This window comes from Sapajus apella, unplaced genomic scaffold (genome assembly GCF_009761245.1).
Source record: "Sapajus apella isolate SASKATOON/1434 unplaced genomic scaffold, GSC_monkey_1.0 scaffold9, whole genome shotgun sequence".
Lineage (NCBI taxonomy): Eukaryota > Metazoa > Chordata > Mammalia > Primates > Cebidae > Sapajus > Sapajus apella.
The window spans coordinates 31,489,046-31,561,134 of NW_022436949.1; the positions used below are offsets into that span (position 1 = coordinate 31,489,046).

The 72,089-nt window shown below is 35.0% G+C and overlaps 1 long non-coding RNA gene and 1 other non-coding gene across 2 annotated transcripts; one reads left to right on the forward strand and one right to left on the reverse strand.

Moving 5' to 3' along the window:
- Positions 1-18,658: 18,658 nt before the first annotated feature.
- Positions 18,659-18,799, forward strand: LOC116551404. The gene has a single exon (XR_004268904.1). It is a non-coding gene; the product is annotated as a U4 spliceosomal RNA (small nuclear RNA).
- A 10,571-nt stretch (positions 18,800-29,370) lies between these two features.
- On the reverse strand, positions 29,371-51,442 carry LOC116551338. The gene is made up of 4 exons (XR_004268860.1): positions 51,387-51,442; positions 41,206-41,374; positions 33,387-36,962; positions 29,371-30,302 (listed from the first exon to the last, which is right to left on the reverse strand). It is a non-coding gene; the product is annotated as an uncharacterized LOC116551338 (long non-coding RNA).
- Between the last annotated feature and the right edge of the window lie 20,647 nt (positions 51,443-72,089).

Consider the following 72,089-nt stretch of genomic DNA (forward strand, 5'->3'; position numbering starts at 1 on the left):
GGTAAAATTAGATGCGTGTTGACCACGTCTATGATTTGCATAATGACTCATCCCTGCCTGTTTCATATTATTTCAATCCTGTAGGTTAAAAAAATGGCAGTGCTGAATTTTAAGGGTTTCGCCAAACAAAATAATGAAAAATATCCCTAGACTTTAGGCTTTTTGCTTACACAAATCTATTTAGTTAGGGGAAAAAACTATTAAGGATGTAGCTTTTCACCTTTACTTTAGAAGCACAGCAAATAGTTATCCCAAACTGTGACTATGCTGATCTTAGATTTAGTAGTATAGGCTAGAAGTGATTTAAGTGTAAGCTAGAAGAAGTGAGGGTTTCTATGAGTGGAAAAAGCCAAGGTGTCCTTTATGTGTCAGTTCATTTGTGATGATATAGAATTAGCTTTCTCGTGCCCTTACCCCTTAGAATTCACGTATTCCGCTTCCCACTAGTCTAAGTGCTAACGAGTCCTTGCTTTCACCCTCCTATGCCTTTTATGAGTACTAGTGTTGGATATTTTTTTGTGTTGGGGAGAACACAGTGCTACTGCCCCAAAGTAAAAGAAACCACTTCTGGTTAATCAACCACAAGCAAATATAAAAAAAAGTAATCTTTCTCTTTTCTAAAAGAATTCCCCATTATTTACCCCATGGCTGCACAGTTGATGGGGTCCTGCCAGAGAAGAAGAGACATTCAGACCAGAGAAGGGGTGTGCATATGCCTACTTGCTTGCTAGAAGTAGATTCTGGCCAGTCAGCTCTTCATCTGCCCAACTGTGTAGCATCTGCATTGCCCAGTCTTTCACGTGTGCCAAGGCTGATGCAGGATTTGTTCTTTGTCCGGCAGTCACTTCTGCCACAGCTGAAGACTTGCCCTGTCTCTGTTCCACGTCTCCTTTAAGAGCTCTGGTGAAAGGACATGATGCTTTTACTAAATTTTCTTATCCTAGCACATGCTTCAATGGTTCAAGGAACTTGAAAGATACTTTTCTCTTCTTCCTTACCTTTACCCCATCCCTGTCTTTACTCCTCACACTTACTGTAAGACATTAGTAAAATAAATTTAAAGTAACACGAATCCCACAAAAAACACACACACCCAAGAAAGGACTGGAGTTGTATGTCAACATCAGGAACCAGCAGGAAGTAGAGAGAAAATATTGGATTCACTTGTGGTCTCCCCTTCTCTCATGAGTAATATGTAGTTATAATTTAAATCCATACAGACTCCTGTCTTGTGTCCTGATACATAGGATTGTGTGCATTAGTGGTTTAAAATGGGACCTGGAGAAGTTTAAGGGCAAACTAAGAGAGTTGTTTTGTTTTGTTTTGTTTTGTGTGTGTGTGTGTGTGTGTGTGTGTGTGTGTGTGTGTGTGAGAGAGGCACGGGGTGGGGGGTAAGAAAATAATGAAAACAACATGATATCTTTCCTCAATAAATTATAAAGAATATGATACAGTGCTGTTAACTCTAAGTATATTGTTGTACAGTAAATCTCCAGAACTTAATGATTCTTGTTAGTGATATTTTATATCATTGAATAACAATTTGTCATGTCTCTCTACTCACAGCATCTCAAAGAGATGTCCGCACTACCATGTTCATTTCAGTCATTATTCACATGAATCAAGATGTGGAAACAATTTAAATGTCAACCAACTGCTGACTGGAAAAGAGAAAATGCTGTATATACATACAGTGGAATATATTTTGGCCTTAAAAAAGGAAATCTTCCTGCTATAGACTGAATGTTTGTGTCATCCAAAATGCATATGCTTAAACCCTAATTCCCAGTGTGTTGATATTTGAAGATGGAGCCTTTGGAAGGTGATTAGATGAAGACTGTTCCCTTCTAAGAGATAGGAGAGAGCTTGCTTCCTTTACCTTGCTGTCATGTAGAGATATATCAAGATGGTAGACTAGAAAGAGGACCCTCCCTAGAAACAAAACCAGCCAATACCTTGATCTTAAACCTCATAGTCATTAGGACTCTGAGAAATAAATGCTGTTGTTTAAGCCATCCAATTTATGATATCTTATTATAGTAGCCTGAACTAACTGAAATACCTACCATTTGTTACAACATGCATAAACCTGAAGGACATTATGCTAAGTGAAACAAACTAGTCACAGGAGAACAAATATTGCATGAATCCACTTACATGAGGTATCTAAAAGAGCTGAGAGTGCATAATTTCTACTGTGACTGATTTATCCAAAGTAAATAATATTGAAATCATTTTGAAAATGCCTGTATTGGTTTAATTTACAAAGAAACAGTAAGCTAAATTACAATTATTGATAGATCATGTGCGTTCCATTCAAATAGGGCAGTAATATTATTGGCACTTCTAATTTGAGAAACAAAACAACTTTACAATTTTTTTTCATTGTTTACTACAGATCTTAGCTATTTGAGGGGAAAAAGCAGCTTTATTCTTTGCAACAGATGCTTTATTTTAATTCTAAGGCTGGCAGTCTATCTTTAGACTCTGACATACTAGTGCAGGAAACAATTATCTGAAAATTGTTAAGATTACAGGAAAACAAAGTGGGGATAGGTTGGCTTGAGTCAAATGTTCTAACAGGATTAAATGACTGAGTACACTGATCCTTCTGTATTTAGTAAAATACTTTTATTTACCCGACTTACTATAGCTCCTCTTCAATGTCTAAATAATCCTTAATTTCGGATCTTTTCTTCTGCATACCTTCCTCGGCTTCCCAGAAATCTTGCATAGGTCCTACTGCTGACCCACTGCAGGTCTTAGTCATTTTCTTCACCCTGATGGCACCTCATTCTGGATTTCTAAAGGTTGTAAGTACAAAATGTTAAAGTAAATACTGGCATGGCTGCTGACAAGTCTGGTTTGAATTATACCCAGTTAACAGGTTTTGAAACCACACTGTACATCATTCAAATATTTTTGAAAAGCGTGTAATAAGTTGAAAGGATAGGTGTGTTTCATCTGAATAAAATTTGAAACATCCCGTAAAACTTTCAAAATAGCCAATTCCAACCTAAATAATATTTCCTCTATTTATAAAAATATGGCATAGATACCTCCATAGCTCAAGATACAGGTAGGTAGGTGGGTGGATACATAGACAGTTAATAGATAGATTAGACAGATAAATAGATTAAAAAGATAGGGGCTCTGCAAACAAAATCTCTGCAGTCTAATATTTGATGGAAACATTTTTACACTCCTTCTCTACAAGGAATGAACTAAATGTTAACAGTCTAGCAAAGAGCCTATTCATTTGGGTTTCTCAATACAACAATCAAGAAAGGAGGACATTTGTTTCTATAAACAAATGTCCAGAACAATTATTGAAGTAGATCTCCATAAAACAATAGCTACAAGGCATGATTACAAGGCAGTGTTAGAGTAACTTTTATTCTCTACAGGCACATTAATATTATTTATAAGTAAAGGGTTTTCAGTACTGTTATTCTGTTACTTCTTGCTTATTTTGATTATCAGATACAAGGCTAAATAAAAAGTTTAACTCATATTTTAAAATACTTTAGCTATAAAATAATGACTTGCTTCCATTTTTATTGCTCTTTGCCTTGTTTATGTATCTTAATAATAGTGTTTTGTTTTTTTTTAAGGCACGTATTTCCAGAAAACTTTGGATATTTTTCAGCCACATCCCCAATATTGAATAACACCTAATTTAAAGTTTTTTTATGGAAACTTACTATACATGATAATGTCTCCAACTTTTGAATCAGCGGTAGCAATAATAATTTCAGTGACAAAACAGTGAATCCTTCCTTTTGGTTTGGATTTTAGCACACAACTAGGTCTAAGTAAACTTGGACATTTTAGATAGAAAACTTATATACAATCTTGATTTAAAAAAAAGAGCATTCTCTATCAGGAAACCATGCATTATATCTTTCAGTATAACATAGATTATTTAAAAATTCTATATGCAAAATTATGTGCAGAAGTTAATCATCCTGATATCACATAAGAAGCTGAAGCTTTGGATTCTCCAATCATTAAATTTCCACCTTAGAATTAATTTTATATATTACATTGGTGATTTTATAAGACAAATGGAATTTGCAATAATTTTTAAAATAAAATTTGCATGCCAAGATTATTTAATCTAGGAATTACTGAAGATATATTGAAATAACATAAATCATTTTGTTAAAACAAAAGAACATCCAAAATGGTATATTTGGAGAAAATTTTAAAGTAAAAGTTCAAACCATAAGCTAAATGATATAGAGACTGGAACAAAAACTTTAATTATCATTCATATAGAACTGATATTGGAATATGCATTATGTCAATCTTAAAAAGTTTATCCGATTTTAATTTTGTTTTTGTCAGTATTCAGATATTGACACATTCTGGTTGTAAACTGAGATAAACCTGAAAAATTATGGTGATAGTGATAAGAAAAGATTGATGTGAGTAAAGGAAAAGCTGAGAAAAATGCCAGATATAGTATTTGAAACTGTAAGTGTGGACACACTTGCCAAGGTAGAGTGGAGTAAGTAGGAAATCAGTCTAAAAAGATGTCCTAGGGACACTGACTACGGTTAGAAAAGGGAGTAGAGCAAAGAAGCTCAAAGAGCTAAGAAATCCTCATGAAGGCACAAGTAAACACATGTTTTTGGTCAAGGAGGTCAAAGGAGATAAATATAAAGTGCTGAGAAATAGAAATTTAATTGTTTCATATATATGAGACAATGAGACAATTTTAAATTTCCTTTCATTGCTTTCTTAGGTTTAAAGATAAATGTGATATGCAATGGAAAAAATTGTTAGGTATGGCAGCTTTACAGGGTGGTAGTTGTTACAAATGAATGTGTAGATGTGTGTTTGTGCATGAGTGTAGGCATGTATACACGTGTGTACAGGATATATGCATATGTATTTTACCCAAGCATCTAGAACATAACTATTGAAGGATGGTACTTTTACAAGGATGATAATTCAAATTGTTTTTCTATTAACTTTTTCATGTATCTTAACTTTTCCAGCAGAACTTAGAGTACATACAAATTAGAATGATAAAGTTTATCTTTTCTGAACTTTCCTCTCTTCCTCTCTACTCAAATCTAGACAAGATTTGATGTTGTAAAATATAAAAATAAAAATACTCTTATTCCAGAGAGCACATACCATGAATGGCACCTTTAAAATTAATATCGAATTAAGAGTTCACATCCAAAATGGACTAGCTTCACTTAAAAATAATTTGGAAAACATCTAACATTTAATTTTCTAGAGTGTTAGGTATTATATGCAACCCCATAATCACAGTGTTTTCTATCCTGGGCTCATTGACATATATTTGTACAAATCCAATACATCAACCAGTATATCAATAGACAATTGTCAATAGACAGTATCCAATATATCAATGCCCAATATATCAATAGACAATTATCAATAGAGACACTTATTCAATAGATAATAAACAATATTGGATATATTGGATATTGTCTATTAACAATTGTCTATTAATATATTGGATATTGTCCTAAAGGATTTCTAAGAAAAGTATCATATAATTTAAACCAACAAAGGACAATAGACAATAGATAATATCCAATATCCCAATAGACAATTGTTATTAGGCAATATCCAATATATCAATGTCCAATATCTCAATAGACGGTCATAGCTAATGAAGGTAAAAAGCCAATGTATAAAACTGTATTTGATGATAAACTGTCTTCACGTTCCCAATAACAAAAATTCATTTTATTGTCTAGTTGTTCAACCATTTCACACATTTTATTAAGAATAATAGAAAAACAAAATTTTTCAATCAATAACTCACAAATAATTTAATCCTTATATACATCGATAAAACAATGGCAAGAAAACAAGAATCTAAATTGGACATTCCAACTTGTTTTCACCTAAATAATCACCAACATCAAGAATACAGAAGAAACAAGAGGAATAAGAGCAGAAGGTACAACTGAAGATTAGATTATTGAATATGAGTATAAACATTTTATTTGTGGTAGCAACATTGATAACATTAATTCAAGATTGTTAGATAACAGTAGCAAAACTATTATTTGAAAATAAAATGTATCAGCAATAGAGCCGAGAAAATTTAATCCACCTCTGCAACCAGGAGTGGGTAAAATTTTTCTTGTATCATTAATTGATTCTACTAGGTTTCCCTTATATAAACACTGAAAATGTATCCACCTTCTTAGCGAGCGAAAGGTCTGTTTGCAAGCACAAACACCAAAGAAGTATTCCCTTTTATTCTCCCCTCTCTAGCACCAACTTCTTCTCGAAAGAAAACAAAACAATTCAGTATCTGTGGTACCTCTTGATTTCCCAGCCTTTTCTGACTCTAAGAAATAGTTGACAATCAAAATTTAGATGCTACATACAAACACTTATTGTATACTTTTATTTTGTAATACTTTTAGTTCTCACATATACAAAGCTGCTCCTAATGAAAATTTTGTAATAAGACCACATACCTGAAACCCCTGTGTTTGGAAACTATATGGATTGGAGATAAAAAATATTTACCACCGGTGCTAATTCTGTGTGTGTGTGTGTGTGTGTGTGTGTGTGTGTTTTGTTTGTTTTGTTTTTCATTCCTCTCTCCTCCTTCCTCCTCCCTCTATTCCCCCTCCTCCCTCCCTACTCTGTCCCTTCCTCCCTTACCCTCCCTCCCCTCCCCCTCCTTCCCTCCCTCCTTCCTTCCTTCCTTCCAAAAAAAAAAAAGCAGTAACTTTTTTTTTTTTTTTTGCATCGGGTTACTGCCAACAGACATGCTCATTTTTGTTATTTTTCCTTCCTTCCTTCCTTCCTTCCTCCCTCCCTCTCCTTCTCTCCTTTTCTCCGTCTCTGTCCTTTCTTCTCTCCCTCTTTCCCTCCCTCTGTCACTTCCTGTTTAATCTTTTAAAATATGATAAAATTTGCTTTGCTTTTATTCTGGAAACATCTATCTTCTCTCCTATGTTTTACATTAAAAGAATATATAAAGGAGAACAGGAGGAAATGATTTGAAGATACAATCTACTTTCCATTTCTCAAAATTAGAAATGTAGGAATTTAGATGGAGTTATTTGTCTCAACTGCCCCAAATTAAAGCATTAATAAATATCCTAATCTGAAACAGATACAGTTTTATAGAATTTATTTTGGTTTTACTAAAGATTTGCATGTTCTTCCTAAGAATATTTTAGAAGGCAATGAATATCAAGTAAGAAAGAAAAGCCTTTTCTGCTAACAAATTCATATTTTATGAAATATTTTCACTGCTTTCTAATCATATAGTAGGCAATGGATGTATGTCCTGGGATATTTTGTGACTAACATAAGCATATGAAGCCACATTATTGTGTAAACAACTAAAATATTTGTATTTTAGCAATAAATTTGCTCTTAAGTCACATGTGAATGTGTACCAATGTAGCAATAACTTTTTTTTTTTTGCATCACGTTACTGCCAACAGACATACTCATTTTCATTATTCTTCACTTTTATATGCTATATGCAAAAGTATTAACATCTGCATCACACAATTGAGATATTTCCTTTGAAATTTGAAGGAAAAATAATTTGTATTATTTGTTTTCTAAAAAGAAGAACTCTTCAATCACTTTTAATGAGTGATTTTCACATGTGTTGCTTACAAATCACAGGTTTATGAGCATTTATTAAAATTTTATAGAAAAGATTAAGTGTTCTGTCTTCTTGAAATATAAATCAAAGTAATTTGGCCCATTTCTATTTATGCAGCTACGGTACACCTTTCTTTAAATGAACTTACAGTTATGAAAGAAACTTTACCCTTTTGTTTCACAAACAAGACCAACTTCTAACCATTTTTACCCTCAAGAACAGCCCAATTAGAAACTCAGCTCTACTCTGTAAATCTAAATGGCAGAGATATTGCCAATATCACTCATCTCATCCACCATACCAATTTAAACATTAGTCTTAATAAACTATTTCTAGTTCCTGGAACACTATTTTTACCGTATTATTCCTTTGAATTTTGAAAAAACTTTATCCTTTCTATGTAAAAGCTACTTGCCAATGAGAAAAACTAGTATTTACTCTTCAATTATTTCCTTGGACTTCAGGTCCTCTTTGAAATCTTATAACGCTTATTCTACAATCTGTGGTTAGGCATGTTTTGTTTTTCTTTGTGCTTCTTTATGCTATTATCATGAGATTATGGGATATAATCACATGGATTTTAAAGTACATATTTAAATACTGTATTGTAAATAATGTGTGCTTGTGAGGTAGGAGGTAGAACTCAGACAGCAGACTAGATGGAGGACTAGTTAAATCAGGAAAGACGGGAAAGCACCTCTCTGTAAGATATGCCCAGCAGTTTGCCATGTCAATTTTCCACACCATGGCAACATTTGGAATTACCACCCCTTTCCATGCCAATCACTCAACAACCTGGAAGATGCTACTCATTTCCTAGAAATTTCTGCATAATCTTGTCATCAATTTGCATGAAATTAAAGATGGGTATAAATAGGACTGCAGAACTGCCTTTGAGCTGCACTCTGGACACACTACCTATGGGTAGCCCTGCTCCACAAGGAGCGGAACCTTCACTGCTGCTGTACACTGCTGTTTCAACAAAAGTTGCTAAGACCACCAGCTTGTTCTTGAAAGTTTTCCTGGGTGAAGCCAAGAACCATTCTGAGCCCCAGTTTTGGGGCTCTCATGCCCTGAATCGCATGAATCATATATATATATATAATCACATATAATGTGATTATACACACATATACATATTATACACACACATATCTATACACACATATGTTAGCATTATATATAATGCTATTTATGATACATATATTCACATATATATAATGCTATTTGTGATACATATATGTTTGTGTATATGTGTGTGTGTGTGTTTACAGTTTCCCTTGCTCTTTTTGAGACATGAGATGAGGTCCTCCAAACACTGGGTGTTTGTATGCATGTAAAAATATGCTAACTATTGAAATGCAAAATATTCTGCTTTAAAACAGCAAGTATATAAAACTCAATAGTGCTTTAGGAAATTCTTCGATTCTCATTGAACCAAGTTATTATACATGATGCTCACACATTTTTGTACTACTAAGGAAAATGTATTCCATGTCCCTCCACATAATACAATATTGTATTTCTTTGAGCTGCCTACTCATTTTATTGTGCCTATACCTTCTATTCATAATGTTCCTTTATTTTTTCGGGAACCATCAATATGCCCCTGTCATGTCTTTCCTTGACAGTTTTAGTGCTGGCAGATTTTGCCTTTATGCTTTCCCTGCCAATTATCTTTGCAGCAAAACAACTATAATCTTGGTTGAGTTGGTTCTTTGTCAGATGATCTGTACTGCAAGGACTTTAGATATCTATATAACTTAAAGATTCCCTCAAACATGTAACAAAAGCCAGATGTGTGAAGATCTTCGACACCCTATGCTTGTGAGCTATGTATGGAGAGAGAAAGTAGAACAGGAGTTTTCTTTTCAAGAGGGATGGCTGCTTATCTTTTCTATTTCCTATCCTGTAGATAATTTTACAATTCAAGAGAATAATAATTTGCATTGCCTTCCTGTTTCTATACATTTGCAGGTGAAACTATTTCTGTAGCACATTTCTCTAAGGAGAACACATTTGCTCCTATCATGAGACATTTTCCAAGATTTTTCTGTAAAACCTTTTTCCAAGGCCTCAAGGCAAATGATTCCAAATAAGCAGTAACAGGAAGAGTTTGTGGATTGTGAGAATATTTTTTAAAAGTATGCCCAATACAATGTTCTTTGTCTCCTGAGTGAAAGAATATCTAGAAGGAAATAATATAAATTTTGTTCAATCCATATATAAATATAATTTAAATATGTGAAAACAGAATTGCATGTGTTCTTTTTTTTTTCGCTTGTTGTAAATATATTCTTACCATAGTAGAATGTTTCACTGTGATTTATAATTCAGATTCTTAAAACAATCATTCCATAGGTTGTAAGTCTGTTGTAACATTACTATCATTCTCCTTACTAGCCAGACCCTTTAGTGTTTCAAAGGTCATCGGTGTTTCAAAGTTAACTTGAAAATAAAATGTGTCTTTTCATCCCCCAAATAGATTCAATGTTTTTGAATTAAATCTTTTGTTTATCACAAGCCTTGGATAAATTCAGTGAAGAGGGAAATCATCTCTAAAGTCTATATTGATGTAGTGGTTATTGAACTATTATAAAGTATCATGCTATAAATTCTTAAAATCTATCCATCAAAAGAGGCCATGATCCTGGTTTGACCTGAATTATGGCTACTTCTATTACTCTCTGCCAAGAGCACTATTTATATACACGATATATCACTGAGGAATTTTAACCTGCTTCATCTTGCTAATCAGGCAATATAATTAGGCCAGCTCTATTACCTTAATTCATTTTGCTCTTATAAAAAATGACCTGGGAACTTAATTTTCTATACAAGTTTGCTGAATAATACAAACTGTATGGGTTATATTTGGGTTACGTGCTTTCTGATTTCCATGTTATGGTAAGATTAATCACTAAGTAGCTACAATTTACAACGTTTAAAATAAAAGGAAACTGATATATGGATCTTGAAAAATGGCAGATAGGAGGCAGGACTAACTTTAATCTCCCACTCAGATGGATAGAACAGTGTATGGAGACTCACATTGTGAGCTTTTGCTCTAAGAGCTACTGCAGGAACATACCAAGAAAATGGGAAGAATTCACAGACCCTTTGAAAGAAGTGACTTGCTGCTAAAAAATCTGAGAAACAGCTGAAAAACAGTGAGTATCCAAAGTGTGAGGGAGGAAATTCTGCTTCCCAACACACGTCCTCACTGGGAACCTGAGGATTTAACCTTACCTAGAGGTGAAATGAATTTAGATAGCCGTGCAAAATATAAAAGTAGAAGAAACAGCAGAAAGAGCCCTATAGGCACTGCCAGTCACCATGGAAGCCCAGGGAACCCATTTAGGAGTCCTTGGAGAGGGATGCCAGTGAAATTGGGGAAAGACCACAGGAAGAAGGAAACTTCCAGCTGAAATTTGTAATAATTTTGACTGAGTGTGAATTTTCCAGGGCGGAACCAGGGGGCTGGGGTAGAGGGTGGACAGGAAGTGCAGATAGGAGCATAGATGCTGCAGTGGGGAGGGAGGAAGTCTGAGAGCCCCGCTTACTTTCCCAGCAGGGAGGCTTGTAGCCTGGGGCAAGTTCCCATGCTGCTCCTCACCAGCTGCCTGGATATAAACTGGGTGCTGCTGGGGGGTCAGAGTAGGAGTAAGACTGGCCTTTCTGGCTGCATGGAAGCTGGGTGAGGCCTGTCACTGTCAGCTTTCCCCCACTTCCCTGATGACCTGTATGATGCAGCAGAGGCAGCCATAATCCCCTTGGGAACATGTGGAGGATCGATCAGGGTGGTTGGCAAAATTATAAACATTATAGAATAATTGCAAACCTTCTTGGAAGGCTGAGAGGTTTTTGTAAAAGCTTCAGGCAAGAATAGTTCAGGTCTAAGGCAGCTAGTTCTTTTATCTTGAAGCATAGGCCAGTTAACAGGGGAATGCAAAGGAGTTTATCTAAATGGCTTGCTGTCCTAAGACCTGCATTTGCCAGTCTGCCCTTGAGGGCCTCCTACTCATGTTAGTTGCCCTCTAATGATGTTTATCCAAAGACCCTTGTTCTTTGATTTATGCGAAGTAAAAGCCTGCAAGCTGGGGAGTTGGGTCCAGTAGGGTGGTTGTTAACTCCTTCCAGTGAATGGCCAGGCACCCCAGCCGGCTTTTTCACTGAAAATCTGTGTCTGAGTGAATTTATTCATTCATCCTTGGGTCAGGGTCTGCCTGTTGGACCCTGGCAGGAACACAACTCTATCAACCTGAGAAACACACCTCCATCCTCCACAGTGTCCACTGGAAGCCCTGCCCAAGGAGAGTCTGAGGTCAGACACACCTAGCCCTGCCCCGACCTGATGGTCTTTCTCTACCTGCCCAAGCCAAAGACAAAAGACATAGTCTCTTGGGAGCTTTATAGCCCTGCCCACTGCCTGGGAAATTTGAGGACTTATCCAAGCAACCCTAGTGCAAGCTTATATCCTCCCTATACTCCTGCAGCTGATCCTGTCTTGAAAGCACCATCTCCTGGCTGAAGGCCAACCCAAAAAACCATTACAGCAACTAATAAAAGAACAAACCTGACCCAAGAAAGGAGAAAACAACAGCTAACTCCACCACCTATAACATCCTAGCTAACCAGAGGTCCTGAGTCTGTCCATGTAACAATTTTACTGCTAGCACAACCAGCATTTGAGAAAACCAGCACCCTAAAAAAACTACAACTAAGGTCCCACACAGAGTCCCCTCACCTGCTTGCTCCACCAGAGTGAGTGCTGGTATCCATTGAAGATGGAACACATCAGAGGACTCTTTGCAGACACTCCGCAGTACCAGCCGGGAGCCTGGTACTTCTGCTGGATGGCTAGACCCAGAAGAGAAATGACAATCACTGCAGTTTGGTTCTCAGGAAGCCCCATTCCTAGGAGAAAAGGGAGAGCACCACATCAAGGGAGTACCCCATGGGACAAAAGAATCTAAACAGTAGCCCCTGAGCCCCAGATCTTTCCTCTGAACATAGTCTACCCAAATGAGAAGGAACTAGAAAAATAATTCTGGTAATATGACAAAGTGACTTTGTTTAATGCCCCCAAAAGATCACACTAGCTCACCAGCAATAGATCAAAGCCAAGAAGAAATCTCTGAATTGCCAGAAAAAGAATTCAGAAAGTTGATTAGTAAGCTCATCAAGGAGGCACCAGAGAAAGATGAATAAAAACTTAAAGAACTTTTTAAAATGTCACAGGATATGGATGGAAAAATCTACAGAGAAATAAATAGTATAAATTTAAAATATCACAACTTCTGGAAATCAAAGATACACTTAGTGAAATGCAAAATACACTGGAAAGTCTCAACAATGAAATTAAACAAGTAGAAGAAAGAACTTTAGAGCCTCAAGAGAAGGCTTTCAAATTAACCCAATGCAACAAAGACAAAGAAGAAAAGAATTTTTTTTCATTTATTTATTTTTTATTTTACTTTAGTTTCTGGGGTACATGTGCAAAACATGCAGGATTGTTGCATAGGTACACACATAGTAATGTGGTTTGCTGCCTCCATCCCCCTGTTACCTACATCTGGCATTTCTCCCCATGTAATCCCTCCCCATCCTCCCCCCCACCCCCGCTGTCCCTCCCTTCCCCCGCAACAGACCTCAGTGTGTGATGCTTCCCTCCCTGTGTCCATGTGTTCCCATTGTTCAACACCCACCTATGAGTGAGAACATGTGGTGTCTGATTTTCCGTACTTGTGTCAGTTTGCTGAGAATGATGGATTCCAGATTCATCCATATCTCTACAAAGGACATGAACTCATCATTTTTTATGGCTGCATAGTATTCCATGGTGTATATGTGCCACATTTTCCTTGTCCAGTCTATCATCAATGGGCATTTGGGTTGGTCCCAGGTCTTTGCTATTGTAAACAGTGTCGCTATGAACATACATGTACATGTGTCTTTATAATATAATGATTTATAATCCTTTGGGTATATACCCAGTAATGGGATTGCTGGGTCAAATGGAATTTTCTATTTCTAGGTCCTTGAGGAAGCGACACACTGTATTCCACGATGGTTGAACTAGTTTACACTCCCACCAACAGTGTAAAAGTGTTCCTCCATATCCTCTCCAGCATCTGTTGTCTCCAGATTTTTTAATGATTGCCATTCCAACTGGCATGAGCTGGTATCTCAATGTGGTTTTGATTTGCATTTCTCTAATAATCAGTGATGATGAGCATTTTTTCATGTTTGTTGGCCTCATACATGTCTTCTTTTGAAGTGTTCATATTCTTCTCCCACTTTTGGATGGGTTTGTTTGTTTTTTCTTGTAAATCTGTTTTAGTTCTTTGTTGATTCTGGATATTAGCCCTTTGTCAGATGGGTAGATTGCAAAAATATTTTCCCATTCTGTTGGTTGCCAGTTCACTCTAATGATTGTTTTTTAGCTGTACAGAAGATCTGAAGTTTAATTAGGTCTCATTTGTCTATTTTGGATATTGTTGCCAATGCTTTTGGTGTTTTAGTCATGAAGTCCTTGCCTATGCCTATGTCCTGACTGGTTTTGTCTAGGTTTTCTTCTAGGGTTTTTATGGTGTTAGGTCTTATGTTTAAGCCTTTAATCCATCTGGAGTTAGTGTAAGTTGTGAAGAAGGGGCCCAGTTTCTGCTTTCTGCACACTGCTATTCAGTTTTCCCAACACCATTTATTAAACAGGGAATCCTTTCCTTTCCCCATTGCTTGTTTTTGTCAGGTTTGTCAAAGATAAGAATTGTTTAAAAAATGAACAAAGCTTCTGAGAAGTCTGGGATTATGGTAAATGTAAAATAAAACCTAAAAATAAAATTGGTGGTCCAAGTGAAGAAGAGAAATCTAAACATTTGAATAACGTATTTGAGAGAATAATTGAGAAAACTCCTCTGGTCTTGCTAGATATCTAGACATCCAAATATAAGAAGCTCAAAAAATACCCAAGAAACTATTGCAAACAGATAATTACCTATGCACATATTCATCAGGTTATTTAAAATCAAGATGAAGGGAAGATTTATAAGAGCTGTGAGGCAAAAGCATCAGGTAACCTTTAAAGAAAACCTATCAGATTCACAGCAGGTTTCTCAGCAGAAACCCCACAAGCTAGTAGGGATTAGTGTCCTATCTTTAGCCTCCTTCATCAAAACAATTAGCAGTCAAGAAATTTGTATTCAGAAAAACCAAGCTTCATAAATGAAAAGAAGATATTATCTTTCTCAGAAAAAATGCTGAATTTTATCAAACCAGCACTATAAGAACTGATAAAAGGAATTCTAAGTACTGAAACAAAAACCTCAAAATATACCAGAATAGAAACTTCTGAGAGCATAAATCTCATGGGACCTATAAAACAATAACACAATGAAAAAAATACTCACAGTATTCAGGTATCAACTAGCATGATGAATAGAATAGTACCTCATATCTCAATACTAATGCTAAATGTAAATGGCCTAAATGCTCCACTTAACAGATATCGAGTAGCAAAATTGATAAGAATTCACCAACCCAGAATCTGCTGTCTTCAAGACTTACCTAACACATAAGGAATCATATAAACTTAAAGTAAAGGGGTGGGAAAAAGCACTCCATGCAAATGGACATCAAAGTGAGCAAGAGTAGCTATTTTTATGTCAGACAAAACAGACTTTAAAGCAACAACAGTTACAAGTAAAAAAGGGGCATTGTATAATGATAAACTGTCCTGTCTAATCCAACAGGAAAATAGCACAATCCTAAATATATGCGTATCTATTACTAGAGCTCCCAAATTTATGAACAATTACTACTAGACCTAAGAAATGAGATAAATGGCAATGCAATAATAGTGGGAGACACCACTAACAGCGCCAGATAATTCACCAAAGTGAATTTCACGCCAGAAAGTCAACAAAGAAACAATGGACTTAAACTATACTGTAGAACAAATAAACTTGACAGATATTTACAGAACATTCTACCCAACAACTACAGACTATACATTGTATTCATCAGCTCATGAACATTCTTCATGAAAGACCATACGACAGGCCACAAAACAAATCTGAATACATTTAACAAAATTGAGGCCAGGCACAATGCCTGTAATTCCGGCACTTTGGGAGGCTGAAGTGGTGGATCACCTGAGCTCAAAGGTTTGAGACCAGCCTGGCCAACATAGCAAAACCCCATCTCTACTAAAAATGCAAAAATTAGCTAGGCATGGTGGCACACACCTGTAATCCCAGCTACTCGGGAGGCTGAGGCAGGAGAATTGCTTGAACCTGGTAGATGGAGGTTGCAGTGACCCAAAATCATGCCCATGCCATTGCACTCCAGCCTGGGTGACAGAGTGAGATTCCATCTAAAAAACAAAAAAAAAAGAAGAAAAAAGAAATTAAAACAATGAAAATTCTATTAAATACACTCTCAGACCATAGTGATATAAAATTGGAAATAAACTCCAAAACCATACAAATACATGAAAATTAAATAATTTGCTCCTAAATGATCATTAGGTTATTAATGAAATAAAGATAGAAATAAAAAGTTCTTTGAACTGAATAATAATAGTGACACAACCAATCAAAACCTCTGGGATAAAGTAGAAATCATGCTAAGGGAAAGTTCATAGCCTTAAATGCTTACATCAAAAAGTCTGAAAGCATACCAATAGGCAATCTAAGAACAAACAAAGGCAAACAAGAACAAACAAAACCCCAACCCAGCAGAAGAAAAGAAATAATATAGATTAGAGCAAAACTAAATGAAATTGAAACAAATAAAAAGGAAAGATAAATAAAACAAAAAGCTGTGTTTTTCTTTTTGAAAAGAGAAACAAAATTAATAGACCATTAGTGAGATTAACCAAGAAGAAAGTACAAGTAAATTAATTAGAAATGAAATGGAAGATTTTACAAGTGATACCACAGAAATACAAAAGATCATTCAAGGCTACTATGAACACCTTTATGCACACAAACTAGAAAACCTGGAGAATAATAATAAATTCAGGGAAATATAAAACCCTCCTAGATTAAACCAGGAAGAAATAGAAACTCTGAACAAATCAATAATAAGCAGCAAGATTGAAATGATAATTTTAAAATTGCCAACAAAAAAAGTTAAAGCCCAGATGAATTCGCAACTGAATTTTATCAGACATTCGAAGAAGAATTGGTACGAATCCTATCAACACTAATTCTAATGATAGAGAAAGAATCCTTCCTTAATCATTTTATGAAGCCAGTATCACCCTAATACCAAAGCCAAGAGCAGACATAGAAAAAAAAAAAAAAAAGCAAACACACACAAAAAAAACTACAAAAAAATCCTTGATGAATAGATGCAAAAATTCTCAACAAAATATTGGCTAACTGAATTCAACAGCATATCAAAAAGATAATCTACCATAATCAAGAAGGGACATGCCTTATACATACCTAAAAAGCCATCTATGAACAGCCCACACTCAACATTATACTGAATGGGGAAAAGTTGAAAGCATTTCCCCTGAGAACTGGAGCAAGACAAGGATGTCCACTTTTACCACTTGTTTTCAACATAGTACTGGAAGTCTTAGCCAGAGCAATCAGACAAGAGAAAGAAATAAAGGGCATCTAAATTGGTAAAGAGGAAATCAAACTGTCACTGTTTGCTGATGATATATAATTGTATAAGTAGAAAACCCTAAAGACTCATCCAAAAAGCTCCTAGAACTTATAAATTAATTCAGTAAAGTTTCAGGATTCAAAATCAAGGTACACAAATCAGTAGCACTGATATACATCAACAGTGATCAAGCCAAGAACGAAATCAAGAAATCAACCCTTCTATAGTAGTTTTAATAATAATAAAAATAAAATACTTGGGAGTATACTTAACCAAGGAGGTGAAAGACCTCTACAAGGAAAACTACAAAACACTGCTGAAAGAAATCATAGATGACATAAATGAAAACATATCCCATGTTCATGAATGGGTAGAATCAATACTGTGAAAATGACCATACTGCCAAAAGCAATCTACAAATTCAATGCAATTTCCATCAAAATGCCATCATCAATCGTCACAGAACTAGAAAAAGGCAATCCTAAAATTCATATGGAAGAAAAAGAAGAAAAGCAGGACTAAGCAAAAGGAGCAAATCTGGAGGCATCACATTACTTGACTTCAAACTATACTACAAGGCTATAGTCACCAAAACAGCATGGTACTTGTGTAAATGTAGGCACATAGACCAATGGAACAGAATAGAGAACACAGAAATAAAGCCAAATACTTACAGCCAATTGATCTCAAACAAAACAAACAAAAACATAAAGTGGGAAAAAGACACCCTATTCAACAAATGGTGCTGGGATAATTGGCAAGCCACATATAGAAGAATAAAACAGGATTTCCATCTCTCACCTTATATAAGAAATCAACTCAAGATGTATCAAATACTTAAATCTAAGACATGCAACCATAAAAATTCTAGAACATAACATCAGAGAACACCCCTCCACACATCGGCTTATGCAAAGACTTCATGGACAACTACTCAAAAACAAATGTAGCAAAAACAAAAATAATAGAGGGCACTTAGTTAAATTAAAAAGATACTGCACAGCAAAATAAATAATCAACAGAGTAAATAGACAACCCACAGAGTGGGAGAAAATCTTCACAAACTATGCATCCAACAAAGGACTGATATCCAGAGTCTGCAGAGACCTCAAACAAATCAGCAAGAAATAAACTAACAATCCCATCAAAAAGTGGGCCAAGGACATGAATAGACAATTCCCAAATGACACACAAATGTACAACAAACATATGAAAAAATGCTCATCATTACTAATTATCAGGAAAATACAGATAAAAACCACAATATGATACCACCTTACTCCTACAATAATAACCATAATTTAAAAATCAAAAAAATAATAGATTATGGCATAGATGTGGTGAAAAAAGAACATGTTTACACTCTCGGTGGGAATGTAAACTACTATGACCACTGTAGAAAATAGCTTTGTGCAGTGGCAGTATCGTAGCCAATGAGGTTTATCTGAGGCACAATTTTTGCTAATTGAAAACTTTTCCCAATACCCCACCATGAAAACTTGAAATAGAGTTGGCATTGGCAATGTTTGACAGTCTCTAAGGAGGCTGAATATTAAAAAAAAAAACAAAAGAAAATAAAGTGGACATTCCTTAAAGAACTAAAAGTAGATCTATCATTTGATACCGCAATCCCACTGTTGGGTATGTACCCAGAGGAAAAGGAGTCATTATACAAAAAAAAAAATTTGCACACACATGTTTATAACAGCACAATTTGCAATTGCAAAAACACAGAGCCAGCCTAAATGCCCATCAGTTAATGAGTGGATAAAGAAAATGTTTTACACACACACACACACACACACACACACACACACACACACACGAATACTACTCAGCCATAAAAAGGAATGAATGGCATTTGCAGCAACCTGCATGTAATTAGAGACCATTATTCTAAATGAAGTAAGTCAGTAATGGAAAACCAAACATCAAATATTCTCAGTTATAAGTGGGAAATAAGCTATAAGGATGCAAAGGCATAAGAATGGCACAATGGACTTTGAGGACTCAGTAGGAAGAGTGGGAGGGGCTCAAGGGTTAAAAGACTACACATTCATTGGGTACAGTGTACACTGCTTGGGTAACGGTGCACCAAAATCTCAGAAATAACCACTAACGTACTTAACCAGGTAAACAAACACCATCTGTTTCCCCCAAAAACAAATTGAAAAAAAGGATATACCAACACACACACACACACACACACACACACACACACACACACACACACACAAAGTCTAGAACATTATACATCAAAATCTTAATAATGTTTATTTTTGATAGTAATAACAAATGACTTATAACAATTTTTCCTTTGTTTATCTGTACTGATGAGTTTTCAAAAATATGCAAATATTACTTGTGTAATGCTAAAATTATGAAATAAAGCTTTAAAAATAAAATCAAAAGAAACGATTTCACTCTCACAAGGAAAATGTATAAATATGAAAAACTTCAATAATACGTATGTAACATATTTTTCACTATTTTAACTATTCTAAAAGAAAAATGTAGAAAAGGATATTTTAATAGAATTTCTATATAAATTATACAAATTAGTTAAGTTTTGATAATCCACCTTCATAACTAGGTCAAAATATCACTGATTTCAAGTCCTGGCTCTTCACATCACAGCAGAAATTATCCCCATGAAAAACAGTCTAACTTGTTTCTCTTCTGATAAAAAATTTATCATGGCTATCTTTTGTATTTTAAATAGAATGTAAACTGCTTTCTATGGCCTATACAATGTTTTCCAATCCTCACTTTGTCCATTGACACAAGCACCATCAGCCACCAACAGCCTTGTCTTAGCAAGAATCATTCTATGACTCTTTTGTGAGACTCCTCCCTTCCCCTTTGATATCTGATCATCTTTGATATCTGCTCAAATTCCTTCATCCCACCCTTATGCATATGTCCTTGGCCTGCCTATCTCAAGAATCTTGTTGCATCAGTTCAATAAGAATTGCCCTACCCTTGATGTCCCCTCTTAGTAATTTTTCATCTACTGACCCCATTGCACTGCTCCCTGGGTTCAGATCCCCAGCTATCTTTACTTTAGATTCAATTTGAATTGAGCCCAATCCCTAAACATTTTTCTTGCCAGTTTTAAGAAGTGTCAGAATATGTTTTTTTCTTGGACACTGTACACCCATTTTATGTCTATTTCATTCTTCTTCTCGCTCCATATACTCTAGCTATACTACTGTCATTTGAGATATGGTGCACACGCTGATTTCTCTTGTAACCCATTCTTCTGGTTCCTCTGTTGACAAGGTTCTTCTTAAAATTGACCTTCCATTTTCAAAGTCTGTTAGTTAGAGTCATTTTTTGGCAATCCTTTAGAAGCTCCATCCCAAGCCTCCTTTCAATCCTACATATTGTTTTTATTTGTCTCTGATTTTTGTTTGCTTTGTTCACAACATTAATATCAGCATTTTGCTAATGGGCCTTTTTCACTGTGGATATCACTCACTGTGATATTCATAATGTATTTTCTCAAGTACATAGCATATTTCAGATTATATAACTAGTGATTAACAGTTACTGTCAAGAAATCTAACAGGTCTCAGATTTTGTTATGCTTAAAGCCTTACAAGTTAATATGCCCCGTTTCATGGATGCTGGCATAAGACAGACTTTGGAGGTAGAGCGAAGGACATCATGGCAGCACAGCACAGCACAGCAAATAGCATGCACCTTACATTCTTATCAATTTCCCTTAATCCCCAAGTACCATAGGGAAAACATCCATGGTAAGCCCAGATGGCATTCCCAGATGCACCCAGATTGCATACTGTACTCCACTGACAGAGAGAAATATTGATCTTTGAGAATGTAAGTCTTCTAGGTTGCACATTTTTACTATGCACTTGGCTAGATTATTTTGAAGTTTTATTTTATTTTATTACACATATGAGGTTTTAGCTAGAAATGGTATATTATTATAAAGAAATTTTATAGTCTGTGAAAATGTAAGTGAAGGAACAATTTGGTTTTCCCTCATGTTTTATCTTGGAAGACTTAATATGCACTGAGGCTAAATTGGAAACTAACTCTAATGGTTAAGATACCATATTATAAATATGGAGATCTTAAATGGAAAACTAAATAAGCTATTAAGCTACTTGTAATCAATAAGTATTTACAACCTCTGAATTTAAGTATATTATTTTATAATCAAAAGCTTTTTGAAGAATGAAAGGACCTACATCTTTAATATTTTACTATCTCTTACATATAGGTATAATCCTGTCTGCTTTTATATTCATTACTGAGACTTTGTAATGTATTCAGTAAGAACACACATTTTATTTAGTATAATAGTATATTTTTAAAGTAATGTTTTTAGTTTAGTCATGTTCAAATATTATTGAGTATATTTTAAATAATGGTTTGTTATATGATTCTGAAATATTGACAGCAGTATAAAATTCTTTTTTTTTTTTTTTTTTTTTTTTTTGAGAAAGGGTCTCACTCTGTTGCCCAGGCTGGAGTGCAATGGTGTGACCTTGGCTCACTGCAATTTCTGCTTCCCAGGTTCAATAGATTATCCTGCCTCAACTGCCTGACTAGCTGGGATTACAGGTGTGCGCACCACGCTCAGCTAATTTTTGTACTTTTAGTATAGATGGGTTTCACAATGTTGGTCAGGCTGGTCTTGAACTCCTGATCTCATGATCCACCCACCTTGGCCTCCCAAAGTGCTGGGATGAGCCACCACACCTGGCCAAAATTCATTTTTAAGTATGTGTTCTATGGAAGAAAAAAGACAGGATAAAAGCAATTTCACATTGTCAATAAGAGCTTTTATTTCTTTTTTATTTCTAATAATATAAAACATAAAATAAATCTTACACTTCTGAAAAAGCAACTTTCTAAACACATTACCAAGGTAAAAACATAAAATAGTTTAGTAATTATTCTAATTTGTTAAATATATAAAACATACAATTAGAGTGTAAATTATTTGTTATAATTTCATAAACATGTCTGATAAATGATTATATCAATTTCTCATTCATAGAATTAAAATTGCTGCAATAATTAAAAAGTAAAAACTAAACCAACAATAGGACCAATAACAATAAAGCAATGTTCTCTCTTACTCTGATGTCAGTCTGATGAGCATTACCTGCAGATTTTGAATGAAAAACAATATCTGGGAAAGTATATGATTTGATGAAAAAAAAAAGTTTTGAAAAAGAGTAGCTCAGAATCACTACTTTGTAGGTATAGTATACTCCACACCATCGTCTTTCTATCAAAATTATATTCTAAATAAATGAGTCTGCATGCTTGAAAAAGCTGTCAGTATTTTACTATCTGAGACATAAAATCTCATTAAGCTCTAAAGGAACCCATTATAATTTAGCTTCTTGCAATGTATCACCCTATTATACAATGTGCATTTAAAAAATACTGGATCTCTACTGAAGGAGTATGACATAATGCATAGCTTTATTTTTTGAGTGTCAACAGACTCAATTTGAGCCAGATGTTGGAAATAGCAGATAAAAATACTAAGACAGCTATTGTAAATATATTCGTGATCCTAAGGCAAAAGCTTGACCTAAATTGGACATTTGGAAAATCATGGCAAAGAAATTGAAACCAAATGTAAATTATAGAATTAAACATGTAAAATTTCACTGGGTAAACATTACCACAAAGCAAAGATAGCATAAAAAGTAGTCAATGACCTTGAAGAGATAGCAAGATAAGTAATTTACACTAAAGAACATAGAGTAAAAAACAAACAAACAAACCAAAAGCACGTTTAAAAATAAGAAATAGAATAAATGAGCAGATCAGTGCCCCATTAAATAAAAATTAATAGGTATATTGCTTGTATAATTATAGTCTCTGAAAGAGATATAAATAATTAGGATTTAAAAAATTTAGTGCAAAGTTTAGATCATCAACATCTAGAATCATGTAGATCAGAAAACTTCAGAATTTACGTAAGTAACAGCATACCTAGAAATTGCAGTGGCAAACTGGTAAAAACCAAATACAAAATGTAAAAGCTTATAGCCAACCAGAAAACAACAAATTACCTAGAAGGATGTAATATAAGAGATGGCTGATTTTTGAATAAGAACAATGGAAGTCAGAGTAGACAGTAAAATAAATTTCAAAAAACCTGAAACTACCATTGTGACTTTAAACAAAGTATTTCTTATAAAGTGAGAAAATTCTTTAAAAATAGGTGTAATAAAAACTTTTTGGTAACCAAATGCTGAGAAAATACATCACTAGTAGAACTTCACTATTCTAAATTTCTAAAGAAGCCTCTTTAGAGTTAAAGGAGCTGATCAATGGAAACTCAAATCTTTAGAATGAAATAAAGAAAAACAAAAATGTAAATATAGTTAACAATAACTTTCAAAACCATTACTTATACAGATTTCAATATACGACAACAATTGCAAAAAAGAGTGGTGGTTGGTAAAAAGCATTTTAATATTGTAAGTTTAATTTTTCAGGAAGTGGCATAATAATAATCCTACTTTGATAATTAAAGTATGCATATTGTAATACATAGAGCAACCACTGTAAAAATCAGTGTTGTAGTAAAAACGTAAATAATTGCAGGTGAAAATTTTAATATATACAGACAGTACACATTACCCCAAAATAATGGTTTTAGAAAATCATTTTCTTTTTCAAGGTAATGTAAGCTCTCTCAAATTATTTGCTTTTGAACAAATATGTAACTATGTAAAGCAGAGAGATACTCTGCCCACCAAAGGAATGCCATTCATCAATTAGCTGTTGAGGAGACTGTAAGAGATATACTATTTGACAAAGCATGTTGATTTTATGATATCACTGAATCTTACCATGGAGCCAGTATGGTAACTAGTGACTTTGCTGAAGCATTACAACAACAACAAAAAATATTGAAGAGATTTGAATGAGTTTATTTTGGTCCCAGGACAGTAAACAAATTTAAAAAAAAAAATCTTCAATTTGAGAAATAAAACTGATTTAAAACAAATATGAAAGTCTTATTTTCATTTATTTCCACTTCATGTTTATTTTTTCCACTGGCAATTGGAAACCAACTTAAACTAGGTTCTTTATTTAGTTACCAGAATCTGCAGTGTATATGCTTGCCTATAAGGTGTTCTGAATTTCTGAATTATTTAGTGCTAAATAATACTCAAGTTACTAATTAGACTTTTCACTTGGACAAATAATTTTGTGAAAAAATTAATTGCAAACTATAGCTCTAAAAGCTTGTTACAATTACAATTTTCTAAAATACATGTTTCAGGCTTCTGGAACTGCCTAATAACACAAACCAGTCAGGCAGAATACAAACAGTTCAAATTAATGGTCTCATTTTCAAAATAAATGCTATAAGATTATAAAAATGTTTGCATCAAGTTCAGTGGAATTTGGATGAAAATTTTGTGTATTCCAAACAAAAAAACTAAAACACAATGAATTAGCCATAAAATTCACTAAAAAACATTTTAATGAGATTTGTAAATAATTAATTCAATACTTACTGAGAATGTGTAAACAAAATCCTAGGGGTAAGAAAGTGGAAATAAAAAGTAATTCTGTAATATATATCCATTCATAGATTTGAGAGTTTTACTTTATCAAATATAAACCATTTGATATTTTATCTCATATACTAGCAAAATATAAGTTTCTGGTTTTTATAAACTGGCTTATAAAAAGGCTCAGAAATTCTGTGGACATCAAATACCTTTTAAAACACAGAACTTTTATGAGCTGAGTGTAAACGAATCAAAACCATATGGCTATCATTTCCTCCAAATGAAATGCACATGTTGAAAACACAAAAGAAGAAATACTGAACAGAATTCCTGTAAATGTAGCCTCCAGGTTTCCAGTTTTTTTCTTTCTTTCTTTCTTTTTTTTTTTTTTTTCTGCTACTGAGAACATATAGACTAACAGGGAGAGCTGCTGCTGTTCTTCCTAGATTGAAGGTATACTTGCTGAAGACTTCAGGGAAATGGATGAAAATTCTTAGGAATTTCATCTAATCAAATTGCTTTGCTTATCTTTACAGATTGTGACTATGTGAAACAAATGCTTCCAGTCACTTTCTTCTTTAGACTTAGAGTAGCTATAATCAGGACATGAAAAGAAATATGTGGTGTGAGCATGATTTGGAGAAAGACATTTAGAATAGGACAGGCCCTCAATATAACTGAAAATAAAATTTAAATGAAAACCCTATTTAAAATTCTTCTTGTGGTAAATATGTTTCACTCTGCAAAATGAATGTCTGTATACACATGGCTTTTAGTTTATCCCTTCCAAAATGAATGTTTATTTTTGCTTTTGGTGCCTGTCCTTTTGGGGTCATATAAAAAAAAAATCATTGCTCAGATCAGTGTCAATAATTTTTTTTGCTATGGTTTCTTCTAATAGTTTTGAAGTTTCAGGTCTTATATTTAAGCCTTTAATCCGTTTTGAGTGGATTTTTGTATATGGTAGGGAGATAATTGCCCAATTTCATTCCTCTGCATGTGGACAGACAGTTGTCTCAACACCACTATTGAACAGGCTGTCTTTCCCCATTACATGGTGTTGGCTCATTTGTTAACAATCAATTAACTATATATATGTGGATTTATTTCTGGGCTCCCTATTCTATTGCATTGGTCTATATGCCTGTTTTTGTGCCAGCAACATACTGTTTGATTAGCATAGCTTTATAGAGTGTTTTGAAATCAGCTAGCAGGATGCCTTTAGCTTTGTTCTTTTTGCTCAAGACTGCTATGTCTTTGGGGGCCTCTTGTGATGCTATATGAATTTTAGGATTATTTTTTCTGTTTCAATAAAATTGTTTTAGATTTTTGATAGACATTGCATTTGATCTTTAGATTGCTTTGGGTAATATGGACATTTTAACAATACAAATTCTTCCAATCTGAGAACATGAGAAAAATTCCCATTGGTTTCTGTCTTCAATTTCTTTCATCAATGTTTTACAGTTTTCAATGTACAGATCTTTTACCTCATGGGTTAAATTTATTTCTGAGTATTTTTATTCTGTTAATTAGGTTTTTTAAATTTCTTTTTTGTATGGTTTATTGCTACTCTACAGAACACTATTTATTTTTGTATGTTAATTTTGTATCCTGAAACTACTTAATTTGTTTACTAGTTCTAAATTTTTTTGTTAGAGTCTTTAAGGTTTTCTGCATGTAAGATCAGGACATGTATAAAGAGAAACAATTTAACCTTTTCCTTTCCAATTTGGGTAATCTTATTTTTATTGCACAATTACTCTGGCAAGGACATCTAACACTTTGTTGAATAGAAGTCGTCAAAGTGAGCATCCTTGCCTTGGTCTTGATCTTAAAGAAAAGCTTTCTGCTTTCACCATTGAGTATTATGTTTAGCTGTGGGCTTTTCATATTTGGCCTTTATTATGTTGAAATACATTTCTTCTAACCTAATTTTTAAGGCATTTTATCATAAAATAATTTTGAATTTTGTCAATGCCTTTTCTGTGTCTGTTGAGATGACTGTATCATTTTTACTTTTCATTCTTTTATTGTGATTTATCACATTTACTGATTTGCATATGTTGAATTCCCTTTGCATCCTTGGGATAAATCCCACCTGACCATGTGTATGACCTTTTTAGTGTGTTGTTGAATTTTGTTAGCTAGTAGTTTAAGAATTTTTGTATCCAAGTTCATCAGTAATATTAACCAGTAATTTTTTTCTTGTAATGTCCTTGTTTGGCTTTGGTATCAGGGTAATGCTGGTCACACAAAATGAGTTTTCAAGTGTCCCCTTGTCTTTAATTTATTGCAAGAGTGTAAGAAGGATTGGTGTTAATTCTTTAAATGATTGTTGGAATTCACCATTGAAGGCATCAGGTCCTTGGCTAATTTTGTTGAAAATTTTTTGATTACTGATTTAATCTCTACTCATTCATCACTGGTCTGTTCAGATTTTCTATTTGCTCATGATTCAGTCTTGGTAGGCTGTATATTTCTAGGAATTTATCCATTTATTTTAGGTTATCAAATGTATTGGTATACAATTGTTTATAGTAGCTCATTTTATTCTTGGTATTTTGGTGGTATTAGTTGTAATATCTACATAGAATCCCACTTTCAATTATAAGTATATTGTCTTTTATAATTGGGTTAGAATATATAGAAGAATAATCTAAACATACATTCAAATTTTTTGCTTTAATGCTTCCTTATATTCAGATTCAATCAATATTTGCTGTTCAGTACTTTCCAAGAGTTGCATAATGTGTTTTCATATTTATTATCTTATGTCTACCCACAACCCAGAAATGCCAGTAATCAAATTTTAATAGTATAGATTATAATATTGAAATTCAGGTTGATTAAATCATATACACAAATTTACAGATAAAAAGCAAGCACTCAAATTCTGATATTCTGAATACAAGAAACATGTTTCTTCTATAAAACCATCCTAAAAAATATGCAAGGCAATTGGTAGAATAGCTTTTTGAATTTCATTAAAGTTGAATTTTTATTAGGTATTTCATTTGTTTTTTTAAATACATTTTATTTAAAAGCACTAAAAATACAGCCCATTAAACAGTGATTGTTTTACCCATTAAACAATCAAACCAAAAGTATTTTAAATAAACTTGAAGTACTAACAAATTCTGAAAGTAAAAAGTATAAACATTAAAAAACCTGCAACTTCAATGACATTTAAATAACCTTGATTAATATATTGGCTTTTTTTCTCTTGAGTTTATGCTTTGCAAACCTTTTTATTTTCTTATTTCAGTTGATTCACTCACCACACTTTGAAATATATATTCATGGTTAATTAGTTATGAGTCAAAAATTTGGGACAGCAAAATATTTTTGCAAAACAATCACATTTTAAAATCAGCTTTTTGATAAATCACCTTCAAAATGTGTAACATTTTTAATCTGATAAATTAGTTGTCTGTTTAAAGTACATTAATTAGATCTACTTTTAAGCATTTTAATTAATATTTATATTTTCAAACTGGTTTTGCTGAAATACTTTGTGTGTATCAGCAACCTCATATTTGAATGCCTAATATATTCTAATCTCTGTGTTACAGAATGGTTATGCAAATAAATGATTCTGCACACATACAAGTAATAAGATATAGTGTGTATGATAGAACTAAAAATAGAAATAAATAGAAAGCACAAACTACTATTGCATGGTAAGAAACAAATAAGTAGACACATGCGAAGTGACCTAAGAGTTTAGAGCAGAGACAACAGTCTACTAGGGTAGCAATAGAGGTTTTGTGGAGATGCTAGGTCTTAATACAAATCTTAGATGAAAACAAAAATCTTAATAATTGGAAAAATTGAGAGCCACTTTTCTAGAGAGAAGAAAATATATATGTGACTAAAAGTAGAGTGGTGTGAACATGGAATATCTGGAAAAGGGTGGCCAAATAATCCAGGTGGATTTAAAGGAAGATGTTGCACAGCAATAATTGAGGAATAATTTGACACATAAGGAGGACTTTTGTTAGAACAATTCATACAGGCTTATCTAGAGAATACAGGCCTTAAAATCTTACCAGAAGAGTAATACTGCTGCATTACTGAAAAGTGACATTTTAAAAAATTAATGAAGTAAGGATATGCTACAGTTTCAATGCTTGTCTCCCAAAACTCATGTTGAAATTTTATCCCCAGTGTTGGATGTGGAGCCTAATAGGAAGTATTTTGTCCATGGGGGCAGATTCCTCATGAATGTCTTGGTACACTCCTTTTGGTAGTGAGTGGGGCCCTTGAAGCACTTGAAGTACCCCTCAGAGCTGGTTGTTTAAAAAGCATGGAATCAGCCAGGCGTGATGGCTCAGGCCTATAATCTCAGCACTTTGGGAGGCCAAAGCGGGCAGATCACCAGATCAGGAGTTTGAGACCAGCCTGGCCAATATGGTGAAACATCATCTCTACTAAAAATAAAATAAATAATAATAAAAATAATTAGCTGGGTGTGGTGGCATGCCCCTGTAGTCCCACAGTTACTCAGGAGGCTGAGGCGGCAGAATCACTTGAACTCTGGAGGCAGAGGTTGCAGTGAGCCGATATCTGGCCATTGCACTCTAGCCTGGGCGACAAAGCGAGACTCCATCTCAGGGGGGAAAAAAAAAGCACGGAACCTCCTGCCTCTCTCTTGCTAGCTCTCTTGCCCATAGGGTTTCTGCATTTGCTGGCTCCTATTTGCCTTCTGCCATGAGTGGAAGCAGTGTGAGGCCCTAATCAAAGCATATGTGGGCATCATGTACCTTGTACAGCCTGCAAAAACATGAGATAATTTTCCTTCTAAATTATCCAGACTCAGATATTCCTTTATAGCAACACAAATTGACTAAGACAGGAATTGTGGAAGAGAAAGAATGGTGGTAAAAGTAGATACTAAGAATCTTTCCCGTGGGAAAGTGACTAACAAAATTAAAAAAAAAAAACAACTTGATATAAACTGTTGAGTACAGCTTATAGTGAACAATAACAAAAAGAGAACATATAGAAAAAGGATAAAAATGACAGTGAATATTAAAATGCCATTAGCCAGAGGTTTTGGGAGACATATCATTAGCCTTAATTACTGGGCAAGTACTAATAGAACTGTCTGAATTATGATGAAGCAGACTTTGTCTTCTTTGTCCCTTCTTTAAACGGCCACAGCACATTTTGAATTCAAAGTGATAACACTTTAAGGCACAAGTGAAACTTTTCAGCAAGCATTTTGAGTGACAAAGGAGAGTAGGAGGTGCCGAGTTGGAGCCATTCATGAGTAAATTACTCTACAAGTGAATATTTACATTGTGAGATAAGCTTGCCATTTATAAAAGAAATGGAAATATTATAGCTTTTGAGTAGTGAAACAATAGGGCCGGCAAAGTAAAAGGAGAATGAGAAAAGCATGGTAGGAATTATGAGACAGCCTTTGGGCTTAAGTGGTCTGGATTCCAATTTTAACTCCACCACCTCTTAGAATACAGTCTTATACAACTTACTCAACATCTTTGCATAAGGTTCCTCATCTGCAAATCAAGGATAATATTAGTTAAGTATGGGCTGGGCATGGTGGCTCATTCTTGTAATCCCAACACTTTGGGAGGTTGAAGTGGGCAGATCACCTGAGGTCAGGAGTTCGAGACCAGCCTGGCCAACATGGTGAAACCCCATCTCTACTAAAAATACAAAAGTAGCCAGCATGGTGGCACACACCTGTAATCCCTGCTACTTGGGAGGCTGAGGCAGAAGAATCGCTTGAACTTGGGAGGAGAAGGTTGCAGTGAGCCAACATTGTGCCATTGAACTCCAGTCTAGGGAACAAGAGTGAGACTTTGTCTCAAAAAACATATATATATATATATATATATATATATATATATATATGTATTAATTAAGTATTTCATGAAGTTGAGATGAAGCTTAACTGCTTTAATAGTTTTACAAAGCACTCAGAATAATGTCAGGCTCATGAAAAATCCTCATGAAATCTTTACATACACCAGCAAAACTGACAAGAATTTCAAAAGGAGAAAGGGTATTCAATACAGTTGGCAGTGAGGAAAAGCTATATTCTTTCAAAAAAAATTTTTTATAACTACAACTTCAAATATTTTCTCTTAATTTTGAAAAAGAAGCATGAAGAAACATAATTGGCAATGATAATGGGTAGATAGTAATCAAATTTTAATAGTATAGATTAAAATATTGAGGTTCAGATTGACTACATGATATACATTTACAGAAGAAGTGAATAGCAAGAACTCAAATTCTGATATTGTGAATACAAGAAACATGTTCCTTTTATGGCATCATTCTAAAAAAATATAAGTAATTTTATTTATTTATTTATTTATTTATTTTGAGATGGGGGAGTCTCACTCTGTCACCCAGGCTGGAGTACAGTGGCACAATCTTGGCTCACTGCAACCTCTGCCTCCTGGGTTCTCCTGCCTCAGCCTCCTGAGTAGCTGGGACTACAGGTGCTTGTCACCATGGCTGGCTAATTTTTTATATATATTTTTTTAGTAGAATCTGGGTTTCACCGTGTTAGCCAGGATGTTCTCGATCTCCTGACATCATGATCCACTTGCCTCAGCCTTCCAAAGTACTGGGATTACAGATGTAAGCCACTACACCTGGCTGTAATTTTAATATTTTAATTAAAGTTAATATTTAACAGCAAATTGAATTTAAATTTAATTAAATATGGACTATAATAACAATTTGAATAAGGAAGCATATTCACAAAGATCTTTAGATATGTATTTTCATAACATGTCTTTTTCAGTTCTTTTAAAATTGCTTTCAGTAATTGTTTAGTTTAGTGCTTAGTGAAGTGGTAGAAATGGTACTATAGATCCCTAAATTAAATGGTTTTAGTTTAAAAGACCTACTAATAAGGCTAGATATATATTGACTGGTTAAATACACCTGACATTCTGAATTTAAGGAAAGATCCATCCTTCTTTTCCTGCTTCTGGCAATTGCTTCATGTTAAAAAATTCGTCAGTCATCTGTCCAAAAAATATCAAAGCAATAAATATGTCTTGCATGAACGCCATGAAAGAGACATTGAATAATTCCTATGAAAAGATAGAGAATTTTGTATTCAATCACTGCCAAGAATGTATATTTCTATAGGGATGACAAAATAAACCATGTGAATATTAAATAACAGTAACTCATTTACTTGAGAGCTTGGCAATAATGAAGCACCTTAAACATATGTACAATTTATAGGAAGTAGTTAAGGAATGGAAAAGAAGAAAACACTTCATGTTTTGACATGTACTGCATATAATTCTGACAGAACAGATGAGTCTTGGTTTGACCTCAGACACGAGACTGAGTCTGATCAGACAGAGAAAAGAAATATGAATTGTCCAGGAGATAACATGACATAAAGATAATTAAAAACCATGGATTTTACAGAGGAGTGCTTTGCCAAAAATTATCTTATCCTATGTATACATATATGTGACATATATATGAGACATATATAAATGAAATGTACATAAATTAGATTTCTACACATAAAACTTCACATGTGCTTTGACATTGCCACTTTACTCTCTCCCTAACAAACTAAGGACATTTTATAATGCCTTTCATTAGTCTACAATTATTATTAAATAAAAATCAAGTGCAAATTTAGAAATAAGTAACACATTTACTTGTTGGCAAAATCTGAAATAGTTGAAACAATTTTCAATATGTTGCATATTTAAACCTAATCACTGTAAAATCTCCACTTCACTTGATTCTGAAAAAAGCTAGCTTTTGTCACCTTATGCTGGAAATGTTCATAATGTCAATAATAATGGTCTGTTTTACACAGACTAATATGAGTTGCTTCTGAATTTTGCACTTGCTATAATCTAGCACTGAAAAAAATGTTTCTACTGTAATTTAAATTTAATGGAATATAAACTCATTAAATACTGTCAAAGTCTCATTATTTGGCTTGTCGCAGAAAAGTCTGATGGTTACCACTGAACATATTTGTATAATTTAATTGCTATTTATCTTAAAACTTTCAACTATTTATAAAAACAAAGAAAAGCAATTAAAATATCAGCAGAGGTTGGCAAAGCATAGTAGATAGCTATTGTCAGCAATAAACTATCAACACAGTCAGTAATAGGAAAATGAACCATGGTCCAGTAATCATGTGAGAAGAAGGAATGTGTAGTCATTTTTTCTCATAAATTAAGGCCTCTGAGAAATTTCCATAGTGTTCTAAATTTATTAGTGTGCAACATACAAACTAATGAGCATATGAGTGTATAGGGTGTGTATATATGTGCACATACAGTCACATATATATCTTAATATTGGCTGCTGCTTCTTTTTCAGCAGCCCATTTGAGACAGCCACTTTTTAAAGAGAAATCTGAGCAAATCACAGAAGAAACTGATAATCATCTTTCCTCTTTTACCAACCTTTCAAAGAGGCTAAGTCTATAAAGCAGCAAATGGCAGTAACTAGAAGATTACCTCCAAGATAAAACTACTATTTCTAAAGAAGACATATGATTTTGACTCACATCTATTTACTTATTATTACTTTATGAACCTACATAATCAGAACTAAGATTTCTGAAGAATTACCTTGGGGAGTTGAAACTATATTATTTCATTTATTCCATGTAGATTTCTTCTATACATAAACATCCCACTTACAGACTGGCAATTCTCAGTGATGAAAGGGAAGGTATGCCAAGAAGATGATGTGATTATGGGAGTGTTTCTTGGAAAATACTTGTGGTTCTAAAATTAACTGGTTTTTCTTAGGAAAGGCAAAGCTGTAGACACCCCTTGTGCCACAAAGATTAAGTCTGGTCAATGGAAATTTCAAACGGACTGTTTTATGTGGTCCCAGGCTTGATGGACAATGGGTGCCAGTATCTGAATAACTGGAATAAAAAGAAGATAATGTATCAAAAGTATTATAAAATGATATTATAGAATATAATGACAGTTTTTTTTTATCACAATGAAACCACAGATCATGAGCTTATTCACTTTGATCAATAAATCAAAACTGGGGAAATCATAAGTTTACCATGCCTCCCTGCACTGCCCTCCTAGTTATCTGTTGTAATGGATAGTATTTTCAACCAATACTAAAATAACATGAGTTCTGCAAGGCCATAGGAAAAATGCAAAAAACTGTTTTATTGAAACCACATACTATAATGAGGTCGGAAAAACAGTTAGTTTATTTACATTAAATGAATTAAGCAAATATAGGTTTATATCACACCTGCATCACAGTGCAATGTAATTAAGAAATGTTTTATTATAGCATCACAACAGCTAAAGAAATGTTGAGAACCAGAGATATTTCTCTCATACTTTACAAGAGGACATATGATACATGTGATGTAATATTGCTAACAATGCTCAAAAAATTATTCTTAATTTCAATCTAGTAATTGTTACTTTAGAGCTCTTCCCTATAACACTCATTAACATCAAATACGGCAAATCAGTTTTAACTTATTAAAGATAAATTATGTTCATATTATAACAGTAATCTAGTTAATTTCAGATTTTACATGATGTATAATAATAGATCCCAAGATTTGTGACATCAGGGAACAGTAATATTGAATTTTACTTATGAAGGAAGTCAATAGAATGGCCAAGAAGGGACACAGATATATATTTAATAAACATATAGTGCATATATAGAGAGAGAGTAGACATATATCTATAGTAGATACATGTATATATAATACTCTACTATATATATAGTATAGATAGATATATAGTAGATATATATGGTAGAGATATACATAGTAGATACATATGTAATATATATATGCAGTATCTACAATCATTACCTTTGTTAAGGAAAATGGAGATGGCTTTATTATACATAGTTTTATCTGTTTTATTTACTGCTTTATTTCCTTTTAAATGCTATGCTCCTCTCCTTTGCACTATCTTCATTTTTATGTGCTTAATTTTTGTTTCATTTTACTTACAGATATATTAGTCTGTTCTCACACTGCTATAAAGAACTACCCGAGACTGGGTAATTTGTAAAGAAAAAAAAACAGAGCTTTAATTAACTCACAGTTCTGTAGGCTGTACAGGAATCATGGCTGGAGAGACCTCAGGAAACTTACAATCATGATGGAAGGCAAAGAGGAAGTAGACACATCTTCACAATGGTGAAGCAGGAGAGAGAGCAGGGCATAGGAGGAAGTGCTACACTCTTTCAAACAACCAGATCTCATGAGAACTCACCTGACCATCATGAGAACAGCCGCAGAAAACCACTCCCATGATCCGATCACCTCCCACAGGGTGCCTTCCAAAACACTGAGGATTATAATTTAACAAGAGATTTGGCTGGGGATGCAGAGCCAAACCATATCATTCTGCCTTGGCCCCTCCCTAATCTCTTGTACTTCTCATATTTTAAAACATAATCATGCCTTCACAACAGTCTGCCAAGTCTTAGTTCATTTCAGCATTAACTCAAAAGTCCCAAGTCCAAAGTCTCATTTGAGAGAAGGCAAGTCCCTTCCACCCATGAGCCTTTAAAATAAAAAACAAGTTAGTTACGTCCAAAATACAATGGGCATAAAGGCATTGGGTAAATGCTCCCATTCCAAAAAGGAGAAATCAGCCAAAAGAAAGGGCGACAGGCCCTATATAACTACAAAACCCAGCAGGGCAGTCATTACATCTTAAAGCTCCAAAATAATATCCTTTGACTTGATGTCTTATATCGGGTCCACAGTGATGAAAGAGGTGGGCTCCCAAGGCCTTGGGCAGCTGCTTCCCTGTGGCTGTGCAGGGTACAGCACCTGAGGCTGCTTTCACATGGCTGGCATTAAGTGCCTGCAGCCTGTCCTAGCACACAGTGCAAGCTGTTAGTGGATCTACCATTCTGGGATCTGAAGGATAGTGGCTATCTTCTCACAGCTACAATAGACAGTGCCCCAGTGGGAACTCTGTGTGGGATCTTCAATCCCATATTTTCCCTTCATGCTGCCCTAGTAGAGGTTCTCCATGAGGGCTCTGCTCCTGCAGCAGACTTCTCCCTGGACATCCAGTTGTTTCCATGCAACCTCTGAAATCTAGGCAGAGGTTCCCAAACCTCAGCTCTTGCCTTCTGTGCACCCTCAGGCCCAACACCACATGGAAGCCACTAAGGCTTGGGACTTGCACCCTCTGAAGCAATGGCCCAAACTGTACCTTGGTCCCTTTCACCATTGCTGGAGCTGGGGTGGCTGGGAAGCAGGCATTGTGTCCCAAGGCTGCACAGAGCAGTGGGACCCTGGGACTAGTGCATGGAACCATTTTTCCTTGTAGGCCTCCAGGCCTGTATGGGTGGGGCTGCTGGAAAGGTCTCTGAAATGCTCTGGAGACATTTTCCCCATTGTCTTGGCAATTAATATTTGGCTCCTCTGTATTCATGTACATTTCTGCAGCTGGCTTGAATTTCTCCCCAGATATTTGATTTTTCTTTTCTACCACATGGTCAGGCCACAAGTTTTTCAAACTTTTAGACTCTCCTTAACTTTTAAATATAAGTTCCAACTTCAGACCTTCTTTTTGTGAATGCATGCAAGAACATGCTGTTAGAAGCAGCCAGCTTACTTCTTGAACACTTGGCTGTTTAGACATTTCTTCCAACAGATACCCTAAATCATCTCTTTCAAGTTCAAAATTTCCACAGATATTTAGAGCAGTGACACAATGTCATTAGCCTCTTTACTAAAGCATAGCAAGAGTGGTGTTTACTCCAGTTCTCAATAAGCTCCTAATCTCCATCAGGGACCTCATCAGCATGGCCATCTTTGTCCATATCACTACTAACATTTTGGTCAAAACCATTCAACAAATTTCTAGAAAGTTCCAAACTTTCCCTCATCATCCTGTTTTTTTCTGAGTCATCCCAACTGTTCCAACCTCTGCCCATTACTCAGTTCCAAAGGAGCTTCCACATTTTCATGTGTCTTTAAAGTAATGCCCTACTTCTCTGGTAGCAATTTTCTGTATTAATCCTTTGTCACACCACTCTAAAGCATTACCTTAGACTGGATAATTTATAAAGAAAATAGATTTAATTTGACTCACAGTTCTGTAGGCTGTACAGGAAGTATGGCAACGGAGGCCACCGGAAATTTACAATCATTGTAGAAAGTGAAGGGGATGCAGGCACATCTTCACAATGGTGGAGGAAAGAGAAAGGGGTGGGGGGAGAGAGAGAGAGAGAAACTGCTTCACATTTCCAAACAACTAAATCTCATGAAAACTCACTATCATGAGAACAAGGGGAAACTGGCCCCATGATCCAAACACCTCCCACCAGGTCCCTCCCCAATATTGAGGATTACGATTCAACCAGAGATTTAGGTGGGGATACAGAGCGGCCAAATGATTTCAACAGGATAGGTATTTTCCTTTCACATGTAATTCATTTAAATGTTATTCCAATTTATGTATTTTATTAAATTAATACTATGTTTAGAGGGTCAATATTTTTCTTTTCTGATTGAGAAAAAAATGTCAAACCCTTGTTAATAGTTTGAACATATCTACTTACAAAAATAATCACAGCATTGTATGTTCCTTTACTCATTTTACCCTGAGTCAATGGATACTTCTTTTTTGGAATGGCTTTGTCCCGTAAATGGTTGCTTGGAAAACACTGGATTTTGGAATAAATTCCTGCGTATCATTCAGTTAATGCTTCATAAACATATTTATGTTGACTAAATGTTTGATTAATAGGTGTAAACTGTATGGCTACATAACTGAATAATTAACTCTATGATTTTAAAGCAGAGAGAATCTTAAAATGAGGGCTTATCTAAGAACATTTCTTTTTGATCAGCGACTGGTATCATATTGGAATCCTATGGAAGTATCCCTCTTTCCAATATTTCTACTGCTAAATCTTTAAAGTGCTGTTGTTTATCTTACGTTTTTCCTCCAGGCTTAAAGCAAGTCTTTAAAATACACGTTATCGAGGTGTATGGCATTATTTGGCCCAGACATTTGGGTCTTTGTAAAATAAAACTAAATTTCAATTAAAATTGAAAATTCAATTAATCTAGTTCAGATCAGCTTCAAAAAGGATGGTAAATGGACATTACCGTTTTGTAACTCTAGCCACCTGACCAAAAACACTGCTGTCGGGTTGCTTATAATTCATATTCTAAAGTATTTCTAGATGTCTGTATGCTTACAGAACAGGTTCTTCATGAAGAGTGTGTCTCAATCCAAAATTATTTAACTCTTTTTTTTTCAAGACAGAGTCTTGCTCTATCACCCAGGCTGTTGTGCAGTGGCACAGTCTAAGCTTACTGCAAACTCCACCTCCCAGGTTTAACCAATTCTCTTCAGCCTCCTGAGTAGCTGGGATTATAGGCATGCACCACCATGCCCCACTAATTTTCTTATTTTTGTATTTTTAGTAGAGATGCAGTTTTGTCACATTGGCCAGGCTGGTTCTGAACTTCTAGACTCAAGTCATCTGCCCACCTCGGCCTCCCAAAATGCTGGGATTACAGTCATGAACCACTGTGCCCAGCCATGAGCCATGAGCCTGGTGTAACTTTAACATTTCATCAGTAATGACAGGGTTTTCAGAAATTAGGGCCGTGATTATTGACAGACGTTTTTGAGACTTCAGCATATTACACCCAACAAAATGCACTGCTGTTTAAACCTGGTGTTGTATCTTGGTGATTAATTGCTACAGTGTGGATTTTTACTCTTGATTTTCCATCTCTATCACAACAGCTTTAAATTGAATTACTTACTTTCCTTCTCCACTTTCATTTTGTCTGTTATTTAAATAACTTGTAATTTGGGAAAATTATATCCTCTCCCATGGATATAATTTTTATGTTTATAGATTACCTACCTACTCACATAATCTCATATTTGCTCATTAACATTTAAAAAAACAGTTGTATTATTCTATGATTAAAAGACAAATTTATTACTTGGGAAATATAGGGATTATATTCTCACTGTCTCATAGAGTAGACCTATACAAAAAAAGAAATATCAAAATGTAACACCTTGCTGGGTTTTGCTCTTTCACATTTGCTTTTAATAAGTTATACTTTCCTTGAATTTAATGGAGACATCAAACACACGTGATCACTCATTCAAACATACACCCATAGATATTTACTTAATACCACTGGTGCTATGGTTATATATATGACAGATGATGGAAGTTTTTCTTTTGTGTAATACTTACAAATATGGAAAACTCCATTCTCTAGGAGTAATATATCATATAGATCTATTGTTAAGGATTTAAAAAGACTTTCATCTTATGCTACACACACTTCCAACTGTTTCCCTCAACCCTAATAGGGCTAGAGAAGAGAAGTTGATCAGTTCTATTTTTCTGGCTGGCATAGAAGGTAACAAAGGCAATTAAGAACTGGTGACCAGCCGGGCACTGTGGCTCATGCCTATAATCCTAGCACTTTGGGAGGCCGAGGCAGGTGGATCATAAGGTCAAGAGATCGAGACCATCCTGGTCAACATGGTGAAACCCCGTCTCTACTAAAAATACAAAAATTAGCTGGGCATGGTGGCGCACGCCTGTCGTCCCAGCTACACAGGAGGCTGAGGCAGGAGAATTGCTTGAACCCAGGAGGCGGAGATTGCAGTAAGCGGAGATCACGCCATTGCACTCCAGCCTGGGTAACAACAGTGAAACTCTGTCTCAAAAAAAAAAAGAATTGGTGACCACATCAATCCCTAATGGATGCCTGCATTGAGCTATCTATGAATTCTAAGAAAATCTTAATATTTTGGAAAAATAATCATCATAAGTCAAACCATCTTACATCTGGGACTGTTTATCCAAAAATATGTTGCAATAGAACACCAGAGACCATGTGATTTTATAGAAAAAAAAAATCATTTTCAGTCTCTCAACATGAAGAGGAAAAGGGGTCATTTATTAAATGGTTTTGGTATCAATCTACAGTTTCTTTTTAAACTATACACTTAAATAGTTTTCACGTGTATTGAGAAAAACAATTCATAAAAAACATCTGCATACAAATAAAATTAGCACTGCATCTGATTGTAGTATCTTAAAGGCTTTTCTAAATACTATAATAACATAGGAAAGGATAAATATAAGCATAATGTTTATACAACACAAAAATGTAGACATTTAATATACATTAAGAATATATGAGAAGAATTTTGGTAATACATTTGGTTAAAAATGAAAAAATAATGGAAATAGAGACTTTTCAAGTGTATTAAGTGACACTAAAATTTCAAAAGTTACTTAATGAGATATAGAAGCAGACAATACATGATTAAACTATTGCAAATGACCAGTAACTTTACAAATAAAAATATAAATATGCTAGTAAACAAGCATATATTAATAAAGGCCAATCAATTGAATAATGAAGTATCATTTTCCATCTATCTTCTAATTTGCATACTATAATGACACTCATTTTTTAAAAAAGACATTTTGAAATACATGTTATGATTCTGTAAGGTATTTATATATTTTGATTATATGAGAGGGAAAAAAATTACTGATGTAGCCAATTTTTAAAATGACTTAATCACTGTCATATTTATAACAAAAAAATTTTATAGAAGCAAATTATCTAATAGGAAGATGCTTAACATCATTTCAAATATTTCAAAAGTATATTGGATCATGTAAAATAATATTAAGTAGAAGAATAATGCAACAACTAAACTCTCTATTCATCTTGACTGAAAATACAAAGAGAAAAATTAAACATTATATATGGGTGGATAGGTTCTGCTTGGGTAGTTCTAGAACCAAATATAAAGTACCCTGCTACTTCTGGATGGACAATAGACTTAGTAAGGCTAATATTACATATACTTAACATTCTGTGAAAACGTTTTTGGCAGGACAATTACAGTTTATAATCAGTAAAAATCTTACAGTTTTGTCATTAATTTCTTATGATTTCTAGGAGCACATAAAGTAACTACAAGGATACCTTGCTATATAGAGCACACTGTGTTTTGTTGATAGAGCTCTAAAGGTCTTGTTAAAAGAACTGGGACATTTTTAACCCGGGTAGTATATTAGAATCACCTGGAGGCTTTTAAAAATGAAGCCTGTCTGGCCTTACCTGAAACCAATTAATTCAGAACATTTAGAAGTAGAGCCAGGGCACAGAATCTCCCTGGGTGATTCTAATTTTCAATTAGGCTTAAAAGAAACTAACACTGAGTTATAATATTTTGCTTAGACCCCTGAACTGTTAGACCCTAATGTGACGTAGTTGGAACACAGACTCTAAAACTAACATGTCAAATCAACCCTTAGGTTCCATTTCTTCTAATGCAAAACATCTTCAAGCCCCCAAAGGAAGCAGTAAAGATGGAAAGGGGAAAATATAAGGCCACAGGGATGAGGTATCACCTCTCCAGCAGTGCCCGAGACAGCTGGCTTCCAGATTCAAGCTGATCACACTACAGGGTAGCAGCAAAAAAAGAGGAAGTCTAAGGAAGATTACAGCTCGGTGGGTCTTGGACAAGTTTTCCTGTTATTCTGCACTCTGCAATCCTTCAGTCTTCTACTGTTTTACAAACTAGGAGACCAAGGTAAAATTGCATCAGAAATCATGTGTTTCTATTAAATTTCTCTGAATTTCTAGTAAACTAGTTCCAGCTAAGGCTGAAAAATAGACTGATTACTTATAAAAAAACAAAAAACAAAAAAAAAAACTAACATGAGTTTCAGTTCGCAGAACCAGGGCTTTTGTAGTAAGGTAAGTTATACTGCATAAACCTGCATAGTTGAGTAATTTTCGCTTCTATGAAGAGAAAAAAATATCTAAAATACACATATATTTTATGAAAGAATAACAGAAACTATATGCCTTTGAATCTCTGGGGTAGAAGTCTTATAATTTAGCCCCAATTTCCCCCCCCAAACTACCCATAATTATTTGCTAAGATCTGAGTCTCAGGCTTTTTTGTCAACCCTGTTCTATTTATGGTGTTTGTATATAATTAATATTATTGATAAAATATTGTTTGGGGGCCCATTTTCCCATACTACAAAAAAAACAAAAACAAAACTAAACAGCTTAGAATATACTTAATTTGATATAAAGCAACGGATCAATTTTCTCAGTGTTTATTTCCTTTAAAACAACTACTTCATTCAGAACAAATTCCTTTGAGCAGTATATGTAAATAAATACATATATCAGGTTCTAACTGAAGTCCGAGTGTCGTCAGTGGCGGACTGGCAGGTAGCTGGAAAAGTACTGGAGGAATCATAGACAGTCTCCAACCATGTGCAACTCTCTGCAGATGTTGAATGTATGTACCGAGGCAAGCCATCTGCAGCTGCTGCTGGAAGTCGGGCAGTGCAGATCCAACATTGGAAACATGGGTCACCTCCACACAGGTGTGGGCCCAGTCCGAAATGCAGTGGAAGCATGTTAAGCTATGGTCAAAATGACAGAGCAGGCACAGGTACTAATAGAGATAAATCACATCCCTCAGGCAAAATACAGGCTAACCTTTCATCCCTGTATCACAATGCAGTTGCCAAAGGCTTTTGCCCTGGTTGATGGCACCACACCTTCTCAGCTACCCATGGTTCCTTTGAGTCCTGTATCCATGCCAAAGTCATGGGGGAGCTCATAATAGGCACACAGACAGTGTATATGTCCCCCAGATGAGAGTTTCTTCCCTGGTCATTCCCCTACGAACAGTCACCCATGGGGGCCATGTATTGAACACCCAAGGAGTGACATGCAAGCCAATACTGTAGGCTCTCCCCACAGGGAGCTGCAATGGCCAACCACCAACAGCAGGAGCTTTGGAGGGTCCATGGCCACAGCCAGGTATTCTGTTCCCCTGCCTTCAGGGGTGTTGGGACAGGCAACAACAGGTTACCATCCGTCCCCATACCTGGTTGGAGAAGGCCATCCTTGGTGTGTATCTGCAACTCAATGGGGGTGGCAGCCTAGTGTAACAAAGCCTCCATGGGACCTGGCCACCTTCCTGTACTATTCATTCAACGCCTAGAGCACCAGGTCCAGCCTAGAACTCCAGCTTCACAAAGACTGGAGTGTGACATGCAAGCATAACCCATTCTTCAAGAGCCCATTATATTGTTCAATCATATCCACAGCTTGTGGGTTTTATGGCACATGGAATCCCCACTTTATGTCCATCTGTTGTGCCCATTGTTGTACTTGTCCAGTGAAATGTGTTTTCCTATCACTCTCAATGGCCAAAGGATGACCATACACGGTACATAAGTATGGCAGGGACTGGCTGGTGTGCTGTTGGTAGGCGACCATGCATGGGTAGGTGAACATCAGGGCTGTGGCCATGTCCACAACTGTTAGCACATACATATATCCTTACGACTTTGGCAGCGGCCTGATGTAGTCTACTTGATCCTGGGTCAAGAGTACTTGCCTTATCATTACTTGTGTAACACTGGGCAGCTGTCTCCATTTAGGGTATGCCTAAGCACATGTGGGGAATTTCTGGCAAGCCTCCCAGATATCTTGGGTGGGCAGGGACAGACCCTAGTGCTTATTGACCTGTTGCATCAGTTTACCCCCGACATGTCCCAGCTTCCACAAGGCCAAATCGCGTGTAGGTTCTGTCTCCAACCATTGGACCTTGGCCAAGGTATCTGCCTCATTATTGTTGGGGGTGGCCAAAGGCATATGGCCTGACACATGATAAATAGTTACATCTTTCTTGACCCATTTCCCAGAGGTCTTGCCGCATTGCTATGCCCCAAATGAGTCGGTGACCAACTAGCCATTTCTGTATTTTCCAAGTAGTTACCACAAAGTTAAGCCTCGTTTGACTGCCCAGCTATTGATGCAGATTATCATAGGTGTCACCTTCTTTGTGATGGCCATGACACTGCTCTGAGTTCCGCCCATTGGCTACTCTGCCCACACCTGGTTTCAAACCATATGGTGTCAGTACTAGGTTGCCCTGGAACAGTGGTCCAGGCAGCAGTAGCTCCTCAGATAGACCCACCTGTGTACCATGCCCCAACAGGAAAAGGGAGACACCCTTCCTTAAATGGTGAAAGTTTAGGGTGCAAGGGGCACCTCAGGCACCATGGCCTTATCTTGCATTAGGACTACCGGTCCCAAGACCTCTTGCAACTCTGCTGCTAAGGGGCTTTTACTCAGCTTACTTGGCTGCTTCAAGTAGGTGCTCCACTTTGCCGAAGTGGATGTCTGCACTGCCCCGGTCCAGGGAGTCATTACTCATGAAAACTCCCATCCCGCTATGGGAGATAAGTCATCTGCACAATGACTGCAGTCTGTCCTGTCACACTCTCACAAGCCTGAAGGATGGTATATACAGCAGCTAGCTGTTTATCAAAGAATACTGGAGCTCAGCTCTCTTCCATAGTTGGGAACTAAAGCCTACTGGTGTTTGCAAGCACTCCGTGTGCTGCCACAGGCCCCAACTGAAACCATCTGTGGTCACATGCACATCCAGCTCAAATGGGTGTCCCTGGTCAACCACCCGTAGGGCTTGTAACCGCTGAATAGCCTGGTTGGCGGTGGTCTCAGCCACATCTTCCCAATCCCAAGTAGCTCCTTTGTTAACCCATGCAGTGGTTTTGTCATTTGAGCTAAATGGGGCACAAATGCTCACCAATATCCCAGGAGGCCCACAAAATTTGCAACTGCTTCACTGTGGTGGGCTAGGGAAAAGCCTGAGTCTTATCAATGCTAGCTCCTGGGATGGCCTTTGTCTTACCCAACCAGATAATTCCCAGTAATTTGGCAGATAATCCAGGCCCTTGGACCTTGGGTGCATTGACAGCCCAACCACATACTGCCAAATGTTGCTGCAAGAGAAGTGCCACCACTTCTAAATCTTCAAGAGAATCAGGGGTTAACATAACATCATCAATATAATGAAATAGGTGGTCCTATTCTGAACATTGCCGGGTGGCTAAATCCGTGGCAACTAAACTATGACATACAATGGGGCTATGCATACAGCCATGCAGCAACACTGTAAAAGCCTATTGTCGCCCATCCCACATGACCGTGAACTGTTCCTGACTCTCTGGAGTGATGCCTATGGAGAAAAATGCATTGGCCAACTCAACTACATTTCCATTGTCAAATGACCCATCACATCCAGGATTGATGGTACAGCTACATGCAAAGGGAGTGTTACTTTATTCAGTTTCCAATAGTCCACCTATCATCCACCAATTTCTATCAGCCTTTCTAACTGGCCACACTCAAGAATTATAGGGCTGTGGGTGCCACTCACTATCTGCACCTTCTGCACCTCCTTCAGCTTTTTAATTGTCTCAGTTATCTCCATATGCCCATGTGGTAAATTGTATCAATGGGTGAAAGTAACCTTCGGGGTTGTGGCAGGACCCGAGGCTGGTGATGTGTATGTCCACACAGCACTGGTTTTACCAAATGCACTCAAAGACTGAATTCCCCAGCTGTGGTTTGTAACACCAGACCATGTAAAATGTCTACCTCCAGAATGTATTTCAGTATGGGAGGGACAAACACAGTGTATAAATGGGAAGCCTAACAGCCGATGCCAAAGTGCGGATATAGAGACTTCACTTTCACAGACCATCCTCTATAACTGTCAGCGTAAGCAGGTTTGCCCAGAAACGTATCTGGGTTTCCATAAACAAGGCTGCAATCTACATCAGTATTTACAAGCACCAGCACCTGCTGTACATTGGTGGGGACCAGTGGTTCGCAAATTCAACATGTGGCCTCCAGTCATTCAGTGTCCCCCACAAAGCTGGGCGCCTTGGCCAGTTCCCTAATCAAACACAAAAGGCTCTACATTTCCACCTAGTTGCAGCAAGTAGTCTTTGAAGCAGCTGGGACCAGGTCACATAGCAATGTCCTTCTCCTCCTTGGGCATTTTCTGGAACTGCTGCTCCGGAGACAGGAGTTACCATAAAGTTAAGAGTATTTCACTTGGTTGCTTATTAATTTTCTCTCAGTCAATCCTGGCCAACATCAAATCTATCCACATCTGTGAGTGTGTCACTCTTTGGGCCCCACTTTTTCCTGTGGAGGAGCTCCTTGCATGCAGAGCACCTTCCCCTTTTTTATGGCACGAACCCCTCAGTCCCACCGATGGCCTTCTTCTTCCCTGAGAGCCACCATAGCGGTGGGTGGTCACTTTGTTATGTGGCACCCTACATACAGTGTGAGAACAGCAGCTACGGAGCCAAAGATACTAAGTCAGGAAGGCAGGAAGGCAGGAAGGCAGGCAGGACTTCCGGCTTTCTGGGTCCAGGCTTGCACATGGAGACCTGACAGCTTTACTCTCTCTCTGGGCGCAAGCGAGGTATATGTACAGAGTTAGCAGAGTAATTGCACCTTCTTTAGACAATAGTGGCTCTGAGACAAGCATGAGATCACGGGGGTGATCACCTGATGTGCCTCACATGGCATGGTTACATAATGTGTGGGGTTGTGTGCCTGTTCTCCAAACTGCTGAGTCATGCTGCGCCAGAAGATCAACTCCACCTGCTCCTGACTAAAGCACAGCCATTTCCCTTAAAATGTGTATATGAGATATCTTTTTATCTGATGAAGTTGTTTTAAAATAATTTAAAGCATGTCACTTGGGAAGCTCACTTTCACAGCAGCCATGTGCCTGAGTTATCCCATGTTCATTCCAGGGTAGATATTTAAGAATTCAAACAGGATGAGAGATAGGGAGGCAGGGAGAGAGAAGATTGGGGAGAAGAAGAGATGGAAATGACAGAAGAGGGAAGAAATCTGTCCTTCTTTTCTTCTAAGGGCACTAATCCCATCAGGATAGTTCCACCCTCAAATTCTAATCTAAGCCTAATAACTTCCCAAGATCACCACCTATAAATACCATCCGATTGGGGGTTAAAGGTTCAACCCATTAAGTTTAGAGGGAACACAAACATTCGACCCAAAACTCTAAGACAAATTTATTACACATGCAAAAGATATACAATAGCCTGAAAAGAAATCCATAAATGTCTGTCTACTTCAGACATTCTAGGGTAAGTAGAAGATATTTAATTTTGGAAAATCGGTAAGGAATCATGCCTTTTATATGGCACCTGCTTTTATAAATCTTAACATTTCAATATTACTAACTTAGTAATAACTAAAGTTATCATGCACTATTGTTGAGAATAGAGTGTTTAAAAATATAATCTCTAAGGTATCATATGCAATAGTTCTTGGGTTACTAAACATATTTGAGAAAATAAATCTGCCAGTCTGATAATTTTCTACTATATGAAAATAATTTGTGAGAAAATAATGGAGCTGAAACATTTATATAGTTTAAATACTTTTCAAATATGTATTTCCTTCTTAATTTAAAAATTATGTATTTTACTTGTTTGCAAATAATTTTAACATGTTTTCTATCTTTCCTAATTTCAACATTTATCAACTATGTACTCAACTGATTTGAGTACTCCTGTTACCTGTTAAAAATAATACTGACCCATTACCACAAATACGTCAAGCCTTGAAAGAAATATTAAATATTCAGATAACCAAGCAAAATTTAAAGTGTTTATTTCATCTTCATTAATTTATTTGTCAGTATCTGATTTTTATCTTTAAATGTGGAAGTTGTTTTCACTTTTGAGTATACATTCTCTTCAGTTTCTATAATCCTATTTTTTAAAAAAAAATTCACGTTGTATTTTTTTTAGGTACTTCTGTTAGTGATTCCTCCACAGAAGCTTCCTGCTCTAGTTATTTGGCATATTAGTCCTCTTTAGATATATAACACAATTAAGTGGTTTCCATGTATCTGAGTTTACCATATTGATGAAAGGGCCTCTCCAGGAGCAAACAATGAGAAGAAAGCAGCTATTATTGGAGATCTACTTTGGAAAAACTAAAGCACCATCTCCCAGGGTTATGAGTGAAATGGGATAAATAATTTGGTGCTAAAGTTAATAAAGGGTCAGTGGTGGGATATACAGCCTCATTAGGTACTAGCTGCTTGAAGAAAGTCCATTTTAGGTAAATGTATTCAATTATGAGATGTTTTTGTAAACCTACTTCTAAAAATTGAGTCAATATAGACTATGATAAAGATAATAGGATTTGACATTAGGAATTTCACCCAACTCATTTCATCTCTTCAAAAATGTATTGTGGTCAACTAACAAATGTGAATGAAAGATTCATTACTTTATACGAGTTTTATTAATTTTAAAAAAGCAGTGAATGAAAGCTTTGGCCCAATGTTTGGCATATTATAAACACTATTACGTGTTCTTAGACATGTTTTATTACCCATTACTGAAATCAATATTTTTCATCTTTGCTATTAACACCCTGTCAAAATTACCAAACACAGTTTGACCCAACTATTTTAAAAGCCTATTAAAACTGCTCCACAGTTTCCCTAAACAGATAGCGATTTTCTTCTTCTGCTTTGTAGGTAGAATGTTTATTTTAAAATTGCAATTCTGATTCTCTCCCTTCTCTGTTTACAATCTATGCATTCCACTATCCTAATACTACACCCTGGAACATAGCCTATAGTACACTAATTGCCTGAATCTCCAGCCTGTCCTTTGTTTCCCCAAACCCTCATTGTGTTAATACCAAGCCCTTTCTTTCCCTTGCCTTCTTGCTAACTATTCCCCAACCCTGACTTGTAATCTACTTTCTTCATCCTATCTCTATATAACTTTTTATCCTTTATGTTTGAACTTCACTTAACCAACTAATATTTGCTGAACACTCAGACCTCATTCACAGAATAGTACCTTTTTGTCTATATTTAACAGGCTGTTATTTATTTCTGTACTACTATCTACATATCTTTTGTAACACTTACCATACTTGTATTTACTTTTCCAAAAGATCTCTTCCTTTCTAGCCATACGGTTTACTTCGGCCAGTGGAATGAATAGCAAATAAGAAAATGCTTCATTATTGCATATATGGCTGGGTTTGGTCTCTTGCCTATGTGCCACTTACCTTGAGAAAATCTTGTCTTATCAAGCCACTGATTCAAAGATATAAGTGACATGTGGAGTAGATGTGATTATAACCCACAGATTTGAACCAATCTCTAACAAGCCAAATGCAGCATCAGCCAAATCTCAGTCGACCAGCAGAGATTAAGAAGCAAATGTTTATTGTGGTGTGCCAATGAATTCTGCTGTGCTTCAGTGTGCAAAAATTATCTGTATCCATCTGTATATATGTATGTATCTGTCTAATATTTTGGTTTCAAATTAGGACAATCAGGTTCAGGCAACTATAGAAGTATATCCTGGATTGACAGCCACCAATAAAAATGAGGTAAATTGCAAATTAAAGGATATTTTAAACTCTAAAAAAGTTGCTGGGGCCAGGTGCAATGAGTCCTGCCTGTAATACTTTGGGAGGCTGAGGCAGGTGGATCACAAGGTCAGGAGTTCAAGACTAGCCTGGCCAGCATGGAGAAACCCCGTCTCTACTAAAAATACAAAAAATTAGCCAGGCATCGTGGTGCGTGCCTATAGTCCCAGCTACTTGGGAGGCTGAGGCAAGATAATTGCTTTAACCTGGCAAGTGGAGGTTGCAGTGGAGCCAGATGGCACCACTGCACTCCAGTCTGGGCCACAGAGCAAGACTCAAAAAAAAAATTACTGACTTACATTTGGAGGCCTCTTATGTTCTTAGTGTGTTACTGTTTCTGGTAAAGCAGCTATTAACATCAAGGAATTGGTTTAAATTTTGATTCCATTCAAAAGGCTTATCTGAAATTCTTTAATATTTGTTTCATAAAGCAAAGAGAATTAAAGAATACCAAGAAACAGCATGGTGCCAGTGGAAAGTAAAAAAGCACTTTAGGGACTTAGATCTCTGTAAAACATGATCTTGGGTTAGCTAAATCCAATTAAAATGAAGCCTTTGAATGCAAGTTAACCCAGCCGTAAAAGAACAGCATGCCCTATATAGATGCAGTTTTTAAAAATAAATAAATAAATAAAAAAGAACATTTTAAATGTATAACAAAGAAAACTAGGAAATGTACAAAAATAATTATTTGAATAGTTAAAAATATACTTAATATATTCTAAATTTGTGTTGTGATTCCTGTTTGAATTTCTAAAATGTCTATACATTGTTTGAAATTGTTGATGCATTAAAAATGCATATGCATTAGAGAATACGGGGTAGTGGCAGCTGGTTAAAATGTCACTGTTCTTTAGAAAACCCAATATGATCATCACTCTGAAAAATATACTTACCAACAATGTCAGATAAATATTTGTTTGTGCATCATTAAAAAAAGCAATACCCCTAGAAGGGTTATGGAATACTAAGAAAAACAAATTTCTATGGAAATCTGTACCTCTAGGGGAGAATAGAATTTTCACAATACAGTAGCACTGGTAGCTTTACCATCAACTTCTTCATTTGGAGACTACTTCAATGCTTTTCAATTATGTGTAGCCATAAATTATGACATAGAATGCATCTGATGTTTTTTACTGAAGTAATCATCAGTAAAAGGACAACTGATAAAAATATACTGCCAAGAAATCATGTGAAAAACAATTTTATTTATAGAATTTGTGACAATAAGGAAATGGCAGAACTAGTATTTCATATCCTAATGTAAGCTTTGTTATCCATATTCCAAAAAAGTCAGCAATTTCAATCATTATCCAAAAAGCTATTTCAGAAATATTTCAAGTAAATACTAACAAGGAGACTTGCTGTTTTGGACACTGGATTTTGAGATACTGACTGTGGAAAAATTGAGCTCTTATGATCATCATTTAACTATCACTCAAAACGTCAAAGAAAACTACTTTTTTTTTTTTTTTACAAAAAATGAAACCTATTTTGTTATATACAATGCTGCTTATAAAATTTGACTGAACTTACAATAAATGGTAAGGGGACAACATTTAGTTTTCTCACTTAAGAGACAATACAAAAATTGCCAATATTTGTAGAGAAAAAAATATTTTGGCTATGGCAAAAATAAGTGAAATGATACAGAGTATCAAATTTCACTTTTCTGTCATGAAATTTTATTGCTTTAAGGATATTAACTCTGCTTAAGATATAAAAAGTATCAAAATCTAACAATACGTTAGCAAATTATGCTGAAAATGTAAAGAACAAAACAAATAATAAAGATGACTTTTCTCTATAACAAGCACAGAATTTGTTGTTGTGGGATTTACCATATTTGTTTTCTTTCTTTTTTTTTTTTGGTGCTGATAAAAGCATTACTTTATTAAACATAAACATTTGAAAGATATCATACTTTTAATATTTTAAGTTTCTCTTTTTTCGTTGCTTTCACGTTCACTCTGAATACATCAGAAAGCTAAAGTAGTTGAAGTGGACCGATTGGGCCCCTCTGTATTTTTAATAGTTCCTGTTTCTCCCATACCTAGAAGTTCAGTTTTACAGTTGATTTTGAGCTAGTTTAAGAGTAGGAGTTTATTTTTATAATGAAAACATCTATTATTATTAGGATTTTAATTTGCATTAGGTATTTGTTCGTTCTCATGCTGCTATGAATAAATACCCAAGATTCGGTAATTTATAAAGAAAAGAGGTTTAATGGACTCACAGTTCCACGTGGCTGGGGAGACCTCAGGAAATTACAATCTTGGTGGAAGGCACCTCTTCACAGGGCTGCAGGAGAGAGAATGAGTGCTGAGTGAAAGGAAAGCCCCTCATAAAACCATCAGATTTCATAAGAAGTCACTCACTATCACAAGAACTGTATCGAAGTAAATGCCCCCATGATTCAATTACCTCCCTCTTGGTCCCTCCCACAACACGTGAATGTAGAGAGCCAGAGTAGCCCACCCCCTCTGTGGGGATTAGCAGCAAGGCTGCTGTGAACTTTGGTTGAACTTCAGAGAAGTGAAACCATAATAGGTGGATGCATATGTCTTGGAGTAAAACAGATGGGCCTAGAAAAGAATAACCAGCTTTCACTGACCTTGCTGCAAAATAGTTGTTAGCTGAAGTATGTTAACTGAAGTATGAAAATAATAACCACAGGCTGTTCTAAGTAACTGCACCCTCCCTCTGCTATTTGCTTTGTGAACATATAAAATAAAGGACACTGAGACAGGTTGGGGCTGGAGAGACTGACATCCTTCACCTCCTGGACCCCCTGGCCCAGCTTTCTTTATGTTTGTGTTTGTGTCTTTCTTCATCCGCCACCTTCCCCTCTTAGGTCTTTGAACCCTTGTGCAGCATGGGATACAGTAAGTGCCAGAGTAGAGATTGTAAGGATTACAATTCAAGATGAGATTTGGGTAGTGGCACAGCCAAACTGCATCAGGTATATTCACACTTTTTACCATTTTAAGAATTTTGGCGAACACATATATATTCATGTAACCACCATCACGATGAAAACATAAAAGAATTATATTATCCTTGAAAACGCACCCTTGCTCCTCTGCCATCACCTCTTCCCTCATGGCAGTTATAACTACTAATCTGGTTTCTGCAAGAAGGTCCTATATCTAGAATCACACAATATGTAGCTGTTTGAGCTTGATTTTCTTCATGCAGCATAAAGTATGTGAACTTCATTCATATTGGTAGGTATTATCAAGAGTTTTTACTTTTTATTGCTGAATATTATTTCATTTTATGGATCTTTCCCAGTTTGTTTATCCATGACCCAGGTAAGGGACATTTGAATAGTTTTCAGTTTGGGGAGATTACAAATAAGTCATTATTAATATTCATTTACAGGTTTTCGTGTAAATGGATTATCATTTCACTTGGCTAAATACCAAGGAATAATATTACTGGGTTATATGCAAAGTATATATTCATTTCATTTTAGAAACTGCCAAACTATTACCCAAACCTGTCATAACATTTTACATCTCTATCAGCAGGAGTGTTACAGTTGTTGTACCTCCTCTATAATATTTTGTATGCTCAATCTATTATTTTAGACATTGTTAACAGGTGTACAGTAAAATCTCCTTGCACCTTTAATTTGCATTTCTGTAGTGCCAGAGTATGTTGAACGTATTTTCCTATGCTTATTTGTTTTACTATTGAGTTGTTCAGTATCCTATTATTGAGTTTTGAAAGTTTTTAGATATTCTTGATATGAATCCTTTACTAATACATAGTTTGCAAATATTTTCCAAGCCTCTAGCTTCTCTTTTAATTCTTTTCACAACATTTTTGTGGAGTAGAAGTTTCTAGTAAAATAAGATGAAGTGCAATTTATCATTTATAGAGCATGCTCTTTATGTCACACCTAAAATTTTAGTCCAACCTAAGTCACACCTTTTCCAGTGTTCTATTTAGTTACTTATAGTTTTAATTTTTAGAGTTTAGTTTACTATTTTGAGTTAATATTTGTATACCATACAAAGTTTGGATAGAGGCTCTCTTTTTTGCTCATTGACATTCATTGCTTCAGCATCATTGGTCAAAAATGCCTATTCTTGTAGCTGGTTGTGGTAGCTTGCACCTGGGTTGTCGCTCCTCAGGAGGCTGAGGCAAGAGTATCTCTTGGGCCCAGGATGTCAAAGCTGCAGTGAGCCATGATTACAACACTGCATTCCAGCCTGGGTGACAGAGCAAGACCATGATTTTAAAAAAACAAAGAGTCAAATGACAATGTTAGATCGATTTCTAGACTTTTTATATTAGTTTATTCATCTATAAATCCAATAATTGTATATAAAGACAGACTTAAGGGAAATTATAAATTTACTGATAAAATTTGAGTTGATTAATAGGAGTCAGCAAATTTAATAACTTTGAGCTACTTCACACACTTATAAAAATGAAATGTTACAGAGATTAGTTTTAAATGTTGAGTAAAATGTCTAATTATGTGTCTGAATACACTAAAAATATAAACACCAGTCTTCTTGTCTTCTTTATACTTATTTCTATACCATATTAAATCAGTGTACTTTGTAGAAATTCAGTGGCTTTTTTGGGGGAGGGGTAGATGGCTAGACATCCAATTAGAAGAAAAGTGGGGGAAAAAACAGCAACAAACTTCTGTGCACATTGTTATGTTCCAAGCCTTTAAAGTTCACGTCAAAATATTTTTGTTTTTGTTTTGTTTTGTGTTTATGGGTGCCCAATCTTTGTATAAAGAAAATATCTTGTTCAAAAAATATTTTATCTTTTAAAAATAAATTTAGACCGGATTAAGATTTTAGTATTGTCAAGGTGATTTCCATTTCCTTCTTAAGCAATAATGAAGCGTGAGTTGACCTGGTTAATTCAGTTGATTAAGTGGACTTTTTTGTTTTTTTGTTTGTAGAAAGTGATTTATTTAGAGAGAAAAAGGAGGAGAGAGAAACAAACAGCTAATTCTCACATTGAATGAGAGAATCTAGAAAGATGGAATCCAGGAGAGGAAAGCAGCTTCCACAGAGCGGAAGGGAATAGAGAAAGATAGAGTTTAGGAGGGGAAGACAGGCTTCCACAGGAGAGTGTGAAAGAGGACTTCAGAGGGGAAATCTAGGAAAAACAGCTTCCACGAAGGGAGTGTTCATGGAAGGGGAGATTAAGTAGACTCTTACATGGTCTTGTTTTCATTGTATAACTTTTCTTTGGTTAGACTGCAATAAAAAGTTTGTACAAACTATTTTTCAAAATCATTCCAGTGGCATCTATGTGAACGCTGGCCATCTTTTCAAAGAGGACTTGGTCCTTTAAAACAATATATTACATGGCAATTATGTTGCAAGCATGAGTGATATTCCTATAGTTGGTAAATCTGTGTGTATGTATTACCTCCTGAACTTTGAAGTGAAGGCAGACCAGCAGAAAGAGAATATATTGGCTGGGTCTTGCTTTGTCTGGCAATTTGGAAATTGGGGCTTTTATTTTGGCCTTTACCATCTATGTATCAGTTGATTTTGGATAAAATATATATGATTTTCACAAAGTATAAGTCAAGTCTTAAGTATGTTTGTCCAACTCACCTTATTTTGTTGTTGTTCTGTTTTGTGTTGTTTTAGGCTTTTAACAGCCTGAAGCCCCATGATTTTTAGTTTCTATCCCTAGTGATAAGTGGAAAGGAGGGATGAGGAAAGGACTTTACTCGCTCAACCAGAAAAGGAAACTAAAAACCCATGACTATATTCTCTCCCTTGGGCAGAGCAGTAAGAAAATACTGTGTCCCAAAAATGTGTTGTTTTATTGTTTTATCTCTGGATATTAGCAAACCGTATAGTGTCTTAGTAAACTTCACAATTTATCCGAAGTAATCACAACAGCAGAAATTGGAGAACATTGTTGATAAGTAGTTGCTTTCTTGGGATTATAGCCTAACCTATAAGAATTCAGTAATATGTCAAGCTTTCTTCTAAAGTCTGAGATTCAAAATTCACCTCAATTGGTATGCAACTATCTAATTTATATTGCTAGAATAACAAACAACAACAACAAATCAAGCCTTCTGTTTCTGGGGCAACAATTAGATGAATAAGTCTATGTCCTTATCAGGATTTAATGAATGGCTGTTACTTAAAGATACTTTTTTTTTTGACAGACTCTCCCTCTGTCACCAGGTTGGAGTACAGTGGCACAATCTTGACTCACTGCAACCTCCGCCTCCAGGGTTCAAGCAATTCTCCTGCCTCAGCCTCCTGAGTAGCTGGGATTACAGGTGTCCACCACCACGCCCAGCTAATTATTTGTATTTTTAGTAGAGACAGGGTCTCACCATGTTGGCCAGGCTGGTTTTGAACTCCTGACCTCAGGTTATCTGCTCACCTTGGCCTCCCAAAGTGCTGGAATTACAGTAAAGATACTTTTTATACTCAGAAATTTGTGAGCATTAAAATCTCTACTGCCACTCATACTAATACAGCTATCACTTTTTAAAATAATAATGATTTTTACTTCATATGGAAGATCTGAGATCATTGAGAGTTGAGGAAATGTTTTTCTACCTGCTCAGCATGTGTGCATCTGACTTCTATGTAAGCTATCAAAGACTGAGATAAAGAATTATAATAACATACCACTTTATCTTTGGTCTTAAAAATTATATAAATTCCCAGAGATTTTGTTTTTCTTTATGAAAGTGAGAGGCCCAGTAAAGTGTGACAGGAGAAGGTAAAACCTATTTTTTTGTTTTTTTACAGATTAGATCTTTATTTAGAGAGAGCTGAAATTTTTAAAATTCTGTAATTTGAGTAAATTTATTAAGTGGTTACTAACAAAATTAGGAAGCTAGTTTTTAATAATTGCTCAATCTGGAAAAGTAAGCCTCCCTGTAGAAAATGTAAAAATGCATAATAACATTTGGTTAAGGAATATATGCTATGATCTTTTTGGCAATAGTAATAATAATGATAATAAGAATAGCTAATGCTCTTCTGAGGCCTTCCACATTCTAACTTATTTTATTAGTCTCATATAACCTCCTGAGATCAGTTAGTGGTCATCTGCATTAGAATGATTCACCCAGATCTTAAGGTTGAAGGCATGATTTTGTGTTACTATCTCATGAGCTAGCTCAGATACGTTGAGTTTGAATGTGTTGACCTGCAAAGCTAATAATTTTATTTTTAAAGTTCCAAGGTAAATCTTAAAACCAAAGTTTTAAGCAGCATTTTTTAACTTTAATTATTCTATTTTCCAAACTGCTTGCCTGCCCAGAAGATGAAAAAGTAGAAGTGTTCTTAATTTATTTTTTACTTTGAATTAACAAATAATTTTCTAATTTCATTTGCTTTTCAAAGTTTCTTTTAAAACTTTAAGTTTTAATCTAGAGATAAGGCTTATACTACATTTTAAATAAAATATAACCTTAAAGTTTTATAGTTGCAAATTACAGATGCTTTCTATTAAAAGGAAATTTTATTCACGAGCTTTAAAACAAAGAACTAGAGAGATATAAAGTTGCATAAGATTGTACAATATCAGGAAAATTGGATTTTAATCCAAAAATCACTTAATGGCTCCTGGTAAATTAAACTCCTCTAGAAACTGAATTTTTAATGGGTTTTAGTTTAAATATGACTATATATTTTATTTCTTTTGCCATAGCATACTTAATACAGAGCAAAATGGGCAATAAGCAAGACATTTCATTCACACAGACATTTAATTCATACAAATGCTAAAATCAGTGACTCTTTCTAAAGACCATATATTACTTTGTAATCCAGGTAAGATGTTATCTACATTAGTATTTGAAAGATAGTTAGATTTACTTTTAGAGCTAAATTTTATAATTAAAATAAGTAGTTTTTTCAAATAAGTTGCATCCTTTGCCCACTTTTTAATGGGATTTGACATTCTAGATCTCTCTCTTTCTCTCATACTGTGTATAATTTCTAATATTGCTCTAACATATTTTAGTATAAACTTTTTAAAATTTGATTTTAATAGTGATATGGGTATATTTTCTGGAAATCTAATTGCCTTTTAGAAATTTGATAAAATATGATATGAATGAAATTTAGGTAAAGACTTTTGAAAAGATGAAATGTTCATTTTCCAAATTTACAATAGAATAATTACCACTAATATATGTATACATATTGATACTTAATATGTTTACATATGTGGATATGAATATAATGAGTAGCCAGTTAATATGAGAACATAGTGTTAGAAATTATGATCAATGAATGTTTACAAAAGCAGTATTTAATTGCTTTTGTTTAAAAATTCATCTATTTTCCTGCTTTAATCAATGATGACAGAAGTTATACTAAAACCTAATTGTAGCAAAAAGTATTTTTAACTATATGTAGAATATCAACTTTTAAAAATTAAGGGATTTAACTTTCTAAAGTATAAATTTTAGCAAAAGTTTTGTTATTAAATTCAAGAAATAGAACAGATGTTATTTAGAAATATATCTTTGAGTCATTGTATTAAAAAGTGCTAACTTAGAATTATAAAACTTTGAATATAAACATACCACTCATTATAATAATAATGGCATCATGATTCTAGAAATACTGGTTGCTATCTTTCTCTTTGATATGCTGATTTCTTTTCCTTTAGATAAATACCCAGTAGTGGAATGGCTGGATTATGTGGTACTTCTATTTTTAATTTTTTGAGAAATCTTTATACTTTTTTCCATAGTGGCTGTGCTAATTTATATTCCCATCAACAATGTATAAGAGATCCCTTTTCTCTGCATCCTTGCCAGCAGATGTCATTTTTTTGTATTTTTAATAATAGCCATTCTAACTGGGGTAAGATGATAACTCACTGTGGTTTTGATTTGCATTTCCCTGATAATTAGTGATGTTGAGTATTTTTTCATATACAATTTGACCATTGTATGTCTTATTTTGAGACATGTCTATTTGTGTCCTTTGCCTACTTTTTAATGGGATTTTTTTTTTCTGTTGAGGTTTTTCAGTTCCTTGTATATTCTGGGTATTAGCCTCTTTTCATATAAATAGTTTACAAATGCTTCCTACCATTCAATGTGTTGTCTCTTCATTCTGTAGATTATATCCTTTGCTGAGAAGCAGCTTTTTACTTTAACATAGCAAACATGTGGAATCAACTTAAGTGTCCATCAACAGACAAATGGATAAAGTAAATGTGTTGTATATACACAATGGAATTCTGTTTGGCCATAAAAATAATGAAATCATGGCATTTGCAGCATCATGAATTCCCCCAAAGGTCATGAAAAATGCCAGACACAGAATGACAAATTCCACATGTTTTCACTCATATGAGAACTAAAACAGTTGGTCTCCTGAAGGTAGAACATAGAATGACAGATAGTAGAGGATAAAAAAAGTGTGTGGATGGGAGGGGTTGATCAATAGGTACAAACATGTAGTTAGATAGATGGTATAAGTTCTAACGGTAACAGAGTAGGCTAAATAGAGTTTGCAATAATGTATTGTTTATTTCAAAGTAGCTAGAAGAGAGAACTTGTAAGATTCCCAATACATAGAAATGATAAGTACTCAAGGTGATAGACATCACAAATACCCTGACTTGATCGTTATATTCTATGTATGTAAAAATAGTCACATGTACCCAATAAATACGTAAAATACAGCATATCAATTAAATAATTTTAAAAATGCTGGGTATTGCCATTAATAAAAGTTTTAAATACTTAATTTATCTTATCTAAGTTTTTATTTCTGTGTGTTTTATCACATGCATAATATACATGTATATGACAGAACATGTTTATAATAAACATATACCATTTACATGGTTGAATATGACCACTAAAGAAAATTTTTTAAAAATAATTTAAAACATTCATTAATTAACCAATTCATCATATTTTTCTGTAATTTCCAGAGAAGCAGGGACCTTTGCCAGTTTTGGTCTCTTATGTATCCTAAAAACCTAAAAGATATGTGATAAGCATTCAAAAGATTTTGTGTAAATACAAACAAAATTGAATTTAAAAGTTTCATGGTGGTTGCTGTATATATGTTTTTTGATCTATAGTATTTGATAAACCAAAATTTATTCATCCATTTTCCTATTTGGGGACATTTGGGTTGGTTCCAATTGCTTGTTATTAAAATTGATGCTGTTATGAACATCTTTGAACATGTATCTATGAACAACCAAATGAAAATTATAAGAAGGTATATTTACTTATTTGTTTGTTGTTCTTACCTCATTGAGTCAAATCAGTGTATATTTTCATGAAAGTATACTCAGGGAGCTCAAGATACACACTGCCAAGAAATTTTGAGATGGAGGCAAGTGAGCTTCATATATATCTTCCCATATTACAGATATGTTATTAGATGTTTTTTTCAATTGCCATCAAACTTCTGATAATGAGTTAAAGACTTGTTAAACCCCCAGTCTCAGTATTTCTGTGATCCATCCTCTGAACTATCTAATCAGTATCTCTAGAGATCATTTCCAAGTTTCAAATCTGACTTTCAGGAGAAGTGAAATTCAAGCTGTTTCATACTGTCCTTCATTTTCTTACATATACAGGCTGTTAAATTCTGAAGGAAATAAGGAAGAGTATATGAAAACAATTAAAAGTAAAGAACAAAAACATGTTAAAGGACCATCCAAAGTAAAAACAAAAGTAAAAAAACAACTGAAATACTTAACAGATTTACCCAGTAAAATGAAAAGTATATATTTCTAACTGGTAAACAAATAGAAAAAGAACAGAACCACATGAAATTAGGAGTAATTTGTTTTCTTCAAAAATTTTAAAAATTTGATTATCACTGGTCAAATTTTGTTTTTCTTGCTGAGGCAGCAGACATCCATACCACAAAGCATAAAAAGTGAAATTTGACTTGTAAAACATTTTAAGAACGGATGTTACCAGATACTTAGTAGTATAAAAAACAATGGTCCCATTAACATTTGACTTAGAGTCATATTTTGCTTACTGAGTTGAAATTTGTACTTTATAATTCTAGTAGCAGAAGTACATTTGATTAATAACATGCAAACTTGTGAATTTTATATAAGATGTCACAGTTGAGTGAAATCATTTGTTAGAATTCATAATTAAAACCTATAAATATAATATATTCTTTAGCCCCTTCATTTAACATTAATATAAAATGTTATCTCAATGATTGATTATTTAATTTGATTTTTTAAACAGTATCTAATGAATAAAAGAGTTTATAAATATAGGATGGTAGTGTTGATTATGAGGTCAGTAGATGCTATTTCTTTGCTGGGATGACATCTGTTTGAAGGGCTAAATCACGTTCCCTCCCATGGAAGCTCAAGCAGGGCTCCAGAGGCAATTTCTGTTTTACAAATGTCATCATATTAGAGACACTTTTGCCCTTTAGTTTTTCTCAAATTCTAAATTATACATGTGGGTCTAGAAACCCATAAACATAATTGGCAACCAGTATATTCTGAAAGTAAGAGTAATCTTATATAACATATACATTATTAAATAACCCATTTTCAGCCACTATTTAGCAATGTAAGTAAATTTTCTTTATACATTCTATTTCTGACATTCTTAGATAGTTTTAAACATTATTTTCAACTGTGGCCATATCGATAATTTTAACTGTAGAAGACGGTCAATTGTATTCTAGATATTTGAAGAAAAACACATAGAAGGCTAGATATACACACTAGTATAAATCCATCTAGCCCTACCAATTGTTAATCTCAGAGTAGTAGGTTTACAAGAAATACTTCTAATTCTACTCACAAAAGTTACCTAAGTTAATGGTGTTGCCTTATTATAGAATAATAATTTATATTATCTACAAATAGATAAAAAATTGGTTGTATGTGAAATAAAGCCAATAGAGTAAAAAATTAAATATATTTTGTTCAGTATTTAAATGAGGGCAAATAATCTCTAGGGAGTAATTATATTTGTACGAACTTTGAGCATAAGTGACACATCAGTGTTTTGGCTGTAGTGGAGACATTGCTAGGATGTTTCACAGAGAATTACTAGGGTGCTGGCTCAATGGCTTAAGGTTCTGATTTTGGTAAGATAAATATTTCAGTCACAGAATTTATATAGTTGAGTGGGGAAAGGGCAAATTTTAGTCAGCCATTCGGTGAGATTCAGCAGATCCACAAACCAAACCACCATGTAGCAGTAAGAAGGTAATTGTTCCCTAGTTTCAGTTTGAGCTGGAGTCCTGGCTTCCTGTTTCTTTGTATAGTTTTGAGGGAATGCATTCTATTTCTGGGTCCACAAGTTTTAAGTGCAGGAATTTCCAGGGACCTGCCCTACCTGCCTTTCCCCATGTCTCCATCCGGGTGCCTCCATCCCTTCTCTCTATCCAGGAGACCTAACGGTCTTTGTTTAAATTTTCGAAGGTAGAGGAAAGGATCAAAAGTCAATCACTCCAGTGGAAGTTTAAAGGAACTCTTCTCATTGACCAGGTGGCTCGGAGAAGGTAAAAATTCCTCCTGGGGTTAAAAGTCCCTGTCTTCCTCATCCTGGCTGATTTCCGCCTCTGGGTCTCCTTCCAATCTCCTGGAAGCTGCCTTCTCTCTCCTGGATTCCATACTTGGGTCCACTTCCACAATCCTCATGGACGCTGCTTTTCCTCTCCTGGATTCCATCTTTCTGGATTCTCTCACTCAGTGTGAGAGGAACTTTTCTTCTTGGTTTTCCCCTCTGGGAACCCTTCTCACTTAGTTTAAGAGTGACTTTTTCTTCTTTTCACTCAGTAAGAGAGCTAGCTGTTTCTTCTCTCCCCTTCTCTTTTTTTTCCTCTCTCTTTCTCCATACCTAGATAAATCACTTCCTGTAAAAACTTTTTGGGTCCAATGTCTACTTTACGAGTGCACCGTGCCCAGCCTGGTCCCCTCTCCCATTCTTGGGTGAATGAGGGATCAAGAGCCTGGAAAAACATCATCTCGGGGGAGCTGTGCCTCCCCTGCACCCCAAAACCCAGCAACAGTATTTTAATATGAATTTTAATATGTGATGATGGGGTAAGAGTTAGAAAGCCATGAAGAGAGCTATAAAGAAGAAAAGAATAAAGTGAATTGAGAGCAAATATAATCATGCTCTCATTTCAGTTTTCTTTTGACTCAGCATTGAGTTGGATTTATCACATCTTAATTTTCAAAAGGCAAGTTGATTCTATTACAATTTCTGTGTTCTGCAAACTTGGGGAATTATATCTGCACCTACATTTATATCTAATTCTATATCTTCATCTGTATCTATGTCTATATGTATCAATCTGTAGCTGCAAAAGTATATATAAACTAGCTATAGAAATAAAATTTTTGTGTATGCTAAAATATTTCTTTTTCAGAGATAAACAATTTATTAACACGTGCATTAGGACCACAAACAGCAAAAACAGCACATTTATTCTTTCAATATCAAAAATTATAATCTATTATTTTACTGAAACTGTATTTTAATTTTTTATCCTGTCAATTTCTTCAAAAATTTAGCATAATTTAAATGGCTTTTCTTATTTAATTAAATCAAATATATTTAAAGTAAAAATATTTTAAACTAAGTTTTTTGGGGATTTAACTATGGCAGCTTTCAAAGACATTTAATTCTACAGTAGGGATATACTTTGGGCAATTTGCTTTTGTAAAGGATGAATGCAATTGATTACCCATAATTTTTTATGTTACATTGGAAGGTTGCCCTTATTATCTCCCCTTCTGTTATTCATGCCTTTCTGTATTATCTTCTACTTGAGTACAGACAGTACAGACAGTACTTGTAACTTGATTCTATGGCTTCTAAACAAAAGAATATGGCAAAAAAAAATCACATCACTTTCATAATTGCATCATGTTATGTAACACTTCATCTTGCCAGCAAACTGACGCTCACCCTAGTGACTTTCCTCCAATGCTTGATGAAATAGGTAGCCATGTTGGAGATACTCCATGTGGCTGGAACTGTGAGCATTTTCTAGGAACTGAGAACAGCATACAGCAAGAAGCTGGGACATTCAGTGCTACAATAGTAAAGAAATAAATTGTGTCGACAACCTGATGGATCATGGAAGCAAGTGTCCAGATGAGAGTGCAATCCAGCCTACTCCTTATGAAACCCTTAACAGACCACCAGATAAAGCCATGCCTGGACTCCTGAGCCCTGGAATCTATGTGATAAATGTTTTTGTAAACTGTTAAGTTTGCAATAAATTTTTATAGCAATGTAAAACTAATACATTTCCCAATGGAGATATTTTCTAATCTTATTCATTGAACAAACATGTTAAATGTGGCTATTCTATATGAATCAAGAACCATGATAGATGAGAATACATCATCAACTAATAAGATATAATCTCAACTGTGAGGAGCTCAAATTAGTAAGAGTGAATAACAGAGATAAATAATATGCAACACATTAAGTGATACAGTAAATGCAAGAAATGAATATTAGAGGCAAAGGAGTATATGTTTATAGGAGAGGTTCTGTCAACACTTTGCATTTCTTTATTATTTTAATTTTTATTTATTTTTTGAGACAGGATCTTTCTTTGTCACCCAGGCCAGAGGATAGTGGCAATATTACAGCTCACTGCAGCCTCAAACTCCTGGGCTCAAGCAATTCTCCTCCTGCCTCAGCCTCTGGAGTAGCTGGAAGTACAGTCATGTGCCACCATGCATAGCTTTTTTCTTTCCCCCCCTTTTTTTTTTTTTTTAAATTTAGAGATGGGGTCTTGCAATGTTGTCCAGGCTGGTCTCAAACAACAGGGATGAGACAGTCATATGGTCTCAGCCTTGAAAAGTGCTGGAATTATAGGTATGAGAAACTGTGCCTGGCCATCTTGTTTTTCTGTTTGTTTTTGTTTTGTTTGTTTTAATCAGAAGTATAATCCTATTATTTTTAAAAATGTATTTTTTTGTTGAAATCAGGTCAGTTTTACTATACATCTGTTCATTTGTTTTTTTATGTTATTTAATATTTTTGCTGTATCTTCTGTATTTCCTACAAACAGCACTCAGCTTTAAGCCTTATTTTGAGTCAGTTTATTTTCTTTTCTGCAAGAATGCAGCTACATTGGTGCTGTGTAGTTTCTGTTGTATCATATTGAAATACAAATGTCTGGCTGTCTTCTAAGATATCTGGGGGTTAAGTGGTGACTTATTCCTTCATTATATAATTTCGCCTCAAGTTTTCATCTTATAATTTCACCTATTAATGATTTTTGCTTGAATCATGTATTTCATTAGTAATTGAAATAATAATGATTGTTAAATTCTCATATTCCCTCCACAATTACTACTAGTTGAAATTCTTTTGGCAAAGAAAACTTTTTTTTATTAACTAGAGTTATTTGATTACCTTGAGATATAAGTATACAAGAAAGGCAAAATAAATACTTTAATTTTCTCTGTCTGCCAATGGTAAGTTAATACTTCAATAGTGATTGTCACATTTTAGAACTGTGTTTTACATAGTTCACCTTGGGGTTTTTTTATTTTAGAAAGTATTATTATAAACTTCTTGAATTATATATCCCATTTGCTCTGAACATATATTATAAATATGTAATATTTATATATTAATAATTGAAATGTTATTTTCAAAAATATATATTTGTTTCAATTCTTCTTTTTAAACTTTTATTTTAGGCTCAGTGTACATATGAAGGTTTGTCACCTAAGTAAACTCATGTCACAGGGGTTTGTTATACAGATTATTTTATCATCCAGGAATTAAGTCCAATACCCAATAATTGTTTGCTGAGATCAGCTGGGTCGTAAAGACCCCAACCCAGGCAGCGCTGAAGGAATTAAGAAACAGAAACAAAGATGCAGTGAAAGAGTGGGATCAGATCGGGACTGTAAGGGGTCTGCCAGCATTTCCCAGCTGACAGCCCAGAGTTGGCTCTGACCCATGTACTTCTTCTTTGTGAATAAGTGATTATTTTTAATAATCAGGTGCTCAGTGTTTCTTCATACAATATAGACTAAACAGATAGATAGTGCCTGCCCACTACTAAGATAGAAATAAGCTAAAAAACACTCTTTGTGAGTCAGCAATGGGGACAAGGTTATATATCCTGTCCTTTGGGAGCTGGTTTAGTTCATGACCAGTACATACTGCTTGCTTATTCTTGCAGTTTCCTGCCTGGGATGGCTTGGTGATCCTTGCCATCACCTTTCAGCAAGCAACATATACTGCATCGCACACAAGTCAAGATTTCCTCCCAACAATTGTCTTTTCTGCTCCTCTCCTTCTTCTTACCCTGCACCCTCAAGTAGATCCCAGTGTCTGTTGTTTCCTCTTTTGTGTTCATAAGTTCGCATCATTTAGCTCTCATGAGAACATGTGGTATTTGCTTTTCCTTTCTTACATTAGTTTACTGAGGATGATAACCTCCAGCTCCATCCGTATACCCACAAAAGTCATCAATTCATTCTTTTTTATAGCTATATAGTATTCTATGGTGTCTATGTATCATATTTGTTTCAATTCTTAAAGTCATGCTTGAAACTGACCCACTTCAGGGCCAATAGGGTCATTCCTGTTGATACCTCTGTCCTTTGACACACCTCGTCATTTTGTCAGCATCCTTGGCTTCTGACACAGTTGTCCTAGGATCACCATTCTTCTAAAGAGCCATTTATCTAATGGGAATGGCATTTAGAGTTCACAGTTTGGGCTCTAGTGGCTGGGACACTTGTCATTTAGACGTTATGGCTTCTTGGCCTTCTGAGTGGGCAAAGGTAAAACATAGGAATTTTTGAAAAAACTAAATTTTTTATATTTCAGTTTTAACATTTCAGGGCTTTTCTGTAATTTCCTTTATTCTGAAAAGTTGTATTTATAACCTCTTGAAAATATTTTTCTTTATATTGATACATACAATTAAATATACAATATTATTTGATAATTTCTAAGTAATACTACCTTTTGAATTACTAGAAGAAATAAAGAATTGAAATTCAGATTCCTCAGAACTATATCTGTTCTTTGAATTTATATGACTATGGATATGCAGTCAAAATACTCTTTTAAAGTCACTTGAAATAATATTCTCTATGTGATTTTGTTACCACCTTAAAACACAGGTTCATTCATTCCATGTTATTTTTAATTGTTAGAAAGTGCTTTTTTAACTTTTGCTTTAATTTTATATTTTAAACATACAAAATATTTGCATGGCTTCAAAGTCTAGTTACATAATAAAATATAATCAGAGATGTCTCATTTACATCCTTGTTTCCTCCACCCTGATTTTTATCATTCACAGCTGATAGTTTCTAATTGTAAAACAGAGATCTTTTGACTAGTTGCAAAATCTCACATGCTGCCCAACTTGATATCCTTTAGACTAACATAAGCAAAAAATTTTTGCAATTTTAGACTTAGTATAACTTCTTTATTTTTTATTCTTTTTATTACTATGTTCAATGTTAGTTTTTTCTTTTCAGCATTTTGAAGGTATTACTAACAAGAGATTTTCTTTCATGATTGTTAACTTATACAATGTCTGGTGGTGTTATTGAATATTTTTATAAAATATGATTAAAAAGCACTAAAATCATTTAAAAATACTTATTAAATGTTCTTTTTTAATATATAAAATCATAGTAAACCTGTTTGTTTTGGCCTTTTTTTTTTTTGAGACAGATTCACTCTTATTGCTCAGGCTGGAGTGTAATGTTGCTATCTCGCCTCACTGCAACCTCCGCCTCCTGGGTTCAAGCAATCCTCCTGTCTCAGCCTGTGGAGTGGCCGGAATTATGGGCAGCTGCCACCACACCCAGCTAATTTTTTTGTTGTTTATATATATATATATATATAATTGCACTTTAGGTTCTGGGGTACATGTGCAGATCATGCAGGATTGTTATGGCAATGTGGTTTGCTGCCTCCATCCCCCCATCACCTATATCTGGCATTTCTCCCTACGTTATCCCTCCCCAATCTCCCTACACCCCGCTATCCTTCCCCTATTTCTCCCCAACAGACCCCAGTGTGTGATACTCCCCTACCTGTGTCCATGCATTCTCATTGTTCAATATCTACATATGAATGAGAACATGCAGTGTTTGATTTTCTGTTCTTGTGTCAGTTTGCTGAGAATGATGGTTTCCATATTCATCCATGTCCCTACAAAGGACACAAATTCATTGTTTTTTATGGTTGCATAGTATTCCATGGTGTATATGTGCCACATTTTCCTTGTCCAGTCTATTATCGATGGGTCTTTGCTATTGTAAACAGTGCTGCTATGAATATACATGTGCATGTGCCTTTATAATAGAACAATTTATAATACTTTGAGTATATACCCAGTAATGGGATTGCTGGGTCAAATGGAATTTCTATTTCTAGGTCCTTGAGGAATCATCACACTGTCTTCCATAACGGTTGAACTAATTTACACTTAAGGATGCCCTCTCTCACCTCTCTTATTCAATATAGTATTGGAAATTCTAGCCAGAGAAATCAGGCAAGAAAACGAAATAAAGGGTATTAAATTTGGAAAGTAGTAAGTCAAATTGTCTCTATTTGCAGATGACATGATTAGAAGACCCCATTATCTCAGCCCAAAATCTCCTTAAACTGATAGGCAACTTCAGCAAAGTCTCATGATACAAAATCAATGTGCAGAAATCACAGGCATTCCCATAAATCAATAACAGACTTAAAGAGAGCCAAATCAAGAATGAACTGCCATTCAAAATTGCTATAAAGAAAATAAAATACCTAGGAACACAACTAACAAAGGATGTAAAGACCTCTTCAAGGAGAACTACAAACCACTGCTCAAGGAAATAAGAGAGGACACAAAGAGATGGAAAACATTCCATGCTCATGGTTAGGAAGAATCAATATTGTGAAAATGGCCATACTACCCAAAGTAATTTATAGATTCAATGCTATCCCCATCAAGCTACCTATGACCCTCTTCACAGAACTGGAAAAAACCACCTTAAACTTCATATGGAACCGAAAGAGAGCCCGCAAAATTTTAATAGAGCAGAGTTTTGCCATGTTGGCCAGACTGGTGTCGAACTCCAGACCTCTGATTATCCAGCTGCCTCGGCCTCCCAAAGTGCTGGGATTACAGGCATGAGCCACCACACCAGACCTGTTTTTTTTAATTTTTACATACTTTTATGTATTTGGTTTTTTTCCTTACTGGCATTTTTGCTAACTCCAAAATTAGGCTGTCTTTCTCCATTAAGAACATTTTGGATGCTTTTACTTTCATAAATAACAGTTGAGGTACAATTAAGCTATGATAACATTCATTATATTAAAGTGCATGATTACTGTTTTTTAATTTATTTGGAGTTGTACAACCATCATCATTATCTAATTTTACAGCACTGCAATTTTTTCACCACCAAAAGACTTGTTACATCAAGGAAGAATAAACACTGAAGAAACTTAGTGATTACTAGTTAGGAAAGTCACAAGAGAGAAGAATTTTCTTTAGAGGAATCTTGCCGTCTGTATAAAGACTACCAACTACTTGGGGATTGTGTTATAGAAATAGCAATTGTCCCTTTGACAAATCAGGAAAAAAAAAGTGCTTAGGAAAAAGTGCTTAGGGCAAATCAATTGAGCAGCAACAATATGTTGGGAAAAAAATTTACTTTAAAAAAATTGAAACATAATAATTTTACATATTTATGGGGTACAATGTGATCTTTCTATGTAGTGTAATGAGCAAATCAGGGTAATTATTATATTAATCATCTGAAACATTTATCATATCTTTGGAGTGAGAACAGGCAAGATCCTGTCTCCTAGCTATTTTGATATACACCTTACATTGTTAACTATAGTCACTGATATGGTTTGGCTCTGTGTCCCCACCCAAATCTCACCTTGAATTGTAATTCCCATAATCCCCACTTGTTGAGAAAAGGAGCTGGTGGGAGGTAGGTGATTGGATCGTGGAGGTGGCTTCCCCCATGCTGTTCTTGTCATAGTGAGTGAATTTGCTGTTCTTGTCTTTGTGAGTTTCCAGGGAGATCTGTTTTTTGGTTTTTTTTTTTTTGAGACAGAGTCTTGCTCTGTCACCCAGACTGGAGTGCAATGACATGATCTTGGCTCACTGCAACCTCTGCCTCCCCAGTTGAAGTGATTCTCCTGTGTGAGCCTCCTGAGTAACTGGGACTACAGGTGTGTGCCACCACGCCCAGCTAATTTTTGTGTTGTTAGTAGAGGCAGGGTTTCACTATGTTGGCCAGGATGGTCTGGATTTCTTGACCTCATGATCTGCCCACCTCAGCCTCCCATGGTGCAGGGATTACAGGTGAGTCACTGCGTCGGCCAATCTGGTTGTTTAATAAGTGTCTGGTGCTTCCCGCTTCTTGCTCTTATTGTGTCTTTCTGCCATCATGTGAAGAAGGTACTTGATTCTCCTTCACCTTCCACTATGATTGTAAGTTTCCCAAGGCCTTCCAGTCATGTGGGACTATGAATCAATTAAATCCCTTCCTTTACAAATTACCTAGTCTCAGTATTTCTTTATGGCAGTGTGAAAATACACTAATACAGTCACTCTACTGAGCAATCAAGCAATTGAATATCAGAACTTATTCCTTCTATCTAATTGCAACTTTGTATCATTGACCAACTTCTCTTCATCCTTACCTCGGCATGTTGTCCCCAACCTCAGCCTCTGGTAACTATCATTCTACTCTCTGCTTCTATAAGATCAATTTTTTTAGATTCCACATATGAGTGAGATTATGTGATATTTGTCTTTCTGTGTCTGGCTTATTTTACTTAACATTATGCACTCCTGGCTCATTCATGTTGCAGCAAATGACAGAATTTTATTCTTTTTCACAGAGTAATAGTATTCCATTGTAAAAGTATACACATTTTATAGACATTTATCTGCTTGGGAAACTTAAGTTGATTATTATGAATGGAAAATTTTAAATCTAAAAATGTAAGAATAGAGAATTTTCTAACATGAAAACATTAATATTAGTGTTAAAGAATTAGAAAATGTTAGAATAGTTATAATGGCCCAATCATGGTTTTAAAACTGTTTTCTGATCAGTGTGTTTTCTTATTATTAAGAAATTATTAATACATGGAAAAAAAAGAAATTATTTTTCTTCAACTATAAATTCTTAGTTTTCTTCTATGTTAATTTGAATGTAGCTTATATTTCTAAATTAACAGTAACAGGATTTATAGAGATTGAATAACCAAATATTGATTGAATTATCTGATTTCCTGTCTTTGTAACTTTGTCAAACAACAGTATCTTGAGCCTCAGTGATCTTGTTCAAGATTAAAGAATGATAATTTTTATACTTCATTATAATGTAGTAGGAATAAGGGAGAAAAATAAGATTTTTTTAATTCTAAGAATTTTATTTTTACATTTTATATATCTAATAGTAGGGTTCAAGTTATAATTGATAACATCTTATAATTAATTGAATAGATATCTTCTTTGTTATTTAGATATACTTAACAAATGGTAAAGTTTTGGTTTGATGTAATATAGTGCATATATTACTTAATATGATACTTATCACATAGTAGAAATTCCATAAATGGCAATGACATGATTTGGGTGTTTTCCCATCCAAATCTCATCTTGAATTGTAGTTCCCATAATTTCCATGTGTCATGGGAGAGACCTGGTAGGAGGTAATTGAATCATGGGAGCAGTTACCCTCATGCAGTTCTCATGATAGTGAGTGAGTTCTCATAAGATCTGATGGTTTTATACGGGACTTTTCCCCTTTGTTTAATACTTCTCTCCCCTGCCACCTTCTGAAGTGGGATGTGTTTGTTTCTCCTTCTGCCAAGATGTAAGTTTCTTAAGGCCTTTCCAGTCATGCAGAACTGTGAGTTAATTAAACCTCTTGCCTGTATAGATTACTAGGTCTTGGGTATTTCTTCATAGAAACATTAGAAGGAATTAATACAGACAATATCTCTTAAGGCAGATTGTTTGTTCTTTTTCTACTGTGACCAGGCACCTGCAAGGGTAGTGTCAAGAAACTGCTAAGCTCTTGATAGTTTATTCAAGTGTGTCTATTCTATGCCGACGTTAAAGAAAGATGTGTCCAATAAATAAACAAACCAACCAAACAAAAACTGAATTTCATTCATGTTTGCCTAAAAGATTTCTATGAAAAGATCTCATCCCTAGGAATGTCCTTTTATGAATCTGAGCCTTTGAAAAAATGTCACAGATATCTGCATGTATGTATATTATCCTTGCTAATAAACTATAATGTCCATGAAGATAGGCATTATGGTATGCATCATTAGATCTGTAATAACACAATATTGACTTCATATTCTAGGTAACTGATTCTAACTAATATATATATTTGAATTTAAGTTCTGAAATAAAACAAACTAGTTAAGTAATGCAATTATGAATAAACAGGGAAGAAGCTTCAATGCATATTATTAAGTGAAAGGAGCCAACATGGAAAGGTTTACATCTGTGATGCCAATTCTATGACATTCTCAGAAAGGCAAATCTATGAAGATAATAAAAGAATCTGTGATTGGCACCTTCTCTTGACTAAGCTCCAGGGTGATAGCTACATGTAAGAATATACTGAGGTCTCACTTCTGCTCCTTGATGTTAGACAGTGGGGAAAACATAAACATCATCCTGTTATATGTGCATAGTGAAAGATTCAAAGAGTAATTTATGCTTAAATTTTTTTTTTTTAATTTAACAAAGGGTTAACCAATAATAGCAAGATGTCTTACTATACTTTCTCCTAGATCGTTTCTGTGGAAACCACAACTGACTGTTCTCAGTGGACTATGCTTATATGGCATAACAATCCATGTTGACTGGCCATTGTGGAGTGGCTTCTCAAAGGGGTAGTATATTTTTTTAAAAATATGATTTATTAATGAAAGTGCTACAAAAAAACCCTT